Source organism: Heloderma suspectum, chromosome 1 (genome assembly GCF_057233095.1).
Source record: "Heloderma suspectum isolate Gila_16-S chromosome 1, 16-S_ref, whole genome shotgun sequence".
Lineage (NCBI taxonomy): Eukaryota > Metazoa > Chordata > Lepidosauria > Squamata > Helodermatidae > Heloderma > Heloderma suspectum.
The window spans coordinates 243,229,837-243,301,925 of record NC_139458.1 but is presented as its reverse complement, the minus strand read 5'-3'; the positions used below and the strand labels follow the sequence as shown (position 1 = coordinate 243,301,925).

Below are 72,089 nucleotides of genomic sequence, written 5' to 3'. Positions count from 1 at the left end.
GCGGGAATTAGAGATGTTGCTGGCAGTTTGAAACAAGAACTTGCCAGCCAGAATAACTGGGGGGGGGATGCCCCTCCCTTCCAGTTGTGCCCTCCTACGTAGGCTAACTGGGTGGAATGTCTGAGCTCTGCCTCTAACTTTTCCTGCTTCGCTCTGTCCGGTCTCTAGCATCCTTCAAGTCACACCCTGCACACTCCTTCTCCCTCGAGACCTGAGTTCTCATGGAGGAGGAAAGGGGGGGGGGGGTTCAGGCCAAGCCACCTGTGTGCCAAGGTCATGAGAAGAACGCCCACCCATATCTGAACTCACTAGGGCGGGAGCCTCCCCCAGTTCTGGCTGTTCCCATTCTGAGTCTGAGCTGCTAACTATCTCCACATGCTCAGAATCATTCCTGACAGGAACAGCCTCTAAGCCCAGACTGGGGTTGCAGCACTGAAGGAACAGCAAAAGATGCCAGGGCAGCAGGTGGCAGCAGCAGAGCAAGGGTGGTGTTTAGTCACAGGGGTTCAGGGTGGGGAAGCCAAAGAGTGGAACGTCTGTGAACACCAGCTCTTCCATCAGTTCTTTCACCATCCAAGCAACTGCAATGAGATGTAATGATGTCACCTGTAATCAAATACACCCTTTCACTGGGGGGCACCAGCCTAACACCCTCCAGACATTTTGGACAACCACTCTCATCCTCTCTCACCATGAGCCATTGTGGCTGGGGCTAATTGTCAGGGTTGGATCGGAGCCCAGAGAGCCCTAAAGCAGTTCTGATTCTTAGGAAGAGAAAGCGTGGGGGAGGAGCCCGCGCACTGTTCAGAGGTGCAGCCAGGGGAAGGGTCCCTCCCAGTGCACATTCCTGAGAGTGACAGTGACCCTGGCAGGGAGAGGGAGGTGCAACAGCAGTTTCTGGATGCTAGGCTTCGGTGCAGCGTCAAGCGGGAGATGGCGGGCGCTGAAAGGAGGTGCTCAGCCCGCTTGGCGCAATGGCAACAGCGGCACCCTGATGCCCCACGGGAAAGGGGTGGACTCTCTCCTCCTAGCCCATAAGTACAAAGGTTTCCCACTTTCACCTCCAAATGGAGATCAACTGATTCCTAAGGTTAGAACCCAAGCTCCCAAGTAGGCAGCCCTCTTAAGTCTCACTCGTAGGATCAAGCATTAAGCATCTGTAAGTGTCATTAGGTTGAATGGGAATAAAGCCTTGGAAAAGAGACCTATTGTCTGAGTGTTGATTCTGGCTACCTGAGGATTTCAGAAGGCGGCAGGGGCGACCTCCCGACACTAATGGGGGCTGATATCCAAACCCTCTGGAAGGCACCACGTTGGGGAAAGGATGGTGTGGACACTATCGCAAAACATTTTTTATTAGCTGAAGGTTGCTGTGTACAGAAACCTGAACATGTCTCTTCAGTTTCAGTCTGTTTCCTGTCTCCGAGATGAGCAGAGCAGAGGAAGCTGGTCCAGCTCGTCTAGGGGCTATAAAAGCAAGCAAGCTCCCAGAGAATGAGAGAGCAATCGGAGCAAGTGCACAGGGAGAGCACAGGAGTTTGGCAGGGGAGATCAGCAGGAGTGGTCAAGGGGGAGGCCCCTAACATTTTTTAAAAATGTCTTTTTCTTGTAACACCCACTTCCATACCAGTAGACTCTGTTCTTAACCTCCAGTGAATAGAGGACAAAGCACAGGCTATCCCAGTACAAGCAGAAAGCTAGAAACATAAAGCGAATAGAGACTATGGAAGGAAAAGACTCTCCAGTGGTGGTGACCTGCAAGGTCTGTGCAGTGTTTATTTTCTTGCCTGAGATCAACACGGCCTACACGTGCAACAAGTGCAAGTTGATCATGCTGTTGGAAGAAAAAGTAAGAGGACTGGAGCAGTGAGTGTTGACCTTCCAAGGAATAAGAGAACACGAAGAGTTCTTGGACAGAATGATGGCACTACAGCAGCAAAGTGAAGAACAGAAGCTAGAAGAGCAACAGCAAGCTGAGGCAGAAGAGGAAAAGGCTGAGGTGAGGAAAAATGAAATAGAGGATACTCCTTGGAAAAGGGTGACAGTTAGGAGCAGAAGACCTAGAAGCCACTCTACACCAGTGGAAGCAGTGGAACTATGGAACCATTCCCAGGTACATGAGGATAAGACTGGAGGACAGCCTGCAGAGGAAGAATTACAGGGGACCCTGCATGAGATCGAGCAAGAGGTTGAAGGTCAGTCAAGCAGAGGCAATGAAACCAAGGCCTACAACAACAAGAAGAGAAGACTCCTTGCTGCGTGGGATTGAATCCCAAGTATGTTGCGAAGATCCATGGACTTGCCAGGTATGTTGTCTCCCAGGAGGATGGATTAGAGACGTGACTGAATGGTTGCCTGCATTCATAAAGCCCACTGACAGGTATCCCTTTCTTCTCATCCATGTGGGAACAAATGATACCGCCAAGCGAAGCTACGAAGAAATCACATCAGAATTTGAAGCTTTGGAAAGGAAACTCAAGAACTTTAGGGCCTGATAGTTTTCTCATCCATCCTTCCAATAGTTAGAAGAGGGATAGAAAGGGAAAGAAAAATACTCCGGATGAATGACTGGCTACGAAGGTGGTGCCGACACAAGAGATTTGGATTCTGGGACCATGGGCTATACTTCCTGGAAGATGGACTACTGGCAAGAGGTTGCACCTCACAAGGGCTGGGAAGAATGTATTTGGCCACAGCTTGAAGAAATTCATCAGGAGGGCTTTAAACTGAATCTCATGGGGGAGGGAGATGTAAAGTTGGGGGTAACAATGGATGAAGACTCATGCACCACAGCAGAGAGAACAGCTCTAATAGTGCCCAATAACATGTAGGAAGGAAGACAGACTATATAGCACGTGGTCTTCAATGTCTATATACTAATGCCCAGAGTATGGGAAACAAACAGAATGAACTTGAACTCTTAATACAGGAGGGAAATTATGACTTGATAGGTGTAACTGAAACTTGGTGGGATGACTCCCATGACTGGAATACAGCAATTGAATATATAACTTGTTCAAAATGAACAGGAGGAACAGAAAGGGAGGTGGAGTTGACTATATGTTCAAAATACATATCTCTGCACAGAAATACAGGAGGATGAGCTTGGTAGCCCCACTGAGCAAAGAATCGAGCAAAGAATAAAAGGAACATGGTGGTCAGAGTCTATTACCAGCCACCCAATCAAAGAGAAGGCAAGGATGAAACTTTTGAAAAGCAAACTGCCAAGGTTTTGAGGAAGTATGATGTAATAGTAACGGGGGACTTTAATTTCCCTGATATTTGTTGGGAGACAAATTCTGCAAAACATGGCCCCTCCAAGAGATTCCTGACTTATGTTGCTGATAATTTCCTCCTACAGAAAGTAGAGCAAGGAACTAGAGGATCAGCTATCCTTGACTTGATCCTAACCAACAGAGATGACTTAGTGGATCAAGTAGCACTTATGGGAATTCTGGGGGAAAGTGACCATGTTATCCTTGAGTTCTTGGTTCTAAAGGAAGCAAAAGCCAAGTGTAGCCAAACCTGTACACTGGATTTTAGGAAAGCTGATTTTAATAAATGCAGAACAATGATAAGTAAGGTCCCATGGCAAGCGACTCTAATGTGAAAAGGAGTCCAAGACGGGTGGGAATTTTTGAAAAAGGAAATTCTAAAGGCACAATTGCAAACAATTCCAATGAGAAAAAAAGGCAGAAGACAACAGAAGAAGCCAATGTGGCTTCACAAAAAGCTTAGACATGACTTGCAAACAAAACCGACACATATAGGAAGTGGAAGGAAGGCCAAGCTACAAATGAATAGTACAGGCAGATAGCACAGAATTACAGGGATGGCGTCAGGAAGGCTAAAGCTGAGAACAAGCTGAGGTTAGCGAGGGATGCTGAAAGCAACAAAAAGGCTTTGTTCAGATACATGCATAGTAAAAGACAGAGGAAAGAAATGGTGGTTCCGCTTTTAAATAAGGATGGCAAAATGATAACAGATGATAAGGAAAAGGCAGAAGTGCTCAATTCCTACTTCGGCTCAGTCTTCTCCCAAAAGAGGGTCTATGAGCCCCTTGGCAAAGGCGAAGTACAGGCTGAAGGGGCAGGATTGCAGCTTGAGATCGATAGGCATATGGTCAAAGAACACCTAATTACTTTGAATGAGTTCAAATCTCCAGGGCCAGATGAATTGGAGGAGGGCTAATGTTGTCCCTATCTTCAAAAAGGGTAAAAAGGAGGAACCTGGGAACTACAGACCAGTCAGTCTGACATCAATCCCTGGAAAAATTCTGGAGCAGATTATAAAGCAATCCATCTGTAAGCACCTTGAAAACAATGCAGTGATTACTTGAAGCCAACATGGAATTGCCAAGAACAAATCCTGCCAGACAAATCTGATCTCATGTTTTGATCAAGTAACCTGCCTTGTGGACTGTGGGAATGCTGTGGACATCATATACCTCGACTTCAGCAAAGCTTTCAACAAAGTGCCCCATGATATCCTGATGAGCAAACTAGCTCAAGGTGGGCTAGATGAAACAATGATCAGGTGTATCCACAGTTGGCTACAGAATTGGACTCAAAGAGTACTTATCAATGGGATCTTTTCAAACTGGGGAGAGGTAACGAGCGGGGTACCGCAAGTCTCAGTCCTGGGCCCAGTGCTCTTCAACATTTTTATTAATGATTTGGATCTGGAGGTGCAGGGAATGCTTATCAAATTTGTAGATGACACAAAATTGGGTGGGATAGCTAATACCCTGGGAGACAGAAACAGAATTCGGCACTGTTAAGCCTCATCTTGAGTACTGTGTTCAGTTCTGGTCACCACACTTTAAGAAGGATGCAGACAAACTGGAGAGGGTTCAGAGGAGGGCAACGAAGATGATTAGGGGACTGGAAACAAAGCCCTGTGAGGAGAGACTGGAAGAACTGGGCACGTTTAGCCTTGAGAAGAGAAGACAGAGGGGAGTTAGGATAGCGCTCTTCAAGTACTTGAAAGGTTGTCACAGACAGGAAGGTCAGGATCTCTTCTCGATCATCCCAGAGTGCAGGACACGGAATAATGGGCTCAAGTGACAGGAAGCCAGATTCCAGGTGAACATCAGGAAAAACCTCCTGACTGTTAGAGCAATACGACAATGGAACCAATTACCTAGGGAGGTGGTGGGCTCTCCCCCACTGGAGGCATTCAAATTGAGGCTGGACAGCCATCTGTCAGGGATGCTCTGACTTGGATTCCTGTATTGAGCAGGGGGTTGGACTTGGTCTTGTAGACCTCTTCTAACCCTATTATTCTATGAGTCTATGAAATTCTTCTCCCCAATAAACACACCTTTGTGGGGGATGAAGATCCCATGTAGGTGGGGAGAAGATATTGGGTAGAATCCCATGGGGCGCAACCGCTAATGTAAATTATGTTGCAATAGTGTAAACTACTCTAGCACAGCACCAATATCATTAGCTGGTGCACTGAATTCCCCAGGAAATATAGATTAGTAGCTCAGGCATAGGAACCTTTTTTGGGCCATGGGCACATTTAGTAATTTGAGAAACTGTCCTAGGTGCCACCACAAAATGGCTGCCATGGGAGGTGTGGCAAAAGACAATTAACCTGCCCAAAGACAAGTAACCTGAGTACAAAGCAAGGGTGGGGTCTCAGCCCCAACACACTGAACAACTTCTTTGAAACTACAGTTTTCAGTACCAACAGGAACCTATTTCAGAGCAATCCCAGCTGCCAGTGAAAAACTGGAGGCATTCAAGACGAGGTTGGACAGCCATCTGTCAGGAATGCTTTTTGACTTGGATTCCTTCATTGAGCAGGAGGTTGGACTCAATGGTCTTGTAGGCCCCTTCCAACCCTATGATTCTATGATTCTATGATTCTTGCCTGTTACCAGCCTCCAGCTCCATCACAACACATTTCCAAACATCCACCTCACAGATGGATTTATTCATTAATAAATATGTGGTACTAAGGATATCAAAATGATAGTATACTAATGGTTGTGCAACTATTAACAGAAAACATAATAATTGAGATTCATCAATAGAACGTTTTGTTTTTATCAGGAAGTGCCCATCTATTTTATCTCCTGGCCCACAAATCACTGATCCTGTGCTGTTTTTGTCTCTTGTACTTTCCTTCCCTTGCTTACCCTCTGGTGTCTGGAGTACTGCATGGAAACATACCAGGGCTGGAGCTACATGGGAAATTTACTGTGGTGCTACTGTGCCTCACACACAATCATGGTACGTGACATTCCCCCCCGCCTGTGCAGCAACTGCAGGTTTGCATGCCATAAAACCCGCATTTTTGCAACGTCATTTTGTGATGGATTTTCCTGTTGCACTGGCTTCAGTGTGATTTGGGAATCTGTGTGACCTCAACTAGCGATACTGACTTCAGTGGCAGATGGGAGGAGCAGCGCTGCAAAGAGGAAGGAAAAGCTGTGTCAGCAAAGTGTGGACCGGAAGAGAGGAGCTGGCTTCACTGTCCAGTGATCGTGTTCAGTTTTTTCCCAAATAAGCCTTACTCCTGAGAAAGTCTACATGTTGCTTTTGGGATTTCTTTTTTTAAAGTCCCCTCCTGCACAGGTATGCATATTCACATAAGATTAATGATGTCAAGGAACAACTAGCTGAAAACAGCCCGGATAAACATGTTTACTCAGAAGTAAATCACATTGCCTTCACTAGTACTTACACAGCACGGGAGGGGAGAGAGGTGTGGGGAATTGGGGAATGCTTTGCCTTTCGTTTTCAGTCTCCCCTTATCCTCTGCAGCAGACATGCGCATAGATTTAATGACTTTAAAGAAGGAAGTGTGTTGATGCCTTTTGTTTTCAATCTCCCCTTATCCGCTGTGGTGGACCTGCACATACGTTTAATGACTTGTTGATGCCATGAGACTCCACTAGGGATGGGCGAACTTACCTGGGTCTATCTCTCTCACTGCTCGATGGACCCCCATTGGGTACCCGACCCTGTCGGGTGCAGGGTGCAAGATGCTGGCTGGTCCCCGGGCACCCAGCAAGCAGCTGCCCATTCCCTCACTGAGCTGCCGTTTTGCAGAAAATGGTGGCTTGTTCTTTTACGTAAAGGGGCTTTTTACACAAATGGTGGCCATAAATAAGCCCATTTATGCAACAATACAGGCGTAAATGGTCTAAATAACATAAATGGGCTTATTTACAACCACCATTGTATAAAAAGCCCCTTTGCATAACAGAACGAGCTGCCATTTCCTGCAGAATGGTGGCTCGGCAAGGGAGCAGATGGCTGTGCACTACTTGCTAGGTGCCTGCAGACCGGCTGGCAGCTTGAGCACCACACCAAAAAGGGTCAGGTGCCTGGCAGGGTCCGTGGACTCCAGTCCAGGAGGCCAAGCGAGTGGATGTCCGTCAGACTCCACACACCCTTGGATATCCACGACATCCTTAGGCTCCACCCACATATGCTTGAACTAATGCCATTTCCCGTGCAGTCTGCCATGTGAAAGCAGATTTTTTTCTCATGCAAGAGTCGCTTGAATTGGCTGAATGTGCCACGGGAGGGGCAAATCCAAGTGGATGAAAATGTGGTTTTAAACTGAATCATGTTGTAAAGCATCTCCATGTAGATGGGGCCCAGGAGATGCAAAGCCTTGATAGCCCCTGGGAAATATAGTTTTCCCGATGGCTACTGAGAACATAGCCAGGTAAATGGGGTTTAAGGGGAAGGGAATGCATTTTGAGATGGAGTAGAGAGGAAATGAAATTTAAGGGCTTGGCAGGTATGAGGGGACTTGAACAGGAATTCTTCTCTGACTCAGATTTTACTACAAGACACAAAATAAATTAGGACTGCTAATATTACCCCTTCTTTGAGGGGAGCATTTTGAGTACCTGAAAGTCATACCTGAGCACCAGAAATATGAGTTTAGCCAGCATCTCTAATATTTCTAATATTTGTTAACAGTCCTTGTTTTTCAGTGAATCAAATGTGAAATGAAGCTACTAAGTTTTTAAGGGCACAATGCTATTGGGGTGTCCGTCAGCCTCTGAACTTGGAGGCTGATAGGCATCTTGTGCAGAGCGGGCGGAGCACGGAAGCAATCTTCACCTCTGCGCTCCTCCCACTCTGCATTTTTGCTTGATGGGCATTTTCCTCAGACCCAAAAAACCAAACTATCCTATGGCCCCCCAGATGCTCACTAGGGGCCATAGGATTGCTCTCTAAGGGACACAGGTAGAAAGGGGGATTTGATCCTACAAGTGTCTTCTCCCCAAGGCCTTTAATCCTTAAAATAAGATGATAAATATTCCATGATATAAATATTCCATGGGAGGATGCCATGCGGGGAGGGTTAACACTTTGTGCACTCTTCCCCATCACAGTGGTTGTCTCCCTAGCCCTCCAAACAGCTATTTGGTTGACTGTGTGGAGTGCAATTTACATGAGGGAGAAGGCACACTGGGATGACTCTCCCTTCGAGCCTGCTCCCTACTTGTGAAAATCATGCCCCCAGCCCACCAAACAGCTGGGAAAAGAAGCCCACTGACTGGCGGTGTGTATGAGTGTGTGAGTGTGTGTGTGTGTGGTGGGGAGACTATTTGTGTATGTGTTTGAGAATGGAGGGGGAAGGGTGAGGGGGAAGGTGGTGTGTGTGTGTGTGTGTGTGTATGAGAGTGGTGTAAAGACTAAATTAGGATTCAACCCACAGTGGTGTAGTTCTCCAAGTATGTAGGCATGACCATCTTATCTGTGGGTGACCTTGTTCCATTGCCCTATTGTTTTGCACACAGGGCCCCTCAAGTTACTATGAGAAGGAATGGTATGGAACTAAAGTATGGTGTATAGGGTCAGGATAAGGATTTATTTCTAGAGAAAGAAGGAAGGCCATTACCTAAAACTAGTCACAAGTTTCTAAGATTGCATTTGTAACCTACTATTATAACCATTCGCTGGAACAAATGATGAAGATTACGGTGAACAAAACTACTTAAAATAATGTACTTACAACATGCTTCACTGTGCCTAACTACCATGTACCAAGTGTATAACTTTCTTTCATCTACGCATAATAAATACGCTTGCTCTAAATGACAAAACAACAACAACCCTGGAACAATAAAGAGCATACAACATTATCAGGAAATGTTAGCAAGCATTGTATTACTCATGAAGTAACCTTTTATGTACTCAGCATGCCCGATAAATCCTACAATATTAGGAACTGAATGTCCGATCTGGCATCCATCTCTTGCTAATACTTATAGAAAATGGGCTTCACCAAATCTTTCAAGCTCCAAAAATACAAAACATAGAACAAATTAGGCAAACCTAAGGCTGTTTTCATACAGTAATTAGGCATCTGGAATCTAATTGGCACACGCTGGGATATAATATTCATCTGCAGGTGAACTAATAAGTAGATGGTCATTTGGGCTTGATAGTGGCCTTTTGGTCTTTTCCATATATATGCTTGTATTTTCACTTCTCGGAAGTGTGCTACCTAGGCCCTGCTAGGATATCTTCTCATTCCATTATGTGGCTACAGTTTTGTATATTTTGCTGTTGTAAGCTGTTTTGAGTTAAATAAATAAGAACAGCTGACCGTAATCCCTTCCAGGACAACCAACAGGCAACACAAAACAGAATTGTGATGCCTTTTGGCTAGCTTGGTTGGCAGCACCTAGTTCTTTCTGTGACTTAGAGCACTGTAAAACTGTATCCTTGAAATTGTCTTCAGCATTCTGATTAAAAATAATTAAGGCAGTCATGTGACATATTAGTTGATTAATCTTTTTAACTGATTAATCAAGCAACTGTTCAATCAAATACAAATAAGAACATTTTATCACATTCAAAGCCCAACAGAACAAGTATTTACTACCCATCTAAAGATGAACAAGGAAGGAGCCAATCTTCATGGTTCAGGACCGCAATACCTGATGGATTGCCTCTCCCGACCTGAACCTGCCTGGACACAATGATCAACATCTGGGGCCTTCCTCTGAGTGCCTCCTCCGAGGGAGGCCCAGAGGGTAGAGACAAGGGAGAGGGCCTTCTCAGTGGTGCCCCCCCAACTATGGAATGAGCTCCCCACTGAGGGCCGCCTGGCATCCGGTTAAGACTATCCTCTACTCCCAGGCATCTAATGGCATCTAATGGGGCATTAATGCGAGTCAACTAAACAGGTCTAGTATTGCATTGAAACTGTTTTTAGCTGTCTAGATTGTTTTAAATTTTGTATATTTAAATTTTATGCAATATTTTATGCTGTACTTTTATGCTGTATTTTATTGTCTTATGAATTGTTGTAAACCGCCCAGAGAGCTTTGGCTATTGGGTGGTATAGAAATGAAATTAATCATCATCACCATCTCACTTGTCACTTCCCACAGGAGGGAGTTCCACAATTGGGATGCTGCTACCGAAAAGGCCCCATCTTGCAAATATACTAATATAGCCTCTCTAGGTGGTGAGACATATAACGGGGCCTCCAATGATAATAATAAATTAGTGGCTAAAAAAAATCCTATAGCTCCCATGGCTGGCTGGGGAATGCTGGGAGTTGTAGGACTTTTTTTTTGTCTAAACATGCATAGGATTGCACCCAAAATCTACCAGGGAAACTGATGAAAGATAGGAGACTAAAAATAACAGTGCATTTGGTATTCTTTTCCTCCAGAGCTTTTAGCCCTAGAAGTATGGTGCCCTAATGAATCTTTCCCTGCCCCCTGGTTCTGAGAAACTGACACATGTACTTCAGAAATTCTAAAACATGAAATCTTAAAATTCCATATAGTCACACTAGCTGCTTCATATTTCTGAAAATACTTCATGGAAACTAAGGATAGGATGAATTATTGTTTTAGTGTTTTTCATCAGGTCTCTCTGTGTGTGGAATCAAGCCTATAAACAGAGCAAATGAGCTGTATTTGGCATTTGTTGCAGCTATTGTTTTTTGCCCACATTGTCCTGGGTTAACATTGTGTTTAGAACATTTGGGGACAAAAGGAATATTGGTCAGGCCACCGAGAGAGAAGCTATGCTGTTGCTGCCATTGGTGGCAAAATGCTACTAATAATAACAATAAAAATACTAGAAGATGCCACCACTGCCTCCCCCGCCTCCCCGCAAATTAGAGAAACATCCCGCAAAATTCATTGCTTGCAAACAGGACCAAAGCATTCAAGGACTATTTGGGCTCAGACCAAATTACCTTCTTCAAGAGCTCCTTCCTTATGAAAAGGGAAATTAGTTGAAAAAACTTTATAAGTAGTTTCCCCTTCTCCCAAAGATCACACTTTCATGAAGTTTCATATTTCAGAGCAACATGAGTAGTCATTGCTCTGGACATCCTGCTACTTGGTTGCTCAGTCGAGCAAGTCGGAAGTCTACAACTAAACTGTGCCAGAGCCAGATAAATATTTGTATCTCTATTGCCCTAGGTAATAACCTGGGCTTTCCCCCAGATTTTCCTTTGATAGGCACGGATACATGACAAATCTAGGGAACAGGGAAGGAGCTGTGAATACTTGCCTGTTTCCACTATAGCTCCCTTGAAAACAGTTTCTTCATATACGCTGCCCCACTTAATTTCATTCACACACCCCCTCGCATTTGCAGGGAGCTTCTCCTCCCATGGAAAGGGCCAACAAGGAGAATAGCTGGTTGGACACCGCTGCTGGGAGGCACGCCAAGCACCTTCCAGCAATGACGTCCAATCCTCCCCTTTACTGTTCTGGTGGTAGTAATAGATTAAAGGGGCACAGGGGTGCCCTTTTCTTTAAGGAGAGTTGCAAAAAAAGGTCCTACCATTATAAGCCTCAAAATGCTATTGCTTATAAAAATACCTGTTGAGCTAACATTTTGAAACTTGGCATCCACGATCTAGCTGATGAGGTCCAGAATGGTACAAAAATTCAAACCAATCTGAAAAAAATTGCCACAAGTATGGAAAGTTAAAAAGTGCTGAAAACTGACCCCTTTTTCTCCAATCTGCAGGATGACTTATCGTATATTCCTTTAAAATTATGGTCAAAACTACTGGTGCACTTTGTTCAGGCTTGTTGAGGAGGTGTGCCTTTCATTAGTTTGGCGAAGTTATGAGCTGCCGTTCAAAAATTATTAAGGATATTTCTGCCCTGTTATAACCTATGGCAGCAACTGCTGTCAAAGTTACGTCATGAATGTTCATTTTCATTCTGAAGCTAGAATGCCGCCAGTACTCCAGTGTTTTTAGAGGGATTCTGTGTTGAAACCTATTGCATTCCTTGGTAGTTTGATCCCACCACATTCTTTGGAGCTTGATCCTCAGGAAACAGGGGCAGAGGGAATTCAATGGATCAGCTGCGGGAAGCAAAAGGATCAGGGCCTCACCACCATTCTTAAAAGCAGAAATGCAACACAGGGGCCCCAGTCCTTGATCTTCTTTTCCATGTGATAGGTAAAAGAAATGTGGGGATTGAGGCCCATGTGCTGATGTTTTGAATATAGAAATACAGGCCCTCTTCACACGAGGCTTTTATTGTGCACGCATGGTCGGTCATTCACGGAAGTTTAGGGGCCCTTTTTTTGATGTCATCAATCTCCTGTGCTTCTCCCTTCATTTTTAAGCTTTATTCTGCCTTTTTAAAATTGCTGAAAGTGCAGTAATAAATATAAACCACTATCAAAGAGGTGGTGTACTTCTGGAATCGCACAATATGGCAGCACTATCTACTGGGTTTATAAATGAAACATATGGAACTTGCCCACAAAAGAAACACACACACACACACACACACACCCCAATGGGGGGGAAAGCACATGTATTGTGCCAATCATAATCTCTCTTCTTCTTTTTTGGAATATATTTTTATTTATTTTATCTTTATAAATACTACCAAAATTACCAACAACCTACTCAATACTTCAATTCTCATCCATACAATATTTTAGTTAGGACACCATAATAACAGAAAGAGAAGAAAGAAAGGAAAAAAGAAAGGAGAGGAAGAAAGGAAGGAAGGAAGGAAGGAAGTCAAGAAAAAATAAACACGTTCTTTCCCCTTCCCCCCCTGTCCCCCTCACCACCCCTTAAGAATTATAAACTCCAACATCTCCCAACCTCCAATGGTATTCTATTTTAAAAAACTATATCTATTATACAGTCTTATAATTTAGTAAAACAATCTTTTATATCAACGCAACAGTTCTACACTTCATTCCCAAAAGCCTGAATATTAGTAGTAATAATAATAATAATAGTAATCAAAAAGAGAGAATATAATAAAACTTAAGATGAATCTTCAACAGTCAATAATATTTTTATACTAGATATTTTGTCTATTTTAAAATATAAAATAGAAGAAGAAACATAAAGAGAAAGAGAGGGAAAAATAATAAAAAGAAAATGCATAAAGGTAAAGAGATATGTCATTTCTCAGAATAATTTCTTCTGAGTTAGCCTAGATCATGAAAGCTACACACAAGCAGTTAACAGTACTTGTTTAGAAATTCAATTTCATGGAATTGTGACAGAGTTCTCACGCATTTTTACATTCAACCAAGTCTCCGCCATTTCATGATGTGTAAACTTCTTCATCTGGTCTTCAGACACAATACAAAGTGTAGCAGGATATTTTAAGTAATATTGTAACTTCATTTCTTTTGCCAGATTCTTTGCTTTGATAAATTGCCTTCTTTTATTCACCACTTCTTTGATGTAATCTGGGAACAGCATAATTTTATTCTGTTTCCAGGAAAGATGTCCAGCTTGTTTTGCCAAATTCAGGATATAACACTTTGTGGAGAATTTTGCAAATTGAACTATAATTGTATAATCATTCCCTTTAGGATTTGGCACATGAAATGCCTGCTCAATATCAAGAGAATAATCAGAGGATATAGAAAGTATCTCATGCAAAAGTTTATCCACAAAAGTAGACAATTTCACATCATTAGACAAACTTTTAATCCCCACTATACGTATGTTGGCTCTCTTCGTATAGGCTTCCAATTGAGAGATTCTGTCAGATATATTCTTACAAATAACTTGTGTTGTAGTTTCATTTCTTGCCACTTGGTCTTCAAGCTTATTAATTTTGGACTCCATTTTTTTCTGTGGCGCATTAATTAAATCCACAGCTCTCTGCATATCAGTGATGGAATTTTGAATTAAGTCCAGGCTTTGAACTAGTCCCGAAAATTGCAAAGATAGGGTTTTCATCATCGTAAATATTTCTGCTAAATCTTCTGTTTGTGGCACCTTTGACACAGGAGTTGTGGGAGGTGTTGAAGCAAGCCCTTTTCGTCTCCTCGGTTCAGCCATTATTTTCTCCAATAAATCTTACAGGTCCTAAGATGTTCTCAAATATTGTTCAAAGTTCTTAAATTGTCTCTCATAGGTTGCTGATTTTTCTTGCAGGATATATTGTTATGGAACATGCCAGCCCTGTTTTTTCCTATAAAATAGGAGTCTTATTACAGCTTTTCATGTTGGTACAGCCCTGGGGGAAACCCTGGGGGAAACCCTGGCATCCAGCTCCTCCACTATCACGTGGGGGTTACCTTACTCAAGGCAAAAATCCAAAGCTATTTGCCTTGCCCCCACTTTCAATTCTAGGAGGGAGATGAGAAGATTTTTCAACCTTTTAAAAAGCTGTTTGAGAAAGCTCCCACAGAGAGTCCATGGAAACTGCCAGGGCTACATCGGTCCCAAACCCCCAATCAAAATCTCTCAAAGACTCTGGGAGAAGAAGCCCCAGTCAGGGTGTGGGATTTTTGCTTCATGTAGATAGGGATGGGGGAGAATTTCTCCCCGAAACTTCGGGGGGCCAAGTGCCAACGTGTTAGGCCCCACGAAGTAGTTTCGGGGAGAAATTCTCCGCCCCCCCGCACCCCGCACCCCCCCCAGGACGGGACTTACCTTTCCCGAATGTCCCTCCTGGCGGCGGGTCCTGGCGGCGGTTCGTCAGGTCTTCGACAGGGGCAGAGGCGGCAGCCGGTCTTTCGACCGGCTGCCGCCGCCGCCATTCCAATAAAAGTAAAAAAAAAAAACAAACGCCCCCGTGATAGGCTACGTGACGATTAACGTAGCCAATCACGGCTAGATTTGCAAAGTCAGCCGTGATAGGCTACGTAAATCGTCATGTAGCCTATCACGGGTGACTTAAAAAAAAAAAAAAAGCGCGTACGGATAATGGCGGCCCCCATAGGGAGCCTCCATTCACGTTCCTTATTTGGTCGCTGTAGTCTACGTAAAGATTATGTAGACTACAGTGAAAATAAGGGCAACGCTATTTGCATTGCCCTTATTTTCTCCGTAGTCTACGTAAAGATTTACATAGACTACAGCGACCAAATAAGGAACGCGAATGGCGGCTCCCTATGGGGGCCGCCATTTGAATACGCGCTTTTTTTTTTTTTAAAGTCACCCGTGATAGGCTATGTGACGATTAACGTAGCCTATCACGGCTGACTTTGCAGATCTAGCCGTGATAGGCTACGTTAATCGTCACGTAGCCTATCACGGGGGTGTGTTTTTTTTTTTTACTTTTTATTTCGCGGCCGGGCGAGGCGAGGCGCCTCCTCCCCGGCCTGAATTTTGGCCAGGCGAGGCGGGAAGCCTCCCCCCCGGCCTGAATTTCGGCCGGACGAGGCAGGAAGCCTCCCCCCCCGGCCTGAACTTCGGGGGGAGCAGCAAAGCACCTCCCCCCCACCGCGAACAAGCTGCGAGACCAGGTAAGTGGCTTTCGTGCACCCCTACATGTAGAGATGCTCACAGTATCGGTGGCTCAGTCCCTGGCATTCCTTTTCTTTGTGGTGGGGAAAGAACATACAAGGATCCTGTTTCACACTGAAGGTATTCACACAGTAAACATGCATTCAAACTCTGTGTACATCATGAAGAGGGTTGTGAGAATCTAGCCCTATTCAGTCATTCTCACATGTAAGTTCTACATATGAGGTGAGGGAGTAGGTATGAATGAGGACTGTAGTGAGGGTGTGGGAAGCGGGACTCCCCCCCCCCCGCTGTGGTCCCAGTCTGGATCAGGCCTTCACGCTACTAATCTACATTGCCAAAAACGGATCCAGTTGTAATGTAAATTGCAGGCAAAAGATTAAAGCTCCCATACCGCTCCCGACTTTAGGGTCCTAATCCATATCAGTTCCCCTGCACTTTTCATTAAAAAAGAAAAATGCTGGAATGCTGTGCAGTTTTGTGCAGACATAAATCTTTCTGAACACAGAGGGAATAATCTATGCATTTATATAGATGTACTCATCTAATGGTGTGTATGTGTGTATGTTTCAGAATCATTCCATAGGTGGAAAATACTACAGGGTTATTGTATCAGTACTGTGCCAGTGCTAGTAGGATCTGTGGTAAAGTGCATGAAATGGACTCAGGTGAATGAAAAGTAAATATTTGTAATCGAGGCCATCTAATTCCTAGTGGGTGTCTCCATGGTCAATTTGCTGCGAGCTGGCTCTATTTCGAGGTCATACAGGGCACATGATGTCGTGGCCATCCTGCAGCCACCCTGGAGCTTTTCACAGAAAAAACGGATTTCCTGAGACTGCCTCAAGTCGGATTCTTTTCCTCAAGTTGGGTTCTCAGCAGTATAGTTCCTGGGTGCCCCAACCCCTGCATTGACCTCCGGTATGCTAGCCCTGCCCAGGGGTGTGCCTTTCACCGTGACCACAATCAAGGGGTGTTTCCTGTCTATCTTGAAGCTGTGATTCTCCATTGTTTGATTGATTGCCATTCAGAAGTAACTAATTTGCACCTTCTACCCTGCGCAGCATCGGGTTAGAAAGGGTGCTGGTTTCCTATCCCTGCGTTTCCCATCCCTGTCTTCCCAGCACAAACATATGTGTGTCTGTTCAGAAGTAACTCCCATTGTGGTCAATGAGGCTTGTTCCCGAAATGCACACTCCAGAAGTTACTGAGATTCCCAAGTATCAAAATAACTCATTTAGGAGCCTTACTGTCGAAGCTGTGTGTCTTTGATATTTGCTTCCTTGGCTTTCCAAAGTAATGAATTCACAGCTTTGATCCTTTGCAGCATCGGGAGCTTCAGAGGAAAGGAAGGAGGGGATTAGAAAGGAGGCTGGTTGGAGACACAGTGCTTCAAGTATTCAGAGGGTGAACTCTCCTAAAAGCTGTGAAGTGTTTAGGGATGTCAGAGAATTCGCCACGGACTCCATGGTGGAATGGGCTCCCCCCACCGCCACCCTGCGGAATCCCCCTGGGACAGAGCTTACCTGGCGGCGGATGCGGCTCCGGTGGCAGCTCCAGTGGCAGCGGCAGCAGCGGCTCCTCCGGCTGGTCTCCCGGCCACTGCCGGGCTGCTGTGGCCGCAAATGGCGGCTGTCATAGCGGCCGCCATTTGTGTGGCTGCTTTAGCGTGATAGGCCTCGTAAATACTTACTTAGCCTATCACGGCAAAGAGCAGGGGCGCAAAGGTCGGCTGCTATGCCATTTGCGCCCCTACTCTTTGCCATGATAGGCTACGCAAGTAATTACGTATCCTATCACAAAAAAGGCAGCCACGCAAATGGCGTAGTGGCCGCCATTTGCAGCCACACCACAGCAGCCCAGCAGCGGCTGGAATTCCGGCTGTGGCTGGCCCCGGCTGGTGGCTCTGCGGAGTCACTGTGGAGTGGAGCCGGCTGGGGAGGATTTGGGGGTGGGGATGGAATGCCCCCCCCCCCACGGATGGCCCCAGTGGAACCAGGGAAGTGTTTCGTTCACCCGTAGAAGTGCTATGTCAGAGCTGCTTTCTCAGCTGTAAGGGAGTAATAATGCAAAGCTTCAAGTGTTCACAGTTTTGTCAGCTTTAAGGAAGGATGGGGAAGCCTCACACATTGTGGGGGGGAGCCTCTTGCATTGGTTGATCAGCCCCTGCTTGTCAGATTATTTTCACTCCAATCCCCCCCCCCCAAGTATGTTCCTGTTAAGGGACTAAGAATGGTATGGTGCACTCATTCGTGGAGCTCTGCACGGACCAAAGCTGGCTCCTTGAAAAATCTGGGTAAGCCATTGGCTTCTCCTTCTGTAGTCGTGGAGACACCCCCCCTAGAGGTAATGTAGGAAGAAGAACCTAGGCCCAGCATCAGGGGGTGGACTGGGTGAGCAGCTGCTGAGGGCCCAGAGGGGCCCATTCCTATTCCTCTCCCTGAGCCTGCTACTGCTGCAGCTGCCACCATCCTTCTCCTACTCACCCACTCGGCTGGCCAGCCCTGCTGGTGAAAGGAAGTGCCATGGCCAAGCCTGCAGGCCCCAGAGCACCCCATTTCAAAAGAGGGGGGGGAACCCATTTTGAGTAGAAGTGATCTGAACCAATCAGAAACTGTCTTTGGGGAGACATGACCAGTGAGGGCACAGGGTGGTTTTTATGTCACTTCATTGGCTGAGTCTCCCCCAAAGGCAGCATCTGATTGGTTCAGGTCACTGCTACTTAAAACAAAATGCAGGGGGCCTTTGGTGGTGGGGCCAAGGGCCCACTGCAGCCTGGTGTTGGCCTTGGAAGAATCCCTTCTTGTTGGTTGTTATTGTTAAGATGGCTGATCGTAGTTAAGAGGTTCTAGGCCTCCATCGTGTTTTATACTCTAATACATTGTTGGAGTTAATCCCAATGATTCTGTGTCTATTTTGAGTGGAAGCTAGAGAACACTACTGAATGAATCCCTATTAAAATGGGATCGTGAGCATCAGGTAGTGAAATGGCAGATGTGTAGACATAGAGTGGGCATCTTGCTGGCAGGGGCGGGGGTGAGGTCTCCCATTCCACCTTAGCTATGTTTGTCAGAGAACAGGTGGGAGGGATGGAACTCAGCCTGCTGAGCTTCTGCCTGGTCTTGCACTGGTACACCCCACACCACTTTGTGCAACAAGGTTTATTTTACACTGACTTAATAAAAAATATTTTGTGAGACAGAAGATTAGAAGTTGTTCACATAGCCAAAGAAGTGGTAAATGGCACCTGTTGACTTTGTGCCTGACAGACAGAACACTAGAGGAAGGTTTGGGGAAAGAAAAGGAAAGTCTCAATGTAAACCTTACTCAAAAGTCAGCCCTATGCCATATCTGAGTCTTCCATATCTTTCATTGATCTCGCTCCCCTTCTTGCTGCTTTTCCTCTTTTCACGGAGGGAACTCAAGCGGAACACAGCGGGGTAATTTGATAGCTCTTTATCTGCAATCTATTAAAAAATGGAACAAAGGGCATTTAGTGCAGGAGATGCCCTGGAGGGTCACAGCTGGGTCATGGTGTCATGTAAAGATTCCGCAAACTTCCGTGAAGGAGCAGTCTCAATCGCAGGATAAATGTTCCGTGTGAAGGGCCCCTAAGGCTATCTTGTGTTGGCCCAAGCTCCACAAATCCAGGAAACTGGAAGCTAAGGCTGATGCCTTAACAGACATGCTCCGTGATCAGTGATGACGTTGTGCAATGTCACAGATTGTTCTTACTTACAAATGACCCTCCACGAACCCACAGTTTTCCTTGGTCTTTCAGGCAAAAATCCAGATGGATGCCTGGAACCAGCAAAGATGTCCCACGTTGTGGGGCCATGTTGGGGTTGGGGTTAAGAGCATAGAAACTGCCTTATCCCAAGTCATACCATTTGGTCCATCTAGCTCAACATTTTCTACACTGACTGCCAGCAACTCTCCAGGGTTTCAGACAGGATTCTTTCCCAGCCCTATCTGGAGATACCAGGGATTGAACCTGGAACCTTCTGCGTGCAAAATATGTACTCTACTACTGAGCCATGATTGGGTTGCATATTGGGTTGGTTGTGTGGCAAAGGCATTGCTGAAAGGAGTGTGTGTGTGTGTGTGTGTGTGTAAGTCTGTGTCTGTGTCTGTGTGAGGGGGTCTGGTTCTGGTTGAGGTCCAGCTCCTTACCATTCCTTTGGCTGAGCTGCAAGGATGTACAAAAAGGCATGTCTTACTTTCTCCCTGGCTGTCTCACTGATGGGTCTTGAGCATGTGTCCCCCGCACTCCCTGACTGTCCAGTCCATGCCTGTGGACTGCTGAGGCTTGTTCCTTTGTCTATACTTCTGCAGCCTCTTCTGTCCCTCCCCTCTCCTCTCATCTCCTCTCCCTGGTGAAAGAACGCCTCCGTTGGCATGTGTACTGTTTCCCAGACTGGACGTGACCTCTTGTCTCAGAGGATCTGCGTCTTGGACAGCTGGGCCTCTGGTGGGCTGAGCTGTGCCACTGTTGTTTTTCTGCTGCTCTGCTTAACTAACCTTTTCTGTGTCCTTGGGCCAAATATTTTTTCTCTCCTGTGGCACACAAACTTTGTCCTTTTCCTGGCTCTGCCACAGGGCTGCCACAATTCGGGGGGGGGGGGGGCGCTGTGTAGTCTGGTTTGTTTCATTGGGGGCATCGCTCCTTTGTGGGGCCATTTCCATGCCAACATACATGTATTGTCTCTCTCCTCATTGCCGTGCCGGTGTGGTATATTGTTACCATGCCAGCCCATGATAGGTGAGTGTCAGCAGTCCTTCTATGGGCGATGGGAGTGTGGCTATTATTGTTGTTCCATTCTGTGCTTTTTCTAGTGGTGCTTTTGAGTATATGATTCTGACTAAAGTACTCTGATATTTATTTATTTGTGATATTTATATACTGCTAAATATAATAAAATTCCTCAGCGGTTCACATATTGTGGACGTGTATGTGCCTATCTGCTTATCAGGACTATAAATCCATTGCAAGTCAATACAATGGATACTATATTTTAAAATAGCACACGATCAATAATTGTTTAAAAAGTCTATTACAGTGTTTTTGAACTGACAGTGTTACAACCACCTATTAGCTGAGAAACTACTGCACGTTTAGCAAATACATTTTGATGCTGGTATAGGGTTATTGTTTTTGCTGGGGCGGGGGAGCATTCACTTACAAAGCAGGAAGTGTGCTGCTATATATATATACCTCACCAGTGCAGTTTAGATCTAACTCCTGCTGCTGGTCAGAAGACAGAACACCCTGAAAAAGGTAGTGTAAAAGCCTTTATTTGGCCAAAATTCTGCTTCCCAAAGTAATGGTCCATATTCATATTTCAATATAAAAATAAATATTTCACATATATGGAATCTCTTGATGTTATTAAAAGGGAAAATTATGCAGGCAATGAAAGATGATTACCTAATTTAACAAGAGTAGTTATGGATTATTTTGTTCTGGGACAGGAGAACGTCATAGCAATTCTCACTAAAGTTATCAATTAACTTATTAATTGTGATTACGTTCTGTTGAAATCAGTGGGGCTTATTTGCAAATAATTTGTTTAGTATTAACACGTAAAATTGTTTATTGTGAAAATAGCCCTCTTGAAGGCAAACCCCACTAGAGTATTAGAGCAGGTATTATGTGGAATAGGGGTTAAATGGCTTGAGAATGCTCTTAAGATGGAGAAAGTTAACAGTTCTCAGAACAAAGTAATTAGGAATACTCTGCAGAAAACGATTTCTCCAGTGTGTGGAGATCTCCCCAAGGCATGAGAGGGGGAGACATTCATAGCGTGTCCCATTTGTTTTCTCTTCTACTCTTGTTGGCTGCCCCCTCTCCCACCTGCTACAACTACAAGTGTAGTGGAGCAGGAATGTGTGGAGCACTTTTTTCAGCTGATCCTAATAGATTGGTGGGTATGCCGAATACTGCAAGGACTATCTTTGCAGGCACAGCTGTGGGGCTGTCACGGTGAGCTCCTTCACTTCAGCATTTACCAGTGGCTGCAACAATTTAAACTTGAGATGTGTCTCACACCAGAGCAGGCAGAAAAAGCGATGCCTGCCTCATTCCCTAATGTATAAGGCAATATTGAGGGTATGGGCATGTTCTTGCATCTAGACAGGTCAAAGGGGATTTAGTGCTTAAGCAATCATGTTTAGAAGGGACCGCGGTGGCTTAGTGGTTAAGACGCTGAACTGCAGACTGGAAGGTCAGCAGGACAGCAGTTCGAGACCCGAGTGCTGCATGACGGAGTGAGCTCCCATCTTCAGTCCCAGCTTCTGCCAACCTAGCAGTTCGAAAGCAAGAAATTGCAAGTAGATAAATAGGTACCGCTTTGGCGGGAAAGGTAACAGCGTTCCGTGCACCTCGGTGTTCAGTCATGCCGGCCACATGACCATGGAAGCGTCTTCGGACAACGCTGGCTCTTCGGCTTAGAAATGGAGATGAGCACCACACCCTAGAGTCGGACATGACTGGTTGGGGACACCTTTACCTTTAATCATGTTTAGAACTGGACTGTCAACATACAGCAGCAGAGATGAATTTGGATATTCTGAATGGATAAAAAGGGATATGAAATGGATGTTAGGACCTGGAAGATATGTCAAAATACAGTTAGACAATAATTGCTGCAAAAGTACATGCAAAAGCCTACAAGAAAATCTGATGTGTTATTACATCCAATATTATCATTAATGGGAACTGTGTCATAGGGTTAAATGCACTTTCTCCAATTGGAGTTCCTGTCCGAATGTAAAGCAACATTGTTCAAATAATCTCCTATTCTTTAGCTACTTGAAAAACCTGTGTTTAGGCCCTCTGGGCCTGGAGTTTCCATTGCAACTGATAACTAGGGGTCAAAACAACATATTATGTTAAGTACATGGTTGAATGTCACATTTTTATTTTACAAATAGTCGCGGGGGGGGGGCTGATTCAGATCAGGGGGGTTAACCCTTTGTCCCCTGCAGCAGTCTCAATCCAGATGTGGGGGGGCACTCCTGCCAATTGCTCCAATATTTCTGATGCTAATAGCAGGCCTGGGCCCCCAAACCAGTCTACTGCTGCCCTCCTAAGCAGACTAATTAGGGGAGTAAGTCCCATTGAACTGGCTGGGACTTGATTCTGCATAAACATGCTTAGAGATTACACTGCAACGTCAAACACTAATAAGGGTGCAATTCCAATCATGTTTAGACAAAAAAAGTTCTATAATTCTCAGCATTCCTCAGCCAGGGAGTTGAAGGGCTTTTCTTTGTCTAAACATGCATAGGATTGCACCCTAAGCAAGTGAAGATTCTAATCATATTTGCTTACTGTTTTTGTTTCCACAGAAATGCTTCTTCCTATTGTCTTCCTGCTGTTGGCTGCAGTACTGCAGCAATATTTAGGACAGGTATGAAACACAAGACTTGCATAAAACATCAGTCAGACATGGCTTGAGCAGGGCTTTACTAAACTGATAAGGACCATTTCCCAGCAGTTTCACCTCAAAATTGGCTATTTTGTTTCAGCTGTATTTCAAAATTCTTTTTAGAATTGGAGCAGCTGCCATTCTGATTTCTCACGAAGCCCTGTTCTGAGGTGCTTTTTGAATTTTGGGAAATTCACATGGCCCCTGTGTCCTTTGCCACTCACTGGGGGCCATAATTATAGTGGACAGGAGCTGAATATATACAAAGCACACACACACACACGCACACACACACAGGCCAGGTTCGCACGACAGCAGGGGAAGCGATGCAGTATGGGTAGTTGCCACTGCCCCTGGGCATGGTGCTCGCACAGCCCACATGTACTTAATTACCTGCATCACGGGTTGGCATGTTTTACGAACCCATCACACAGCAGGGGTGGCTTCTAACCCACCCCTCAACCCATGGCTTGTAGTAGAAGCCACCCCCACCCTGTGCAACAGATTTGGATGGTATGGCAATCATGATGCGGGTCATTAAGCAAATGTCAGTCACACGAGTGGCACGCCCAGGGTTGGGGGAAACTTCCCATAGTGTGTGGCTTCCCCTGAAATCGTGCGAACCTGGCCACACGCCCTACAGACTTGCTAACCCTTCCTTCAGCTGCTTGTGTCATTCTAGTGCAGAGGGAGGGTAACCTCCAGCACATGGGCCTAATCCAGCCTGCGCAGAGTTAAGCATCCTCCGTGTTCTCTCTTATCTGTAATCTCCTTGAGCCTCAACCTAAGGCATTATCCCATGTTCACAGAATCATGCTCCATGCTCCATTATTTGCAAAGACAGACTGCAGTTGCAAACCTAAATGGCTGGAATGTTATGTGCATACCTTAGAATACACTCTGTTGAATACTGACAGACCCTTAGGTCCAGAGTCTAAAATTACCTAGCTGCACCACTGTGGGCTGCTCCCAAAAATTCTGGGGGGACTGGGGGGTTCCCCCACTGGGGACACACAGACGTCTTAGATGCAGTCAGTTAAAAATTGATACATCCTCTCCTCCCCAACTCTCAATAAAAAGAAAACTTCACGGAAGCGGGGTTGGGGGAGAGTAGGGAGTATGTTTTTGTGGTTGACAGGTTTAGTTTCCAACCAGGTTTGTGGAGTTCCACTGAGTCTGCACAACCTCAGTCAAGTCTCCCAGCACTTTCTGCCTGCTACAGTGGAAGGCTTCCTGCTAAAGGTAGTGCCTGCCGGCAACTTATAATAGGAGGCCAACAGCTCCAGGCATCCAGGCAGGTAGTGTAGCTGGGGAAGAGGGCATAATGAATTGATACTGCTAACTCTGCGGCCCCTTCATCAGCTGCAGCAATGAGCCAGACTTCTTGTTCTGAAACAATGAGTGAAAATGACGCCCCCCTCTCTGCCTGATAAAAAAAAATAGGAGCAGGGGGGCTCTGAGGCTTTACAAGTAGACCGGGTTTTAGAGTTGCACCAAGCACTACTCTGAGACCGCGGTGGCTTAGTGGTTAGGGCGCTGAACTGCAGACCGGAAGGTCGGCAGGACAGCAGTTCGAGACCCGAGTGCTGCGTGACGGAGTGCGCTCCCGTCTTCAGTCCCAGCTCCTGCCAACCTAGCAGTTCGAAAGCAAGAAATTGCAAGTAGATAAATAGGTAACATTTCGGCGGGAAAGGTAACAGCGTTCCGTGCACCTCGGTGTTCAGTCATGCCGGCCACATGACCACGGAAGCGTCTTCGGACAGCGCTGGCTCTTCGGCTTAGAAACGGGGATGAGCACCACACCCTAGAGTCGGACACGACTGGTTGGGGACACCTTTACCTTTACCTTTAATCACTACTCTAACACTATGCCACCAAAAAAGAGGAGGGAGATCCCAAACTTTAAAGTCTCCCCTTGTGTGCACAAACTCTATAATGTACATTTTCATCGTATATTTTCTCAGTACAGTGTCATTCATATACTTCAGCAAGGTGAAATAATTTGTGCTAATTGAGTAGAAAACAAAACCAAAGCCTCAATCTGGTTTTCATTCTTTGTAACTCCAAAACCCCTGCACCTTCCTTTCTGATATTTTGCAGGTTACTTACAAAGAGGCATCTCTACAATGTATGCCATTTTCATAGAAAGTGCCCACAAAACCACGGGGGGGGGGGGTAGAAAGCAAATCCCCTTTACCTTCCAAAACTTTAAACACGCATTTAACACAAAACTCCCTGCACCTAACTGTGTGAAATCTGGCAGATGTCAGCCTCTCATAAAGGGCAACTATGCCCAAATGTCTTAATCAATTTTGTGAAAAAGTTAAAAAGGCATAGCTGTCTGTTCATTTCCCACCTCAATCTGGTACTCCAGACTATTCCTGTTCTTCCTTTTGATTCAGAATCCCAAGCTGTCCAGTCACCTTAAATTCTCTCCTAAATAGAGACTCATGAGGAAAGCCTTCCTTAGCTGCTTTTGCAGTGGTTGCCACATCTTCCTATGGAGTTACTAGTTGTGCTATGCTGTCCCAGTTTTTAACAAAGGCAGTCCCCGATCTTCTCCACCAACAACTTTTTCACAATCAAGGTGCTAAGTAATGTGTCTCAGCAATGTCAGCTGACTTTTCCCTGTCACCTGGCTGTCTCCTGCTCTTGACATTCCTAAGTATTCACACAAACTTAGAAGAGCCATGCTTTGGAGTTGACACAGTTCTTCACAGCCCACATTGTCAGAAGGGCTAATTGGTTGTATGAACTGGCCCTGAGAGGTAGAGCTAATGCACATGTTGTCCTCATAATAAGGGCATAATAAGGGGATGTGTGGAATCAAGCTCTCTGCTTCCTATTTCTGTGGGCAAAAAAAGATGATGATGGTTGTTTTGAAGGTCCAAAGAGGCATTACTGGCTAGAGATCCTTCAAAGCTCTTGCCTTGTTTAAGCTGGATAAATGAGTTTTGGGGTTGGGTTAGATACCTGTTGATTGCAAACAGTAAAGATAAGGATTTCAGCATCTTGTGGTATTCAAATTCAAATAAAGATTATTACTGTACATTAGAGTCATTTAAACATCTTCTCAAGACCCATCTCTTCACACAGATTTTCCCTGAAGTGTTACCCAGCCAGCTGTGATCTGTAGTGCACAGTAAGAGTGTGCAGTTTTACTGCTGATTGGCATTTTTTTAATTATAATGTAGTTTTATTGTTATATTTTATTATTGTTTTGATGGTACAACATTGTTTGTTCACCACTTTGAAACTTTGTGGAAAGCTGTATATAAATTAGAGAGAGAGAGAGAGAAACAAACAAACAAACAGAAAACAAACAAATGGCATTTTTAAAAACAAAGAAATATCTGGTGTAATCTTTTTTGAACTTTAGAATTTCTCAGAATCAGTGGGTACCATCTCTAAAGAGGAACGGAAAGAAATTATTGACAAGCACAATGCCATCAGGAGAGGGGTATTCCCAACTGCCAGCAATATGCTGAAAATGGTAAGATATAATTCATTGATATTGCTAGATACTGTTGAAAGGTTTCACTGTGGTGTTGCAGGCAAACATCCCCCTGCCAATGTCAAAGATGATATAGAACTGGGCGATAGTCACATAGAAAATTTAGAGCCCAAAAGCAAGGTTGTTGACACCAGCGTTTCTGAAAAGTTTCATTGAAGGGATCCAAATCAAATCAATATGTTAATTTCAGCTGCAGAAGATGTGACCTGCAGCTCCTTCAGATTGTTCACTGCACTTACCTGCACCTTCTCTCTCCCAGGTTTCCTTCCCCCACTCCTCCCTGTGATGTTCTCCTCTTTCCCTGATAATTCTGGACCACTGACTGTTTCAGTCCTCATTTCCTAGCAGTGGTCCAATCAGAACAGGATTTGGGGGCAGAGATCCAGGGCCCACTCAGCAGAATAAGCAGGAGGACCCAAATGTAGCAGGGCTGGCTTACCACATCTTAAAGTAATTGAAACAATATACATTGTACCCTGAAGACGCCCTCTCTCTCTCTCCCTCTCCCTCTCCCTCTCTCTCATGCACGCACACACGCATGACCATTAAGTCCAGGACTGAAAATGCCCTATCTGCCCTACTTTTTCCTAGCCCACCCCTAACTTTCTTTGGCTTTCTTTCTCACACATCTGCCCAGGGCTGGCTCCAGGTTTCCAGGGGACCCCGAGACAACATCTTAGGGTGGGCCTTATGTACACTGAACTGGCACGTCATGCAACTGCTCTTCCACCTCCATCGGCTGCCCCCTCCTCTCCCCTCCCCTTCCCAGGAGCGGCTGCTGCGGAGTGTGTGGGTCAATGCTGCCTGCTGCTGGTGCACCGTTGCCCCTTCCAATGTCTGGGGGATGGGAGCATCCCAGGCAGGTGGTGGCAGCTCCTGTGCTCACCCTCAGCTGCTGCTGGGAGGTGTTGGGGAGAGAGGAGGGGGGGTGTCACAGGGGGTGGCTTGCACGCTACGCACCGGCTGCTGCTGGGGAGGGGAGGGGGGAGGGCTGCGATGGCCAAGCAGGGAGAGGGAGCAGCAGCAGCCTGCGCGGAGCCCTAGGGATGGGCGGATTCCCTACCTGCTGGTCCGGGCAGGAATTCGCCCGCAGGGGGAGGTGATCCATCCCTCCCTCCCTCCGGAATCCGTCTGAGCTGGCTCCGCTCTGCGGCGATCCAGCGGAGCCGGCTGCTGTCTCTGCATCGCTGTCGATACGGCCAGCCGCGATTGCCGTGCTGTATCACTCCCCCTTTTAACTTCCTTTTCACCAGTTCCCTCATTTTAGTAGGGGTGTACAGATTCCCCACTGTCTGTTCCAGTGGGGAATCCGTGGGGGGGCATTTACGGCTGCATTTACCTTAAACTAAGACCTTCACGGCTGCAAATGGCGTCCCGGATGCCATTTGCAGCCACAGTCAGTAGTCCCCTTCAGCCAGCGATACGGCATGGCGGCCATATTGCTGGAAGAGCTGGCCGAAGAGGATTCCGTATCGCATGGCAGTATCGCATGGCAGCCATATTGATGGAGGATCCAGCCGAAGGGGATTCCATGTGGAGGTGGGGGTAAGTCTTCCGTTCCGCCATGGACTCCGGGGGGCCGGATTCTTTAGAATCCGGCCTCATTGGAGTCTGTGGCAGAATTCTTCGCCATCCCTAAGTTTATGTTTCCATCATTGCAATGCTGCTTTTTAGCAGAGGCTTGTGTGGTCCAGATGCAAGCTATAAAGCAGACTATGCAGATCAAGACCATTTCTATATGAGGCTTTTATTGCACGCTTATGATTGGTCACTTACGGAAGTTTATGAGTCCTTTACATGACATCCTCAACCTCCAGGACATCTCCTGCGCTTTCTGACCTTTATCCTGGCTTTTAAAAGATCAGGGATAATGCAGTAATAAATGTAAATCCGCTTAATTGGTCATGTGAAATTACGCAGTTCCACTATAACACAGTGCCATCTAGTGGCTGTATAATGAAACATGTCGAACTTGCAGACAAAGGAAGTCTCTGAAAAAAAGCCCATGTCAACCCATGTAAGGAGTCAATCTTAATCCCGCAAATAATCCAGAAGCAGAAGCTCAGGTAAGTTGTGGGATAAAAAGCTTGGCGTGGAGAACACCCAACTGTGTTGTTACAAATTGCAATGGCCATTGGCTTGGTGCAAATAAGATTTGATTTGATTTGACCCAACTGTGCGAGACTTCTGCTTTGTTGTGAGAGGCAATTAATCTTGTGTTACTGTGCTGCCACTTGACAACAGTTTCTAGGATGAATTTTGGAGTACCTGACTTTCTATTGGAGTGTGAGCATGATCTAGGCAAAATGATACACTTTAAGAAATGTTTATTTTAAGGGGAGAGGGTTAAACATGTGCTTCACCATCTCCCACTAAGTGAGTGTGAATGTAAACTGCTTAGGCTTGGCTGCTGGACCATGCCCAATCAATTGACAAAATAACTGCTATTAATTTAAAGAAAGGTTGCGCCTTTAAATAATTTTCAGACTGTCTGACATGACCTAATCAAGCTATGGGGAATGCAAATGGAGCTTCCACAAACATGCACCCCTACCTGGATGTGTAAATAAGTGCTGCAAGTGTGGTTCCACTCTCCAATCCAGCAGCTGGACATGTGCCTGTGAAACCCTTTTTTAAACAAGCAAAATTTCTGATAGTTGGTGGTTTCAGATGTGAAGTTCTGGATTCAGTCTCCTTTCCTTCCAAATGGCAGACCGTTGGATTTTTCGCTGCTCTGCGTGGACTCCATTGTATTGTGTGCATCATGACCTAGTTAAAATGTAATTTCCTCTCTCTCTCTTTTTGCTTTGCTAAGACATGGAGTCAGGGAGCTAGTGAGAATGCTCTGAAATGGGCTGCAAAATGTCAAGCAGAAATAAGTCCCAGAGACAGGAGAATTGTGGATGGTAAGTGAAGAGACTAAGAAAGAGGGTGCTTTCATATATTGTGGAGGGGGGAAGTGGGTTTGCCCCCAGCAGTGCTGCTTCCAGGTTTGGGGGTCTTTGGGCAAGAGGCTTTCACTGGGATTCCCCTCATGAAGTGTACCAATCAACACTAGCATGCCACTGTGGTTGCTGCTGCCCATTTGCTTGTGTCTGCCATGGGCACCATCTGCACCATCGCCCAGAGGTAGAAGACAAGGCATCTGGAACTTACTCTCCTCCTCCTCATTGCTCGCAGGGCCAAACTATGTACAGTCCCAGGTCTGCCCTTAACTGCAGGGGTTTTACTCCCTCGCCCCACCCCAGTTGCCAGTGCAAATATGTGTGTGTGTGATCCAAACTGAGAACTTAGTCTGAGGGATAGGGTGGCTTGAACCCTGGAAAGGATTCCAGGGATTGGGCATGGGCCCCAATAGGGTGTGGGCCTTAGCAGGTGCCCAGTAATAATGACCCCTGAAGCTGGTCCTGGCCACTAAGTGGAAAAGGAACTTGGTTGGGGGCATTTTGAGCAGAAAGATGGCCTCAGACAAAACAAACGTCCCCTCCCCCTGGTCATATACCTGCTCAAAATGGAAACTGCCGTTGGCTTCTTTACACTATAAAAAAACCAACACTTGGGGAGAGAGTCATATGCATCTCCTGTGTAACATCTAGTTTGGTCCTTTCTTGGTAAGACAATAGTTTCCAGTGTTCTGACCAATGAATACAAAGCCACTGGGATGATACAGAAGACTGGGGTGCCTAAAACGTATTTTCTTTTTCATTTTATTAAAATTAGATTTTATTTTTAACAGTATTTTATTAAACAGCTAACCTTAATTTAAATATATTAGATTACTATTTATTTAGGACTTTGGCTGAGATCTAAAAGTCTGTTCTGGTGCAAATTCTTGGGTCAATTTAGCAGCTAATCTTCACAAAGCTGTACTAAGCAATTTGAAGTATACACCCTTTCACAAATATATTTCTTGTCATTGCAGGAATCTACTGTGGTGAGAATTTTTTTACATCAACTTATCCCTTATCCTGGTCAAAAGTAATCCAAATCTGGTATAAAAGAGTGGCTTATTTCAAGTATGGCGTTGGGTCAATCAAGCGTATGTATTACAGCGATCCATATACTCAGGTATGAACAGGAACCTCAGAATCATTTGGCATGTAAATACTTGAGGAATAGAATGAATTAAACTGTGGAAATAATGTACAGAATGTGCACTGTTATAATACCGTTATTAAGCAAATCTTGTGTTATCCTGCATGACGTGTTGAGATGTACATAGATCAGGCTTTAAGGAGTTACGTAGCTGTGAACCACCACTTCTGAGCACACACATCCCTCCCCTCCTGCACCCGCTTCTCCCTTCTGCCCTCAGCTATTTATTTATTTATTTATTTATTTATTTATTTATTTATTTATTGACAACGTTTATATACTGCTCCACATCTAAAAAGATTCCAGAGCAGTAAGCAATAAAAGGTAAAAGGAATAAAACACCATACTAATTAAAACACACACACACACAGAATACCAATAAAAATGGATTTTAAAAGGTGGCTGATTAATCAAGAAAGGCTTGTTGAGATAAACATGTCTTCAGCAGGCGCTAAAAACAACACAGTGTTGGCACCTGTCTGATCTCAGAGGCAGGGAGTTCCACAGAAAGGGAGGCACCACACGGTGACGGAAGGCTCTACTCCAGGTGGACTTCAATCAGGCCATAAGGCCATGCGGAACCACCAGGAGCATCCCATCTGATGACCTCAGGGACCTGGCAAGTTGATAACGGAGAAGGTGTTCTCCCTCAAGTATCCTGGTCTCAAGTTGTTTAGGTCTTCATACACTAGTAGCAAAACCTTAAACCTGTCCCAGTAGTGAATAGGCAGCCAGCACAGCAAAGAAGTAACATGCTGAAAGGGGGCATCTGACAACAGCCGAGCTGCTGCATTCTGCACTAGCTCCAGCTTCCGGACCAGCCTTAAGGGCAGCCCCACATAGAGCGCATGGCGGTAATCACTCTTATGCTCAAGAGAAGCTCCTTCCAAAGTCTGGCAGCACTTTATCAGACAGCAATGTCTGTCCAGAAACGGGAGGGCTGGAGGAAGATTCAGAAAATCGACTGCACACCTGTAAGGTCACCTATTGTTGGGGTACTAATCTTAACACTATGTTCATGGCCAGGCCTTAACGCCCTTCTGCTTTTATTGGAAGTGATGTAGAAAGAGGAGTATGCGTATGATTCTTGGCTTTAGAATCTTGTAAGAATAAAACTCTCTCTACCTTTTCCTGTACACTTCTGCTCATCTTAGAGGGGATGGCTACCTCCTCTCTAGCAAGCAGCTCTGGAGAGCAGCTGTTTTCCCCATGTATGGACTGAGTGCAAATCTGGAAGACTTGCAAGGGGCTAGGTCACAAAGAGAAACAAATAGAGGAGAACTCTGGGATCGTTATGTAGCTTCAGTACTATGACCCACTTTGTGGAGACCAAACTACTAGAAAACAAGGAATTATTCCAAGGAGTGAAGAGTACTGACAAACCAAAAAGTAAGATATTGCTATGCATGAAATTACTAAACTAGTGTTTAGTAGAAATGTCTGAATGATAATTTGAAAACACCACCATAATACACAAATAAAATAAGTGTCTGTATTGTACAGAAGCAATCCAATTTATTTATTTTTATTTATTAATTAAATTTATTAATCGCCCATCTACCTGGTCACCCAGCCACTCTGGGTGATCTACAGAGTGTATAATAAAACAATTTAAAACAAAATTCTACAATAAAAACATTTTCTAAAATACCCTAACCCACCCCAAATGCCTGCCTGAACAACCATGTCTTTAATGCACGACGGAAGCTCATTAAAGAGGGGGCATGGCGGAGTTCCCTAGGGAGGGAGTTCCACAGAGTGGGGGCCACCACAGAAAAGGCCCTCTCCCTCATCCCCACCAGTCTAGCTGTCCTGGCTGATGGGGCAGAGAGAAGGCCATCCAAGGCTGATCTTGTTAAGCGGCCTGTCTGGTGTTGCTGGAGGTGCTCCTTAAGATAGGCTGGGCTGGAACCATATAGGGTTTTAATGGTCAAAACCAACACCTTGATTTTGGCCCAGAAAACAACTGGTAACCAGTGCAACTCCTTCAGCACTGGAGTGATGTGATCTCGCCGGCGGCTGCCTTTAATCAGGCGAGCCACCGTGTTCTGTACCAGCTGCAGCTTCTGAACCGTCTTCAAGGGTAACCCCACGTAGAGCACATTACAGTAGTCTAAACAAGAGGAGACCAGGGCATGTACTACCGATGGGAGCAGATGGTCAGGAAGGTAGGGGTGCAGCCGCCGTATCCGATAGAGTTGGTACAGCGCACCTGAGCCTCCATGGACAGCTGGGAGTCGAAAATGACCCCCAAGCTGCAGACCTGGTCTTTCAAGGGGAGCCGTACCCCATTCAACACCAGGTCAAGATCCCCCAACCTCCTCTTGTCTCCCACCAAAAGTACCTCAGTCTTGTCAGGGTTCAGCTTCAGCTTATTCCTCCCCATCCAGACACTCACCGTCTCCAGACATTTGGACAGGGATTGTACGGCCAACCTTGGTGAAGATTTGAATGAGAGGTAGAGCTGCATGTCATCCGCATATTGATGATACCGCACCCCAAACCTCCTGATGATAGCCCCCAGCAGCTTCACATAGATGTTAAATAGCAATGGGGAGAGGATAGAACCCTGTGGCACCTCACAAGTGAGCAGCCACAGGTTCGAAACCTCCTCTCCCAGTGCTACCCTCTGGTACCTGCCGGAGAGGAAGGACCAGAACCACTGCAATACGGTGTTTCCAGTGTCCAACCCCTCCAGGTGGTCCAGGAAGATACCGTGGTCAACGGTATCAAAAGCAGGAGCATTCGCCCCGATCCAGAGCCCTCCTCATATCATCCACCAAGGCAACCAAGGCCGTTTCTGTCCCATGCCCAGGCCTGAAGCCCGACTGAAATGGATCTAGATAATCGGCTTCTTCCAAGTGTGCCTTCAACTGCATCGCCACCACCCGCTCAATCTCCTTGCCCAAAAATGGCAGATTCGAGACTGGGTGAAAGTTGTTCAGAACTTGGGGTCCGAGGAGGGCTTCTTTAAGAGTGGTCTTATCACTGTCTCCTTGAAGGCTGATGGCATCACACCCTCCTCAAGGGAGGCATTCACCACTGCCCTGATCCCCTCATCCAGTCTCTCTCTGCAGCCCATAATAAGCCAAGATGGGCAAGGATCAAGTAAGCAGGTGGTCAGCCTCACAGATGAAAGCACCTTGTCCACTTCATCAGAAGGAAGAAGCTGGAACTGATCCCACAAAACCGGTTTCCCACAGGCCGCCTCTTGGTCACTAATTGTATCCATAGCGCATGGAATAACACTCCGAATCTGATCAATTTTATCTGCAAAGCGCCTTGCCAAGGCCTCACAGGAGGCCTTAGAATGCTCCAGTGGTTCCAGAGCCACTGGACGGACCAGGCTCCAGGCCACTTGGAACAGCCTCCTTGGACAGCACCCTGCGGACGCGATAGAGGCAGCATAATACTCCTTTTTTGCTGCCTTCACTAGGGATGCACGAAAGTCACTTACCTGGTCTCGCAGCTTGCTTCGCGGTGGGGGGGGAGGCGCTTCGCTGCTCCCCCCGAAGTTCAGGCTGGGCGGGGGAGGCTTCCTGCCTCGCCCGGCCGAAATTCAGGCAGGGGAGAAGTGCCCCGTCTCCCCGGCCGCGAACTTCAAAAAAAAAAACAAAAAACGCCCCTGTGATAGGCTACGTAATGATTAACGTAGCCTATCATGGCTAGATTTGCAAAGTCAGCCGTGATAGGCTACGTAAATCGTCACGTAGCCTATCACGGGTGACTTAAAAAAAAAAAAAAAAAGCGCGTACGCAAATGGCGTCCCCCATAGGGAGCCGCCATTCGCGTTCCTTATTTGGTCCCTGTAGTCTACGTAAAGATTTACGTAGACTACGGCGAAAATAAGGGCAACGCTATTTGCGATGTCAAAAGACCGGCTGCCGCCCCCGCCCCTGACGAAGACCTGCCAAACCGCCGCCGGGACCCGCCGCCAGGAGGGACATTCGTGAAAGGTAAGTCCCATCCCGGGGGGGGGGGCGGGAGGCAGGGGCGCGGAGAATTTCTCCCCGAACAACCTTCGGAGGACCGAATGCGTTGGCACTCGGCCCCCCGAAGTTTCGGGGAGAAATTCTCCCCCATCCCTAGCCTTCACTGCCATGTGATAGGCCAAAGATACAGCTCTAGCCCGTGTCTGGTCGTAGGGATTTTGGAGAAATCCGCCACGGACTCCAGTGAGGCTGGATTCTTTGGAATGAATCAAAAAGGCTGGATTCTTTGGTGAATCAAAAAGGGACGCAAATAGCGCCCGCTACGCTATTTGCGTTTCCCTTTATTTTCGCCGTCATAGTCTACATAAATATTTATGTAGATTAAGACAGCCAAAAATAAGGAACGCAAATGGCGGCAGCCGTAGCCACCGCCATTTGCGTACGTGGTTTTGGGTTTTTTTTTTTCCCAGAGCCCTCCACGGCCGGAAATCCAGCTGTGGACGGCTCTGGCCTGGCTGGGCCTGGCCGGCTGCTCCGCGGAGCTGCCGCAGAGCACAGCCAGCTGTTCAAGGATTCCGGGGGGGAGGAATGGATCACCTCCCCCCCGTCGAGGATTCCGGGGGAGGGACAGAACGCCTCCCCCCCTACCATCAACATAATCCGCGAAAGGTAAGTCACTTTCGTACATCCCTAAAGAATACTTTATATTATATAGAAACTGAGAAAATTTTTAAAATTACTCAGAGGTATAAAGAATAATTGAAAATACCCCTCGCCCAAAAAATCACATAATCCAATTTGTGTCCAAATCTTTTATCTAATTCCAAAAAGAAAAAGAGCCAAAAAAAACCCCCAACCAAAACAAAACAAAGAAATCTTAACACATGATCCTTCACATGTACGTATGTCTAAAAACGCAAAGTTCTGAATGTGACAAAAGTATGGGCCGTACATTTGCTGTGAATCCAGCATTGTCACTGTGTAGTGTATGAAACAGGTGAGAGTGTGGCCCCAACTTTGCCTTATATAGGTAATCCTGCACTCCTGAAGCTGGTTGAACTAAATCTACTTCATTATGCTTGAAAAATCCTGCCATCATATGATAGTATGATTACAAGAATTACATGGATTTGAATTCTGGATTTAAATTTAACTTTTAATGTTTCCCTTTGCCCTCCTTACATTCATAGCTCGTTTGGTATAATTCGCATCAGACTGGATGTGCACTTGCCCACTGCCCAAAGCATCGTACTCCTTTCCTATATTTCTGCCATTATTGCCCTAAGTAAGTATCAATTTTGAGTACAATGTTCTTGTTTCAGCTGTTCAAGAGCTCCATGTGCTTTTGGATGCATGCACAAAGTGCTCAATCCTTAGATGAAAAAGGACACTGGGACATCAGTGTGATGCCTCTTCTAAACCATTCTCTCTGAGAGTCTTGCACAGAGAGTCTTTTATGTGTGGGGAAATTCAACTCCCCCGCCGGCACATAAAAGACTTTATGCATATAGAAAATTCCCCCACAACAACTCCCTGTCTGCAATCCAAAGTGGTATCATTCAGCTAAATTATTAGGTGTGGAAATTTTTTATTTTATTATTATTTATTATTAAATTTATTAATCGCCCATCTGGCTGGTCACCCAGCCACTCTGGGCAATGTACAACATACAATAAAACAGTTTAAAACAATAAAATTCTACAATAAAAACATTTTCTAAAATACCCTAACCCACCCCAAATGAAATTCTTTACTGCAACGTGCATGCTACCATCTTGAATCAGTAATTGCCAGCTCAGGGCCATCTGCTGGGAGTTTTGGTGTGGGGGTGGTAGAAAAATATCTGCACTAGAATCCAGTCAAAGGGTGGATATACCTATATTATCTAAAGTAAAGAAGCAAACCTCCTACTTAGGAAGGGCAACATCTGTGCCTAGCAGCAAAAGCAGGGGTATCAGAGAAGTAGATACACTACCCCGGGACACTGTTCACATGAACAGTAATGATAGCAAGGTGAGCAATTGGATCTTATAATTTTAGTCAAAAAGTTTGGAAATCAGAGGAAAGTATGCTCTACTTTTGTTTCCGTTTCTGGTATTAGGAACTTAAATTATAGTGGTATGAATGTGTGCCCCTCAGGGAAAGGTTTACTCAATAAAGGAAATACCCCTTGGAACCCCAGATCTTCTTGCCTTTATCAGCATTTGTGTTCTTTGTCATTTCAGCAAGCTGCTGCACTCTGCTCAGAGCAGAAGGCAAAGTGGGTGAGGGAAAAGGTCATGGAGACTCCTCCGTTGTTCAGAGAGAAATACAGATCCTTAGGAAAGGCCAAGCTTTTGTCTTGGGGTAGCCATTTAGATCAAAGTAAGCAAAAGAATCTCACATGTAAGAATTAGAAGGTTAAGATCACAGTTCAAAAGGTTTTCCCCACTCCTCTGGTAGGTAGTGAAATCAGGGGTAGAAGATAAAAATCTGAGAATCTGGATTTGGAAGGAACAGAATGTTCTTGTCCTTTGGCATCATCCTCCCTGAATTAGGGCCTATCCCAGTGCGCCCTCCCTTTCTTCATTTACAGAACTTTCCCCTTGCAACCTAGGAGTTTAGCGCTGGTAGTGAGCAGAAGGGGTGTTTCACCCAGACAACTGAGATCCCCAAGCTATATCCCAGTTGCTAGTTCTTATAGTCACCATTACAGTGCAGACCAGAGGGATACCATTAGTAGGAGTCAATATTTGACTTCTCCAAACAACATCACTGTGTCTAATGACAATCACTGTTACGTCCCTTTCACTGAAGATGTCTGTCCTTACAGAGTTTGACTTACTTGAAAAACATTCCAACTGCTGTTATTGACACTGTACTGGAGTTTGTTTGTTTGTTTGTTTGTTTATTTATTTATTTTATTGAATACCTATAAGCAGTTTTTCTAGACATTGTACAATTCAAAAATAATAATATAATACAACATTATATCAGTTAAAATCTTGCACAGTATAAACCCAAATGCCACATACTTGCCTCAGCATAAACAGATTAATAAATGCAATGTGGATTGCATGTGATAAAACAACCTTCCTCAACCTGGCCCCCTTCAGATGTTTTGGACTATGCTGGCTGGGGATTCTGGAAGTTGTGGTTCAACACAGCTGGAAGGTGCCAGTTTGAGAAAGGCTGTGTTAAAACCTCCCCTGCCCACCCTGACATTGACTGTGGCTTTTGCGACCGAAAAGGTTGTGCACTTCTGCCATAAACTATGCCAAAACTAAGGTTATGTTTTTTGTCAAGTGTACTCAGTGACATACATGGTTCTTGGATGGGCGCACCATTGAGCAGCTATTTGGTTTCAGATGTTTGGGATACATTGCCATGAATTTGGTATTTGGAAATCCTGTATCACTGCCAGCAGTGTAGTGGCAAATTCAGAAGTGCAGGGTCCCTTCATGACAGTCATAGCCACGCCCCCCACAGCCACGCCCCTTTTAACATTATACAACCTTGTAAGATATACAGCCTTCAACTGGGATCCCAGAACAGTGCAGGTGAGAGTAAGGTAGTGGTATTTCAATTGGACGTCTGAGAAAAAATGCAGAGGTGTTAAAATCTTTTTCACTCACTCACTCACTCACTCATTCACTCAAACACAAACATTTTAGGTTTTCAAAATATGATACCTACGGAAGCTTCACCCTCTCAACTCAGCCCTCATGGACAGATCCCTTCTCATTTAAACAGCCCCCTTGCACACTCCCTTGGTGCCCCAACATTACCCATTAGCCTTCCCTAAGCTCCTTCGTTATATCTCCCCCCTCCCCCTCCAACAGAAATGTCCACACACCCAGATGGATTGAACTACACACACACACACACACACACAATTTGGAAATGCAGAAGCTCATTGTGACAGTCTCCAAGGGCAGTCCAAAAATTTCAGGCAGCTGTGTTGCTCCATATCAACAAACCAGTTCTAGGAGTTTTCATCTCTACCAGGAGCCCGTCTTTGGTAAAGCGAATAGGTCTTAATTGCCCATTCCAGGCCAAGTCATCCCAAATACTTTGCATTCCAACATGGAACAATATATCGTTGCTTGGAAAATTCATTCCCCTCACAGCTACAGTGAGGATCGGAGCTAAGCTCAGAGGGAAAAGGGAATTCTGAGCGGGGTGGGGGGTGGCAGGTGACATCACAGTCCCTGCTAATGAAAAAGTGCTGGGGCTGCATCCTTGCAAACCCTGCCTCCACTACACCACTGATCACTGCCATTAATTGTTCTAAGAACCTGGAGAGTGATTTACAATTTTTATAGATCAAAGGGTTAGGGAGCTTAAAAATGCTGGTGAAATGTGCAGGTCTCAGTCCCAGAAAATAGTTTTGAGCACTCAGTAATGCTTGCCTGAAAGGCACAGGGATGGACGAATCTGTCAATTTCAGTTTCTCCCACATTCAGATTTTTTAAAATCTAAAGTTCTTTCCAGGCTATTATGAAGAAATATGCAAATTTTGGTAGGTTCTTATCGAAAAGCAAACCAAATGAAGTTCTCATCCAGGTATATCAGCCAGCTGGGAACAGGTGTTCAAGAGGAACAGGTGTTCCTAGCATTTTGCTATTAAAGATGAGGAGGAGCCTGTGAGAAAAAAGATGTGGCAACCCTAATTCAACACGACAAACATGGTTGAATACACAGGGATTCAAAGCCAGATTTTTATGAGCTAAACACACAAAGCCCTCTGCCTGGATGGGTGGTTTTTTTCCCCCAGTTTTACATGGAAAATTTTTAAAATATCAAGTTTTTTCCAGCCAGTTTTTTTATTTTGTTTTTTTTACAAAATCTGCAAAATTTGGTAAGTTCTTGTCAAAAATTCTCATTTATCCAAACAAAGGAAAGTTGAACATTAGAAGCCCCCAAACTCTTCTTCGGCTGAGATTAAAGTCTGAGCTGGAGAAAATTTTTAGCCTTACTCTTCGAGGCATCCACCTTGGCAAAGCCATTGAGACATTCTGCTGTTCGTGTGTGTGTGTGTTTTAAAAAGATGCCCCTGATAAAAGTAGGGAGGGCCCTTTGAAGCCCTTTGGAAAGCAGGCCTCAGCAAAGAAACAGAGAAACATCTGGACTGCTTTGCTACTGCTTTTTAGAGCCTTGTATTCGCTTGGAAAATGAAGTGAGCTGTTTCTTTCTTTTCCTTTTGGTTCACTTCTGACTCTCTCCAAGTTGAGCAAAGATAAGCTTGCCCATGCTTACTTGTGGGATTAGCCTTAAAAATGTATGTGACTAAAGCTGTCTTCCAAATGTTTTATGATGCTGATAGGCAGAGTTCTCAATGCTATGGGAATTCTCAAGAATAAATATTGGATACTGGCTTTCTTCACACAGCTTTTATCCTGAGATTGAACTTGCTCCTTCATGGAAGTTTGTGGGCTCTTTCCATGACACCGTGATCATTCAAGGCTCTCCTGCACTAAATGCCCTTTGTTCCGTTTTTGAATAGATTGCAGTTAATGAGCTAACAAATTACCCTGTTGTGTTCTACTTGAGTTCCCTCCTTGAAAAGAGTGAAAATGGCAAGAGCAAGATCAATGAAAGATAATGGAAGACTCAGATACGGGGACAGGGGGGCCGGGAAGAAGCAGGTGAAAAAGGGAGTCGTCGTGATCCTGCATTTAAATTGAAGCAGAAAGCCCCATTTTAAGTGCAGGATTTTAGGCTGGTGTAGAGATGCCAGCCTTAGGGGAGAGGTCAGCCTCTCTTTAGTTAAAGCTTTGAATCCACAAGACCCAGTGGTTGTATTGGAAAGCAGTAGTGGGTGCAGAAGACTACTGTCTCCCTAGATTGTGTTGTCAGGAACAGCTGGCAAAGGGTGACTGGACAAGAAGTGCTTAGATCTGCTGCTGCATTTGACTCGACTGGGGTGGGGGGATCTTCACGATAACAGAATGAGAAGCATGTTAGAGTATTACCAGGATTTTCATGGAATCAGCTTTGGTCCATCAGGGACACACAAAGCAAGATAAGCCAAGTGTACTGTACCTTTAAAATCTGGTTTTCAGGGATCACACAGGGCTTGAAAGGAACATACTTCTGGGTGGGGTAGGGGGAGTAGAACTGAACATCATCAAACTTGCAGGGACTGTTCAACCAATGAGAGAGGCTTGTTTCCCACCCCTGTCCAGGCTCCCCACCCTGCTACATCTAATTTTCCCCGTGTGTGCAGATTTCCCTGAAGAAGCCAACATCCCCTGTTCTAGAGTGCAGTATCTAAAGACTCCCTCTGAGAGCTTCCTCCCACCCCAATTTTGCCACATCCCAGCAATCTGCTGCAGAGTTATTGCTCCCACCCCATTTTCCCCCATGTGTGCACTTTTGCCTATTGCTTCCAACCCTCCTTTCTCCCTTTCTCCTTCTCCCTGCTCGCAATGAGAAGCTCCCATAAACTGAAAGATCATTACTGTGATAAAGTGGAGAAGGGACTTTACATAACAGAGAAATGACTTTACATCAGAGAAACTACAGAAGTCAAAGAAGCACAACATGCAATACCAATTTAAGAGAGCATCAGGGAAGCAAAAGAGTGCTTTAGGGCAAGTTACTAATGTTAGCCTTTAACCCTTTCACTGCAGGGGAGCGAGATTTATTTCTTACTTCTGAGTAAGCATGCACAGAAGGGGGGATATGTTAAAGATTAAAAGCAGGCTACTTAAGGTGAACCAGTGTCCCCACTACTGCAGTAATATGAGGGGTTGCAGCTGCGCTCCCGCGGATTTTCTCAATGGGAAAAACTACTTCCACAGGGGAAATGAGGCAATGGGGTGTCCCACCCCCTTGACTATGTCACCGCCAGGTCACACAGGCATGCCCAGGATTTAGTGTGTGTGTGTGGGGGGCATGGAACACTGTGGCAAAACTGCCAGGGAGCCCCTTTCAGTACAAAAGTCAGAGTAAAAGGAGTTTCAGAAAATGTGGGTTTTCAAGAGGGAAGCAGCCGGTTGGCAGCGGATTCGTGACAACGTCCTCTGTCATGAAGGAACTCAGACTGCTCTAAGTTTGCAGTAAATCACTCGTGATGGCAGCCCCCAGGAGATCTAAATATCACAATCAGAATGTCATTTAAGAGCAGGATGCTAGTTCTGACTCAGACTTTATTAATTAATTGTACAACAGATGTTCTTGTGATCAAAACATAATCTAACATTTCTGGGTCCCAGGATGGCCTCTATATGCTTAGGATTTTAAATTAGCAGCTCTCTGAGGTGACAGGCACAGGCCTTCCACATCACCTGCTATTGGATCCTTTTAAATGGAGTTGCCAGGGTCCCTCTGCATATGAAGCGTGTGTTTTACCATGAGTTTCAGTTGCTCTCACTGAAGGTACAGCCCTCTTGCTCTCTTCACACAACAAGGCTAGAACCAGCAACCTTCTGCTTTTTTGAGCCACTGCTGTGACCAGCAAGTCATGCGGCACAGGCATATTGGAGGACATGATATTGTAAATCTTACAGTGTCCTCTTTATGACAATTCTAGACATTTTTAGAGTTTCTCCTTTACGTAGGAGGTGGATGGCCAGTGGAAGAAATAATTTGCAGCCTGCTTGGTGATAACACATGGTTGTAATCTGCCCAGAAAGCTTCAGCTGTGGGGCAGTATAGAAATGATGATGATGCATATGGTGGGGACAGGATGGGAAGCATTTTTTGCTGTAGCTGCTAGAAAGCTGTGCCAAAAATACTTGACTCAGACAGCAGCTAATTTCACAGGGGGCTATTTGTTTTTAATATATGCTTGCCTGGAACATTATGGGCACAACTTTGGTTTTTTAGTCATAGTTCTGTGATTCTGTAATGGCATGTGGTGATGCCATTGACCAAATCAATATTGTGAAAGTAATGCGAGCTCCATCAAAGCTGTCATACTATGTAAGCTATAAAAGTCCTCCTACATGATATCCTTATTCCAGTAATGTCTGGTATAAAACATGTTTCATTGTTCTGTGATTCCAGTGGGAATGTGGTAGAAAAACTGCCAAGACCTTACAAACAAGGTATACCGTGTGGTGACTGCCCTGACAACTGTGAGGATAAGCTCTGCAGTAAGTTGCTGATGATATATGTTACTAATTACCAGGATTACAGGATGAGATACAGACTGAGACTCAAAAATTTAAATGCAATTCCTAGAACACCTTTAGATAAAATACTGTTCAGTTCAGTTCATTCACACGACTTTCCACATTCACTCAAATAGTTACCAGTGTTGGAGTGACAGAACCTTGTGACCAACCAGGTCATATTCTCAGAAGCTGGAGGTGGGCTATGTGCAGCTGCTTCTCTGGTGTCACTGTCCATGTCTTCCTCAGACTTCTGCTGATTTGGATGTATCTTAAATACTTTTCCTTCCCAAGGCTTTCCATGTTGTGGAAAAACATGTCTTCTGACTATGTGTCCTGGTTGCACATTAATTGGGCTCATTTTATCTTTTTTGGACATTTATCTTTTCGATGCTAAAGGACATCACCTTTCCCTCAGCAGCCTCAACCACCACTTCATCTGCGACCAAAATATGATATTTGCCTTAGACGTTAGGCTTATTTTGGAAGTCTCTTTTCTCTTCCAACTCCACTGATTAACTGCATCTTGTTTACATTCCACATTCAGTTTTGCAGTTCCACATTCAGCTTTGCATATACGCACACATGTTTGTCCAATTCTTCAGCCGTTTTCTTCTTCTAACTCTACATGTTTCTTTTGGTAACTTTTTCCATTCAAACCTCAAGGAACCCCTTCACCCCAAAAAGGAACCATTATACGTTTTTACATGACATATAAAACAACTCCTCTGAATAATATGAATTGAGCACTCCCAGAATCTGCGCAAAGCTAGTTTTCCTTAGGGCAGTTGTTCCCAACCTTGGTTCTCCAGATGGTGTTGGACTATAGTTCCTATCAGCCATGCTCAGCATGACCAGTAATTGGGGATGATGGATGTTGTAGTCCAACAACATCTGGGGACCCAAGGTTGGGAAACACTGCCGTAGTGAGTCATCTATGTTATTTCTTATAAAGCTATATTAAGATTTGGCCCTGTAAGTTTCCCTGAGAAGTCCACCATTTAAGTACTGCCACAAAGAAGGCTTTATTAAGAATGAACCTCCCATTGGAGCAGATCCCTAAGCAAGTACTCTTCTGGAATCATTCCCTACAATAGGCTGGGACCAGGTGATTAGACTTCTATGAGTAATAACTGCTTAACACTATCAGTCAAGTCGAGAAACAGATAGGAAGCCACTAGAGTTAAGCTAGAAGTGGAGTAAGATGGGTATATGATATGCTATCTACAGTATAAAAGAGGATATGTGTGTGTCTGTCTATGCATCCGTCAGTGCCATAGCTCCAAGCCCGTGAAATCTTGACGATCTAAGGGCTATTTTTAGAATGTATTAATTAATTTTCATTATCTATTTTATTTATTAAATTTCTTAATCGCCCATCTGGCCGGTCACCCAGCCACTCTGGGCGATGTACAGCAATACAATGGTTTTAAAACAATTCTACATTGAAGCATCATATTTCTAAAAATACCCTAGCCCACCCCAAATGCCTGCCTGACAACCACGTTTTTAATGCGTGGCAGAAGCTCATTAAAGAGGGGGCATGGCGGAGTTCCCTAGGGAGGGAGTTCCACAGAGTGGGGGCCACCACAGAGAAGGCCCTCTCCCTCATCATTAATTTAAATGTGGCCATGTGGTTGAAGCCTGCAGTAGCATTTTCACTCGCTAGGGGCAGACATCCCTAACCAGTGCATAAGTTTGCAGTCGACAGTTTGAAACCAGGGGAGATTAGTAGATGAAGGGACAGAGTTATGCTCATGCTCCCTCCCCCCACCCCCTGCTGTGAGGCAGCCTCCCTGCAGGGGAATGGTGTGAACAGACTCCTCTGTTAGGGGGCTATAGGCAGGGGCCATGCTTAAGGGTGCCAGCGGGTCCATGTTCTCAATGGGCAGAATGCTCAGAATGAGGCCAACAAATAGCTTTGATTAATAAGGATAAATCAGTTTGACTTTAGGAAGATTAAAATAATGCAGTGTAGAAACTGGAGGGAAGAGCAAGAAAAATTTAAATAATGGGTGGCTCTCTCTTTCTTTTGCATCTAACTTTGTTTTGGTTTGATTGCTTACAGCCAACCCATGCAAGTATGTGGATCAGCTATCGAACTGTGATATACTGCAAAACATGTCCAGCTGTGATGAAGAATTGTTGATAGAAAACTGCAATGCCACTTGTAAATGCACAACAGAAATTAAGTAATATACGAGAACATCACAAATATTGATCTTGAGAAAACTGTTCTTCATTGAAGAAGATGGAAATTCAGCATTACAAGGAAACTTCTATTTTCCCTCTGGCTGATCAGAAATTGGCATTTAAAATTATTGATGTAAAAGCATTTCCAGTGGTCATTTGCAAAGAGAGTGAGATAAATGTTTCAAACAGTGTGCCACTTCCTTGTTTGTTTCTTTTCTTTATTGTTTTGCTTCGGAAAAGGTTGTACACATTTCAAAGTTAAACATTTAAATACTGCATTCCCCCCTCCCCCTTCTAACTTCACTTGAGATTGTATTCTGTGCAAAACAGTAGCACTGTTTGGATGTTTCCATCCACATGGTAGCCAGACCAAGGGAGGATATAGATGTGTGGATTTAGTTTGGATCAAGACCATGTTGGAGCACGTTGCCAGCTTGGAGCTGTCTAAGTCTTGTTGCTCCAGGCAGAACACAACAAGCTACTGACTGATTGATGGCTGCCATTCTTCTGACTGTCCATTCCTGGGTCTTGCCCCATGGGCACCTAGTCAGGACAAGTTCAAACCATGTCTGCCAAGATGAAAAATTGGAGCTGTGGAGGGTTAGAAAATAAAAACAACATTGTGACTTTTTTGAGAGAAGTATCTTCTGAGAAATTTTGTCTTGGGTCTAGTTGTCATTCTTCAGGGTGCTGCACATTCCTGAAGGTCTTTGAAATGTTGAGGGTGATTGTGGATACATCTTGTCTCCAATGCAGACGGTTAGGATGCTGCTGCTTCCCTGACAGCCCTGTCGCAGGTGTGAGGGGCGCAATGATGTGTCCAGCTCCAGGGAAGAGGTGGAGCTAGTGCTGTGTCAATTTCCTTAAAGTTTTCTTCCCCCATGAAAGAGGCCTCCATTTTTCTGCCCCATTCTCAGGGCACTTTAATAAGTTATTTTGACTTTCTTTTGGTTGTCTTTTTGAGCTTACCTAAAATACTGCGAAGCGGCAGAGGGTGCTGTCCTTTGCCGTGCTTTCTGACCTGAAAAAGCCCTGATGCCTCTCTGTGGGCTTTAACTGAAGTGCAGGAAGCCAAGGAGGCTACAGGCTGCTGGAGAGATGCTTGTATAATGAAGGACAGGACACTCGCACACACTCCTTGGCCACTTCATAAGTCAGGTAAGCACAAGAACCCTGAACCCAACCATGAGATTTTTTTCCAATTTTTTTTTCTCCTTTGATATTTCTTTTTGAAAGTAATTCTGAAGTTCATTTCTTGGATTTGAAATAACTACTTAGCCAGGTTGCTAGTCCATTTTGTTAGATTTAACTCAAGGCCCCCAGGTTATTAGCATGGTGTTTGGAGCCTGTTTTTGCCCCTTTCATTCAGCACAGTTGCTGTCTGATGGGAGGGAATAAGCTAGTGTCAGTCCCTCTACTCTGCACACAGAAAGCTTGGACAATGGCTAGTGAAAGTAGTGATGTCATCTTGACCTCTCTGAATGAATCCTGTTTTTAATTAGCAGCTCATTCTGTTCTAAGCTATCAACCTCTTCCAGAAACCTGCAGGCTCTTTATTTCTTTTGCCAGAGAATAAGAACATATTTATTTATTTGTGACATTTGTATACCGCTGAATATAATAAAATCCCTCAGCAGTTCACAATAAATATTAAAATACATTTAAATACAATATTAAAAACACAGCATTAAAAATATAACATTAAAACACCTACAGTAAAAACAATTCAAGGAGCAGTAAAATGGAGCAGCACAATTAATTTACTTACAGCAGGGAAAGCCTGAGTGAAAAAGTGTGTTTTCAAGAGGTTAAAAGATGTCACATTTTCTGCCTCCTGAACAGCATGAGGGAGAGTTTTCCAGAGTGTGGGTGCTGATTCTTCATGGCGACATTCCATTCATTTTGGAATGACCAGCAAGGCCTCCTCTGATGTCCTTAAATGTCACCTGGGTATATATAAGGGAAGGCGGTCTGCTAGGTAACCTGGTCCCAAGTTGTTTAGGGCTTTATATGATAGTAACATAACCTTGGGGGTGTCTCCACCAGCAATTTACTCTGAGCCACCTGTGTGTTGAGGTCATTAGGGATAGATGACGTCGTGGCCATCCAGCAGCCACCCTGGAGCTTATCAGGGAAAACCCAGGGCCATGTTTTCATGACAATGGAAGGGTGATGCAAATGGAAGAATACCAGATTTTTCGTGGGATTGGCATGGCTCCGTGCAGGGCTCCATGAAGGAGTGTATCGCACCATTATAAGTCGCTGAAAGAAACATACTTCTGGGTGGGGTGGGGGGATTGGAAGTGAATGTCATGAGACTGGCAGGGGCTGCTCAACCAATAAGAGAGGCTCCCTCCTCCAAGCTCTACTCCCCTTTCTCCTGCCCCCTGAAGCTCCAGTTAGGCAATGATGCAAAGGATTGAAGCTGACATTAATTACTCCTGAAAAGCCTTGAACCAAACAGCAAAGATACACAGCTTTGGAAATAGTGCTTCACAGCCATTAGGGGGGTTACTATGCCTTTCACCTGATGAATACATGATGTACTCTGGGTCTACTTAGTGTTTTTGGCGTAATGGCAATCTCAGTAAATTCACAAATAAGCCTCATTGACCGCAACGGGAGTTACTTCTGAGTAGACTTCCCCAACCTATGCCCAATTCTGCCCATTTTTTCCCCTTTCCCTGTAAAAACCAGGCTTCCACATTAGCAGGCACCCCTGAATAAATGTGCTATCGTGTGATAGCACAAATGCGTGATGGTGCAATTTCAGGAACAAGCCTCATTGACCACAATGGGAGTTAGCAGGAACCCCTGAATGAATGCACTATCACACGATGGCACTAACACACGATAGTGTAAATGCGCGATAGTTTTATTTCGAGATAGAATTATACAGTGAAAGCGAGATACTCACATAGAGGGTATGCGTATTCCTGGAGAAATGCGCAGTAGTGTCATAATGAGATAGCGAGGGGGGTAGAAGTGTGCTGCAGACTGGGGCTTTTTTTGCTATCGCGTGATAGTGATACTTTCTAAATGTGCAACTGAGGATTCTGCAGTAACTACCTCTGGAACTGTGATCTGGCCGGGAACTTATACATGTACATGCCACCCCACTGCTCTAGTGTAAGTCTTAGCCCCTGACAAAGTACTTACTTTAGATGTACAGCTCACAGTCCACAGGCGGCTGCTGCTGGTGAATGTGGAGTGCTTACTTCAGTTCGCGACATCACGCTAAAGCATTGTTTTGCTTTAATCCTTTACTTTTTTTAAAAAAAGAACCCTAGTCACCAGCAGGGAAATGCCAGAAACATCAGGGAAACACAGGTGGGCAAAACACTGGGGAAACACCCCTTGACTGGGGTCACAGTGAAAGGCACACCTCTGGGCAGGGCTAACATACTGGAGTAAATGCGGAGGGTTGGTGTACATCTTAACAGAAGTGCAGACAAGCTGAATTAAGGAAAGGAACGGACTATAAGCAGTCTCAGGAAATGCAGTTTTTCCACAATAAGTTGCGGTATGGCTGCTGGATGGCCATGCCGTCATGTACCCCTAATGACCTCCACAGGCAGCCAGTTCAGAGTAAATCACTTGTGGAAACAGGCCATGGATTTCCTGAGACTGCCTCAAGTTGGATTCTTTTCCTTAAGTTCGGTTCTCCCCGGTATAGCTGCTGTGTGCCCCAACCCCAGCCTTGACCTCGGGTATGCGAGCCCTGCCCAGGGGTGTGCCTTTCACTGTGACCCTGGTCAAACGGTGTTTCCCATCCCTGCACAAACCAATTAGTCTCTCTTCAGAAGTAACTCCCATTGTGCTCATTGAGGCTTGGACCCTGAATCCCCCCACATCACAATGTACAGAGATCCCCCTCAATTGAAATGGCACAGTTTAAAGCAGAAATTCCCTAAATGCTTTAAAGCACAATCTTGAGGCTCCAATTGTCTGTTGTTTGGTTTATTGCCTGAGGAAGTAACCACACCTTTGTTATAGAGATCCTGTGCAGCATTAATGGGGGCTGGTTTCCCATCCCTGTGTGTGTGTGTCCTGCTTTTTCCGAGCACAAGCATATGTGTGTCTCCTCAGAAGTAACTCCCATTGTGGTCAATGAGGCTTGCTCCTGAAATCTAGGTGTATCTGGACCTTCAGGGGAAAGGGGAAAGGGCGGGGGGAAGCCTCTCTTATGGGTTGAGCAGCCCTTGCCAGTCAGATGATGTTCACTCCAACCCCCACCCCCACCAGGAAGTATGTTCTGTGAAGTGATTTTTACTGGTGTGGAGCACTTGCTCATGGAGCCCTGAATGGATCAAAGCGCAGCAAAGCTGATTCCTTTTTAAAAGTCTGGTACTCCTCCATTTGCTTCTCCTTCCATTGTAGTGGAGAAAGGGCCCTTGTAATAGGCAGCCAGTGCAGTTCTTTTAACACAGGTATTATGAGAGCATAGCTAAGTGTCCCAGTGAGCACCCTAGCTGCTGCATTCTGCACTAGCTACAGCTTCTGAGCCACACACAAGGGTAGCCCCACGCAGAGTGTATTGCAGTAGTCTAATCATCAGGCTACCAGTGCATGGATCTCCATGGCTAGGCTATCCCTATCCAAGAACAGGCATAGTTGGCATGCCAACCAAAGTTGGTAATGGGTGCTCTGGGCCGCCGAGGCCACCTGGGCTCCAGTGACAAGGATGGATCCGGAGCACCCCCAAACCATGGACCCGCCCATTCAGAGGGAATGCAATCCCATCCAGAACAGGCAAACACTGCAATTCCCAGACCTGCAAACTGCCAACCCATAGGGTTTCTCTCTTATGGGGATTCAGCTTCAGTTTCTTGGCCCTCATCCAAGCTATAACTGCATCCAGGCACCAGTTCAGAATGTGCACAGCCTGTCCTGATTCAGATGTCACAGAAATAGAGCTGGATGTCTTCAGCATACTGGTGACATGTTGTCCTAAATCTCCTGATGACTGCTCCCAATGACTTCATATAGATATTTAATAACACTGGGGACAGGATGGTGCCAGGATGGTAGTACCCCATAGTTCAGCTGCCATGGGGTACAGACACCCAGTGCTATTCTCTGGAACTGATCCCCCAAATAGGGGTCAAACCACTGTAGAACAGTGCCTCCAACTCCCAACTCATGGAGGTGGTCCAGGAGGATACCGTGGTCAATGGTATCAGAAGCTGCTGAGAGATCAAGAAAAAATAACAGATCACACTCCCCCTGTCCCTCCTCTGAAGAAGGTCATCCATCAGGGCGACTAAGTCTGATTCCATTCCAAACCTGGGCCTGAATCCGGACTGGAATGGATTCGATCAGTTTCATTCAAGAGCACCTGCAGAGAACATAAGAAGAACCATGCTGGATCAGGTCAAGTGTTCATCTAGTCCAGCATTCTGTTCACACAGTGGCCAACCAGCTAGCTGCCTGTAGGAAAACCAGAAGCGGGACATGAGTGCAATAGCACCCACCCACTCGTGATCCCCAGCAACTGGTGTACATAGGCATACTGCCCCTGATACTGGTGGTAGCATATAGCCATCAGGACTAGTAGCCACTGATGGCCTTATCCTCCCCAAATTTGTCTAATCCTGTTATAAAGCCATCCAAATTGGTGGCCATAACTACATCTTGTGGAAGTGAATTCCATACTATCCTTCCTTTTATCTCTCCTGAATCTCCCACCAATCAGCTTCATGGGATGAGCCTGGGTTCTAGTCTTATGACAGAGGGAGAAAACTGGAATCCTAATCAATCACTCTACGAAAATTAAAATACTGAGTTGCTAAGCAAAGTAAAACTGTGCAATGAATATACTTTTCGTTTTACTTTAAGACAGTTTTTGAACAGGTGGTTAGCTGGAACTATCTTTTAGTTCCTGTATTGTATTCGGGCACAGAAATTGACTGTACTGTTAAGTACAGCCTCCAGGCTTCCACAGACCTCAAATAATATGAAAAGTTTGTAGGGATGTACGAAACCCACTTACCTTTTCACGGAATCTTTCGCGGTGGGAGGGGATGGGGGGGAGGCAATCCGGTCCTCCCCCCTGGAATCCTCGACGGCCGGCTCCACTCCATGGCCGCCATTTGCGTCCAGCCAGGCAGCCGTGATAGGCTACGTAAGAATTTACATAGCCTATCATGGCTACCCCCCCCCCAAACCCAGCGTATGCAAATGGTGGCGGCTACATCGGCTGCCATTTGCGTTCCCTATTTTTTGCCAATTTATCTTACGTAAATATTTACGTAAGATAAAAGGGCGAAAAAAAGGGGGACGCAAATAGCGTAGTGGGCGCTATTTGCGTTGTTTCATTTTTCGCCGTTCTAGCCTACGTAAATATTTATTTATTTATCACGGCTGCAAGGATGGCAATGGCGGCGGCAGCAGCCCGGTTGCGGCCGGCCAGGAGACCAGCTGCCGCCAGAGCTGCTGCTGCCGAATCCACCACATCCGCCCCAGGTAAGTGCCGTCCTGGGGGGATTCTGTGGGGGGGGGCAGGAGGCCGTTCCGCCATGGATTTCTGGGGGCCAAATGCACTGGCATTCGGCCTCACTGAAATCCGTGGCGGAATTCTCCGCCATCCCTAAAAGTTTGCCTGGGACTGGGTCTTTCCTGTCTTCTTCTATACTATTCTGCCTGGAGACCTGTGCTCCCTGGCTATTTCTACTCTTTGGACCAATGCATATTGGAAGACGATCCACTTTTCAGGCTGCAGACCACTTATTCAACTCTGGTCCTGCAAAAATCAACTTCATCAGTTCCTTCTGTCTGGTTCAGTTTTCTCCAGTGTTTCCATGTTCAAAACCCATAAGAGTCACACTTCTTGTACTGATATGCATGGAAGCCATCCCGCTCTGATGCCATGTGTTGGCTATGACTCTTTGAATATTGAATCTAGACCCCACTGAGCTGGTAACTAAGAAATTGGTGACACTCGAACGGTGGTATATAAATAAAGATATTTACAAGTTTGTATACACCCCCTTGGGAGGGCTCCTACCCAACCCTGCAACAGGGTTTCTCCTAATGTAGAGGAAATGAGAGCACCAATGCCACTTGCTCACTCACCATCTATCTACGGTCATCAGCATGGCAGGAAGGGCTGTGCAAGTGATACTTCTCAGGAGCAGCTGCCACTGTTTCCAGTCACTTACCTGCCCTTTCCTTCTGAGAGACTCTAACGGCTCCCGCTTCCTTTGGGCAACACAGTGGAGGGTTTGGGGCCCAGCAAGGCCATCCTGAGTGAGTGAATGAGTGAGCCCAACACATGTCTATTGCAGGAGCACCAGTCTGCTTGCTCTCCCCCTCACTGTGCCACAGAACGCAGCCTCATCAACGTACCACCCAGAGAGTATTTTAGGAGGATTGTTTTAGAAAAGGGACATTCGGGACTTTTGATTATGAAAGACTGTGGAGCAGAGCTCTGGGAGCGCAATGGCAAATGTGACACCCAGTGGAATAAGAGAGATTTGCTCACCTCCTGGTGCCAGTAGCCTGGGAACAGAATTTAAAATACTATGATGACGACAACAAAATTCAGATTGCAAGCTGATGCTTCCCAAGCAGCAGTGGGAGCAGCGCTACTGCAAGAAGAAGCTCCAGTAGAACTTGTCTCAAGAGTAACAATGTCAATTAATCAAAACTGACAGTGGGATTCTATACACTTGGCAGAATTCCAAAACCTTATACAGAACTGTGGGGCTTGTTCACACGACCACCATCCCATGCTACCTGTAGGCCAATGGTCTAGCCGCAACATAAGTTATAACCAGGCCAATTCTAGCAATGGGAACGTCCCAAATTCTGGTGATGGTGTTAACCCTTTGGCCCCCTTGCTCTGCAGCCCCAATCCTGATTGGGCTTTCACACCTGACATCTGAGTGGGAAAAAGCATCCATTGAAGTGAATGGGACTTTCCCTGTGCAAATCAGAGGTGCAGGGGTTAAAGGTCCCCTGGCTCCCCTATGCCAGGATCCATTGTTCTTTTAATCCCTAGCTGAAGCATCCCCCTGACCATAGTTCCCACCTATAGAATAGATAGCTTGGCTCAAGCAGGACAAAGCTTTCCTCTCCCATTTTCTCTTACACCCAGACTTACACCTTCAATATTCCATGGGTCTTAGCAACTGAATTTATTCAGATCATGCTGCTGGATTTTTTTTTAACTAATCTTTTAATTTACATAGTGATTTTTGTTTTTTTTGCAGACCTGGGAAATATCCACATATACAAACCCACCCACCCCCTTGTCTGTAGATGGCCCTGTTTTGTTGCCCTACTGTTTTGTTGTCCATATAGGGCTACCATCTTTACTAAAGTTGTTGCAGCCTGATGATGTGGACAAGACACTTGAATCAGTCCATCCCACCACATGTAAGCTTGACCTTTGCCCATCTTGGCTAATATGATCTAGCAGGGGTGGATTGGCTGGGTGGGTCCAGGGGGTTATAAATGCTTCCCTCTGTCAGGGGGTGGGGCCTGCCACCTTGAAAGAGGCAGTAGTGCACCCTGTCCTGAAAAGGGCCTCCCTGGACCCAGAGGTGTGTGAGAACTATCGCCCCATTGGGGCAAGGTGCTTGAGCGTGTGGTGGTTGGGCAGCTTCAGACGTTCTTGGGGGAAACTGATTATCTGGACCCATTTCAGTCTGGTTTCAGGCCAGGGCACGACACTGAAATGGCCTTGGTTGCTCTGACTGACGACCTACTCTGGGTGAAAGACGGGGAGTGCTACCCTGTTGATCTTCCTGGATCTCTCAGCGGCTTTTGACAGCATTGATCATGGTGTCTTACTGGATCGGCTCTTTAGGATGGGAGTTGGGGGCACTGTGCTACAGTGGCTCCACTCCTGCAGGGCTGATTCCAGACAGCGGTGTTGGAGGATTCCTGTTCCACCCCATGACTATTAAGTTCTATTCTATCCCCCATGCTGTTCAACATCTATATGAAGCCGTAGGGTGTGGACATTAAGAGCTTGGGGGTGGGGTGTCACCGGTACAGTGATGATACTCTGCTCTATTTCTCCTTGTCATCGGAGTCAGCTGAGGTGGTGAAGATGCTGAACTAGTGCCTGGAGGCTATAATGGGCTGGATGGGGGCCAATAAGCTGAAGCTAAAACCTGACAAGACAGAAGCTCTGTGGATTGGTGGTTCCCAAGTCTGGGAATTGGGTAAGCAACCTGTCCTGGTAGGGGTTGCATTCCATCTGAAGGAGCAGGTGCATAGTTTGGGAGTACTTCCAGATCCATCTCTGTCACTGGAGCCCCAGGTGGGCTCTGTGGCCTGGAGTACTTGGGGCCAGCTTCGGCTGATCTGCCAACTATGGCCTTTCCTGGACAAGGATAACCTAGCCACAGTAGTACATGCACTGGTAACTTCCCAATTAGACTACTGCAATGCACTTTATGTGGGGCTGCCCTTGAAGACGACTCAGAAGTTGCAGCTAGTGCAAAATGCGGCAGCTAGACTGCTGACTGAAACGTCTCATAAAAATCATATAGCACCAGTTTTAAAGGAATTGCAATGGCTGCCATATGCTTCTGGTCAGAATTCAAGGCTTAGATGATGACATTTAAAGCCCTAAGCAGATTAGGACCTTGATATTTGAGGGAGCACCTCTCTCTATATATGCCTGTCCGAGGACTGAGATCTGTTGGAGGGGCCCTCCTCTGCTTCCCACCAGTGCAAGACATACACTATGGTGGGACATGGGAGAGGACCTTCTCTGCTGTGGCGCCCTGGTTGTGGAATGCCCTCCCCTTGGAAGCCCAATTGGCGCAGACATTGGTTTCATTTTGGCACCAAGTAAAAACATAGCTTTTTACCAAAGCCTTTGAGGGCTAAATGCATTCCCTAAAGTAGCATGCTGTTGTAACTGTTTTATTGTTTTAGATTTTAATTGGTATTGTCTTGTTTAATGGTTTAATACATTTTTAGGCATTTAAATTATTTATTGTTTTATACTGCTTAAATTCATTTTATCTGTATACCACACTGAGATCTTAATGATATAGGGTGGGATATAAATGTTTGAAAGGAAGGAAGGAAGGAAGGAAGGAAGGAAGGAAGGAAGGAAGGTGTATGAGGGCAGAATAAGGATTTATTTATACATAAAGGAGGGACATTGATTAAATCTAGTCATGAATTTCTAAGATTGCACTTATAACCTATTAGTGTAATCATTAGCTGGAACAAAGGAGGGAGGTGAGGGTGAACAAAGCACTTTTATCTTTCTAGTTAAAGTTATGTATTTATTTAAAGTTATCAACATGTTTCCCTGTACCTTACTGCCATGTACCCAGTTTATAGCTGTCTTTTCATCTTTGAATAATAAATGTGGGTGGCCTAAATGACAGAAAGCGTTGGCATCATAAATGAGTATATGATGTTGTCAGGAAGTGTTAGTAAGCATTTTATGACTCATCAAGACATCCTTTATGTACCCAATGTGTCCAGTAAGCCTTCTGACATTGGGAACCGAAAGTCCAACGTGGCATCTGTCTCTTGTAGGACTGTAGAGAAACAATGATTTAATAAACAAGTGAAACTAATAAGAGGAGAAAGTTTCCTGAAATAGTTCCTCTGCCCCCACCCCACACTTTGTTTCACAGAATTGTCTTGATTTAATCAGCACAGAAGTCCAATTGAATTTAATGGGGCTTACTTCCAATTAGACATGTATAGGACTGTACTGTTAATCTCTGATTCTTCCCTCCTTGCCCCCATCCCAAAGTCAGCATTTTGTGACTTTTAAACATTTGAATCTGCTTTCAAATAAAGCATCTTGGATTTTTTCAAGACATTCTTCTTTTTTAAGTGATCAGAGGGGGAAAAATTCTTAGTAGTTTCTGTTTAAAATAGTTTTGTACTGAACAGCACGAATGGGGTGTCTCGACATTAAGCAAAACCCCCACCAAAAAACCACATCCTTTCTGGAGCTTTCTGCTTTTGGCTTCTTTGCGGGATTTGGAAGGGCTTCTTTACATGGCAGACACGTGGTTTGAACTGTGGGAGTGCCTCCCTCCCTCCCTGGCATGTGTGCAAATGAGCTGGGGTGCATAGGTCTGGTTTTCATAGCTTAACTTCTGCTGTACTGTTTTCTCGCATCCCCCAGGAAAGCTACAACTTACTTCTGAGTGGACATAAAATGTAAGATTGTCCTGTAAGTCTGCAGCCCCCAGCACACTTACTTGGAAGGAAGCCCCATTGAACTTAATGGGGTGCTCTGAATCAACAGAGGATGCTCCTTCTGAGCTTGGTGGGGTGGGGGATCAGATGTGTCTCCCTTCATTGCAGGGAGGCATTTTACCCTCTGCTCCCTCCAACTGAGAAATGCAGAGGCAGGAGTTGCAATCAGCAGGCGATTCTTGCCCTCGCGCCTGCCAAATCTGCTCTGGTCTCCTTCCGTGCAACCCCGCTCCCATCCTCAACGCCTTCGACATCCTGACCGCACACCCCCAACAACCGAAAAGAAATGCCCACAGCAGTAGCGATGTCAGGAACGTTTGTTTCGTGCTTCATGTTTGTTGATTGTCTCTCCATTCGGCTCCCCAAAATGAAGTTTGCGAACCCTCCTTTGCCTGACTCTGCTCCGTTGACCCGTTCCAGTTGAGAGATTTCCTCGAAGTCTCGGGTGCTATGGCTATCCTGTTTGCCAGTTTCCCCCAGCTCTCGGCGATCGTACACTCTGCGAATGGCTTCAGCGGCGATCCCTTCGGTTTTGCTCATTTGCCCTTCATTTTTTCGCATTCCCCACCCCCTATGTACACATCTGCATATATGTGCATTTTTAGGGGGGGAATTCTGCAGCTGCCAGGGCCCTTTTGATTTTGCGCATTCAATGAATTGAGAAATGCCCAGCCACAGAGAGATCCAGAAGTTGGGGGGGTGGGGAGACATTGAGGAGGGGAACAGAAAACGATGAGAGCAAGCTGATGGTTGCTTCATTCAGACTGAAATGGGCCTTTGCCCTCAATTTCTGCATAACAATTAGAAACGATTCCTTCACAGTGGCAAGTTCAGATAGCCACTGCTACACGAACACGTGCTATTATGTTGCAAATCTCTCCGAAAACTTAGAATTTAACTCCAACATTTGAGAGAATATCTTCACAAGCAGAAAAAAGGGAAATACAAAGATAGTTCCTTCATTCATAAATCAGATGAGAGCAAGCTTAGCCCCTTGCTACCTGAATGGTGGTCATTTCATTCATTGTTTTACTGTGTGCTCTTTGATTGTAATTTTTGTGAATGGCGGCCCAGAGAGCTTCAGCTGTAGGGAGGAATAGAAATGAAATACCTAAATAAAGTAAATAAAAACATACATAAATAATAAAAGGGGCAGGGGCAGTGTGGTCTTGGTCTCTTGGCTGTGGTGGCATTTTGTGTGTTTGTGCTTCGGCTTGGCCGGGGTGACCACTGAGCCATGAGAGAACCAAAAGGACGGCCCAAGAAATATGCCAGGAGCAGACCGACATACCTACGCAATTCTTTCCTCCAGTGCCTCCTTCCCAGTCGTGCAGACTAGAAATGCGCACAAACCGCATTTTCTGTATTTCTGCTTCTTGCATTTCTGTGTGTCTGTCGCAGTGTGAAAGCCATCAGAACACCCCCTGCCCCCACCCCCCAGCCAGGCATGAATGAATATCTGGGTGTGACTGACCGTAGTCATAGAGATTCAGCTATCCCCAGGCAATCAGCTAAAGAGAATGAATGAGGTACTCAGTCACCTGCCCCGGCCCATTCTTTATCATGGAAATGCATTCTTAAAACAAGGGAGAGAGGTCATTTTGCTAGAAAGTGTGCCCCTCCACCTGCTTCCACAGAAGCCTCTGTCTTGCAAGGGGGCTTTTGCTCTTTCAATTTATTCTTCTTTTATTTATTTATTACAGTTATATGCTGCCTTTTCCCCTCCTTAAAGAGCCCATGGCGGCCTACATAATCCTCCTCCTCTCCATTTCATCCTCACAACAACATCCCTGTGAGGTGGGTTGGGCTGAGAGTCTGTGACTGGCCCAAAGTCACCCAGCGAGCTTCCATGGCCAAGTGGAGACTAGAACCCAGATCTCCCAGCTCCCAGTCTGACACTGTCACCACTACACCACACTGGCTCTCATCATCAGCTTCTTCTTTTTGTTTGGGGGATGGGGTGTCTCTGTCAGCAGCAAGGCAGCAGGATCTCAATACTCTATACAAATGTTCTTACTCCTCCCCCTTATTCTGGCTTCCCAACGACTCTGTAAGGTGGGCTAGGAGAAGAGATGGTGGCTGGCTTTCTCCCCCCCCCCCCGTTCTTGCTCTTCCCCCTTGTTTTGGCTTCCCAATGACCGGGTAAGGTGGGCTAGGAGAAGAGAGAGTGATGGTTAAACTGTAGCAAATTTGTTCCAACATCTGTAGCTTTTCTCTCCCCAACAGCACTAACCCATACCATGCTGCACCTTCTGAAATCACTCCTTCAACACAGCTCTGAAGGGCACAGGAGTCCTGTTGCATCCAGCCTTCCTCTCTCCAAATGCAACCCCAGCCCTTGGTAAATATGTTTGCAGGGTTTGACTTTTGGAGGCAAAATCATGATGCAAACACACTGGTCAAAACCTTGTTTTTTCTTGTCAACCACCCCCCTACCAAATTCTTAGCCATCTCCATTGGCCAGTCCCTCCCCACTACGTTCTTTAGATAAAATAAGTAGCAAGGGGGAAAGGAAATTAGGAACAGCATATTCTCAGACAACAAAAGACTCAAGTGCCCAGTGCCCAGACCATTGACAAATATCAATGCATTAGCAAAACAAAGGAGAGTTCAGGCAGGGGGCAGAATCAGTGAGCAGCGACATGCTAATGGCTTACAGAATGAAAAATGGTCGGATTCATTCACTACATGGAAAGATCATTGTTGAATGGGAAACACGGGACTCTGCCAGCCTCTTCTTTTTGCTGGGACGATGTGGGGTGTGTGTGTCTGTGTCAAGAAGGGCAGGCTAAATTAGCACATTGCAGGAACAACTCAACACTCCTCATGTTCCCTCCTCCCGAAAATCATTGCAATGGCGAACGGATGATTGAGCAATACTGAATTGAAATTTTGCACAGATGCAACTGAATGTGCACATTTCTGAGATTTAAAAGTGCTCGAATTCAAGGCTTTGTGTGCGAATGTGCCCCTTTTTGTGCATATGGGTTCCTGAGTAAAACAAACCCAGTGAAGCCGCAAACGGTTTGAAGGACAATTGGCAGCGATCGCCAATCACTTGCATGCTTCAACGAAGGGGAGGAGAGGCGAGCAGCGGGGAGTTCTCACATCCCTTACACAGCAGGCAGACACAGTGGTTTCTTTCGCTATTAAATTTCATGTGGAGGTCATGGTGTTCCTGTTCTGTGGGCTGGGGAAAATACCACTTTTTTTGTGTTTGGGGAAAACACGGGATAGGCTGGGGGAAATTGCGGGAAGTGCCTTGGATGTGAACTGCATCATGTAAAGAGCCCACAAACTTCCATGAGAGAGCCATCTCAATAGCAGGATAAAAGCTCTGTGTGATGAACCCCTGGGTCTTAAAAAGCCTGCTTCAGTTGCTGTCCTTTCTTTGGAGCTGTATTTAACACTGTATTTCTGGAATAAAATGAGCTGGTGGAAGAAGGTCTACCCACTCTGAAAAATTGTGCATTTTTCTGTAGATACGTAGCTGCTATCAACTATAATAGTGGCCCTGAAAGTAGCCATTTGAATTTCCCAGAATTCAAAAAGTACCTCAAGCAGGGCTTTGAGAGAGAAATAAATGGCAGCTGCTCTGCAGCAGGGACTAAACTACATGGTATGGAGGGGATCCCTGGCAGAATCTCCTGGGGTTTTAAAAGGGTTATTTGTGGAGTTTGGGGCTTAAATGTATCTGTGGTAGGCTGTCCATCTGCTTGACCAGGAATGGGGGGCAGGGTATTTACTTCCCATGCATTCTTCTTGATTTAAAATTTATTATTTATTTATTATAGGACATTTCATCCCAACCTTCAAACAGATTCAAAATGCTGCTACAACAGTTTGAAAACCACCAGTTTAAGACGATAATAATACCCAGTATCAGTTAGCAATCTTGCAGTTGTATTTTGAAGTAATAGCTGTTTCTGAATGACTTCAAAGGCAGCCCTACCCATAATGTATTGCAGTAGTCTAATCTGAAGGCTACCATAGCATGGATAACTGAGCCTAGGCTATATTTGTCTAGGTAGGTTCATAGATGTTTGACCAAACAATGCTGGTAAAAAGTGCTCCATGCCACAGAGGAAACGTGCACCTCCAGGGACAAAACTGGATCAAGGAGCACTTCCAGACTGAAAACCTCTTCCTTCAGAGGGGCACGGGTGGGGGGACACAATCCAGAACAGGAATACTGCCAAACCAGGCAGATGAACTACCCACCAAGAGTATCTCCATCTTCTCTGGAGTCTGGACTGATTCTCAGTTTATTAGCGCACCTCCAGTCCATTATCATGCCCAAGCAACAATTTAGTGCTGCCACTACCTCACCTGAATTAGATGGAAAAGGGAAATTTGGCTGTCATCCACATATCGATACCCCATCTCAAACCTCCAGAAGTCCTCACCCAGCATTTTATGTAGCTGTTAAAAATGATATTGATTTTCTACATCCAATTCTATTGGGCTTCAAGCCTGGTTTTGCATTGAAATTGCCTTGGTTGACCTGATGCATGACCTATGCCACAGAAAGACAGTGGGAATATCTGACACTATGAATTATTCTGGGTCTCTCAGAAAATCAGTACCATTGAAGAGCACTTGGAATTGCATGACAACCACACACTCAAGTACCTTGCCCACAAAGAATATGTTAAATACTTATGTAGCCTATCATGGAAAGAGCAGCGGTGCAAATGGCGTAGCGGCCGCCGTTTGCATCTCTGCTCTTTGCCGTGATAGGCTATGTCAGTACTTACGTAGCCTATCACGGCAGCTTGGCAGGACACAAATGGTGGCTGCAGAAGCCGGCCGAAAGACCAGCTGCCGCTGCTGCCGGAGCCCCAGGTAAGTTTCGTTCTGGGGGGATTCCGTGGGGTGGCGGGGGGTGGGAGGCCGTTCCGCCATGGATTTTGGGGGGCTGAATGCCAGTGATTTCGGCCCCACTGAAATCCGTGGCGGAATTCTCCGCCATCCCTATTTGCACCTCCTTAACCAAAGCTGCTCTCTTATTACAGTATCAAATGTGAAGCTAAGATCAATAAAGCCTACATACAATGTTTTGAGAGCAATTTACTGTATAATTGTGTATAAGAGGGTATAAAAGGAAGCACAGATCAATTGTAGATCTAGCAGCTTGAAAGCCTGCTTGCTCATATGCCAATATATTCTTAATTATTTATTTTATTTTTATTTAGTTACTTGAAGTACTTTTATGCCACTCCTCAGCCAAAAAGGCTCCCAGAGCAGCTTACATATAATCAATTAAACAAGACAGTCCCTGTCTCTAGGCTTAAAAAGAATTTCTAAAAAGAAGATCCAAGGTCGATTCCCAGAGAACTGACCCCCACCCCGTCCTGCACCGCCTTGTAGGTAGCACGGATCGGCTCCACACTCTGCGCTCCTAAGAGCAGCATGGAATGGCGAAAATGGGGTGTTCCCGGGGGGTGGGCCGGGATGGGGAAGTTGGAAATCTTGTATGACACATCCTATGTGTCATCCAGTCACCGCTTCCCACACTGAGGTCCCATGGCTAGACAGCCGAAATCGGCTGTCTAGCTGCAAAAGCAGGGTGGGGGCGCAAAGGAGGAGATCTGCTCCTCACCACTCCTCCCACCCTCCCCCATGCCTCTGGGGTCAGAGGCGACTGTTGATCTTGATAGGATTGCTCCCTCCATGTATTTTCCAATCTAATAGCTTGAGCAAGAGGCTCTATAGTAGGGATGTACAAATCTCTTACCTGGCTCCGCTCAGGGGCATCTGCGGTGGGCAGCCCTGCAGGGATGCAAATGGTGGCTGTCATAGCGGCCGCCATTTGCGTCCCTGTAGTGAGCCGTGATAGGCTATGTAAATATTTACGTAGCCTATCATGGCAGGGGGAAAAACCCCAGCGTATGCAAATGGCGGTCTGTTTATATTCTTGCTCTAATTTCTGGATTTTGTTTTTTAAGTCCAGTATGTTTTTTTTTCCTTTTGCTTCCTTAAGAAGCTTGTTTTTTGCATTATCAATCCTCTCATATAAGCTTTTGAAGCTTCCCAAATAGTTGGTTTTGTTAGTTCAGGAGTGTTATTAAACTGAAAGTATTCACATAGTTTGGTATTTAAGTCAGATACATTTTCTTGATTTTGCAAAATAGAATTGTCTAATTGCCATTTCCTACTTATTCTGCTCTTCTCCAGACAGCCATTTTACATAGGAGCATGGTATGCATATGTATATGTTTTTATTGATACAGATGATACTTATTTAATTATATAGGGGGAGGCAAAAAACATGTCAATCCTTGAGTAAAAATTGTGAGGAGGAGAGAAAGAAGTATAATCTCTCTTCTGAGGATTCAAATGTCAATAAGATTTTCTTTTCAAAGATTTTTTTATAAAACTATCAGGAAGTTTACTGCTACAGTCTCTTAAAGATGGCCTGTCTAATTGAGGGTTGACCACAACATTCAAATCCCCTCCAATAATAACTTCTTTGTCCAAATTGGCATTTATTATATCATTCAATTTTTTATAATACTCTTTTTGATTATTATTCAAAAATTTTACTTCCCCAGTGTTGTTGTTCAGTCGTTAAGTCTAGGGATGTACGAAAGTCACTTACCGTTTCGTGGATCTGCTTCGTGGGGGGGGAGGCGCTCCGTCCCTCCCCCCGGAATCCTCGACGGGAGGGGAGGTGCTCCGTCCCTCCCCCCGGAGTCCTGCCTGGCCAGCTCTGCGGGGATTCCGTGGAGCCGCCAGCCAGCTCCGCCTGCAGCCGGACATCCAGCCACTGGGCAGCAGGGACGCAAATGGCGGCGGCCATAGCCGCCGCCGTTTGTGTCCCTGTACTTAACCATGATAGGCTATGTAAATATTTCCATAGCCTATCAGGGAAAAGGAAAAAAAAACGCGTACGCAAATGGCGGTTACAGCGGCCGCCTTTTGAATTCTCTATTTTTCACCGTTCTAGCCGACGTAAATATTCACGTAGGTTAGAACGGCGAAAAATAGTGAACGCAAATGGCGGCTGCCGTAGCTGCTGCCATTTGCGTATGCTGCGCCCAGCTGTAGCCGACCAGGAGACCAGTCGCTGCTATGATCAGCGTGTTCTCTTGGCAAAACTCTATCAGCCTTTGTCCTGCTTCATTTGGTACACCAAGGCCATGCTTGGTAACATATCCCCATTATTTCTTGACTTCCAAGTTCCTACTTTAGCATTCCAATCCCCTATGATGAAGAGGACATCTTTTCTTGGTATTAGTTCTAGAAGGTGTTGTAGGTCTTCACAGAACCAATCAACCTCAGCTTCTTCAGCCTCAGTGGTTGGGGCATAGACTTGAATTACTGTGATGTTGAATGGTTTGCCTTGGATTCGTACTGAGATCATTCTATCGTTTTTGAGATTGTACCCAAATACTGCTTTTCCCACCCTTTTGTTGACTATGAGTGCTACTCCATTTCTTCTAAGAGATTCTTGCCCACAGTAGCAGATATAATGGTCACCTGAATTAAATTCACCCATGCTTTTCCATTTTAGTTCGCTGATTCCCAAGATGTCGATGTTCAGTCTTGCCATCTCATGTTTGACCACCTCCAGCTTACCTTGATTCATCGATCTTACATTCCAGGTAGGGGTGTCAGGGAATTTCTCACCGAAACTTCGGGGGGCCGAGTGCCAACGTATTCGGCCCCCCGAAGTAGTTTTGGGGAGAAATTCTCCCCCCCGCCCCCCCCCCAGGATGGGACTTACCTTTCCCGAATGTCGCTCCCAGTGGTGGGTCGCAGTGGTGGTTCGGCAGGGCTTCGACAGGGGCGGGGGCGGCAGCCGGTCTTTAGACCGGCTGCCGCTGCCGCCATTCCAAGAAAAGTAAAAAAAAACAAACACCCTTGTGATAGGCTACGTGACGATTAACATAGCCTATCACGGCTAGATCTGCAAAGTCAGCCGTGATAGGCTACGTTAATCGTCACGTAGCCTATCACGGGTGACTAAAAAAAAAAAAAAAGCGCGTACGCAAATGGCGGCCCCCATAGAGAGCCGCCATTCACGTTCCTTATTTGGTCGCTGTAGTCTACGTAAACGTAGACTACGGCGAAAATAAGGGCAACGCTATTTGCGTTGCCCTTATTTTCGCCGTAGTCTATGTAAATCTTTACGTAGACTACAGCGACCAAATAAGGAATGCGAATGGCGGCTCCCTATGGGGGCCGCCATTTGCGTACGCGCTTTTTTTTTTTTAAGTCACCCGTGATAGGCTACGTGACGATTAACGTAGCCTATCACGGCTGACTTTGCGGATCTAGCCGTGATAGGCTATGTAAATCATTACGTAGCCTATCACGGGGCTTTTTTTTTTTTTTTACTTTTCTGTTGAAGTTCGCGGCCGGGGAGATGGGGCGCTTCTCCCCGGCCTGAATTTCGGCCAGGGGCGAGGCGGGAAGCCTCCTCCCCGGCCTGAATTTCAGCCGGGCGAGGCGGGAAGACCCCCCCCCGCTCGCATGAACTTTGGGGGGAGAAGCGAAGCGCCTCCCCCCCACCGCGAAAAAAGCTGCGGGACAAGGTAAGTCCCTTTCGTACATCCCTAATTCCAGGTTCCTAAACAATATTGTTCTTTACAGCATCGGACTTTCTTTTCACCACCAGACACATCCACAGCTGAGTGTCCTTTCAGCTTTGGCCCAGCCGCTTCACTCTTTCTGGCGCTACTTGGAAATTCCCTCTGCTCTTAGTAGTATATTGGACACCTTCAGACCTGAAGGGCTCATCTCCCGGCGTCATATCTTTTAGCCTTGTGATACGTTCCATGGGGTTTTCTTGGCAAGAATACTGGAGTGGGTTGCCATTTCCTTCTCCAGTGGACCACATTTTGTCAGAACTCTCCACCATGACCTGTCCATCTTGGGTGGGCCTGCATGGCATAGCTTATGGCTTCACTGAGTTACGCAAGCCCCTTCACCACAACAAGGCAGTGATCCATGAAGGGGTATTTTTATACAGATACGTATACTACTTTTATACAGATATGTAATTCACTTTGTTAAACTCTTGCTTTATGATGATCTGATGACTAGATACAAATAAACAAATCTGAATCTGTGTTGTTCATACAAAGGACATTATCTTTTAAAACAAATTAAGAGAGCAATCATATGGTCCTGGGAAAGTGCTCCAAGGACCATAGGATTCTTCGGAGTCCTTCCTCCGAGGCCATAGACACTGCTATGACCTCGGAAGGGGGACCCAGAATCTGTTCCCCCTTCCCCCTCTCCGCCCCTTCACAGCTGCTGTGGAAAGAACCAGCCAGCCGCTGAGATGTACTCATTTACAAAGCAGGAAGTGTTCCTGCTATATAAACACCACTTCAGTGTGGTTCAGCTGCAACACCTGCAGCCCATCAGAAGTCATAGAAAAAGAACACACTGATAAAGGTAATGTAAAAAGGCAACGTATTTTCACAAAAATGCTGCTTTACAAACCAATAATTCACATTCCAAGTCAATGTCTGCTAATGGCTTACAAAATCATTCACTTATCTCTGAATACAATAAATAAAATTTTACACATATGAAACCATTTTTGAATATATTCTCAAAGGGAAAGTTCATTAGCTACTGGCAATGAAGTTTTATCTCATTTATACTACTACATTTCAGAGGTTAGGCAGGTGGTTCCTGAAGAAAAAGCCATTTGTTTGGAAACCTCTAAAAAGCCATTTGTTTGGAAACCTCTCCCTCAGCATGTTCACCTAGCTCCTTCTTTACTAGCTTTTCAGTACCAGTTGAGTCCATTTATTTCAGGTTTTTAGTGGCACCACTTTAGGCTTTAGACTTAATGGTCTTTTCTTTTGATTGCTAAGCTATTTTATGGGTTTTTAGTTGCTGGCTTCCACATTTTTTATATAAACAACGGCTTTTTTGTTACTGTTGTTACTGATTTACAGTTTTTATGTATTATGTGATTTTGGTTAGCTACCTTAAGGCGTATGCAGAAGTAAGAAATATATATTTCTAAAATAAATACTAGCCCACAAAATTTGTTTTCCTGGAAAGGTTATTAATAACCTGACAAAGGCTGCAATGGGAGTGTGTGTATATAATCATCTTTCCTCATTAAATCTCTCCCCTCCCAATTGAATGAAAAGCTGTTGTATTTGGTTCAGTTTTGCATGCATGACAAAATGGAAAGGGAAAATGAAAAGAGAAATTTATTAGACCATTCCTAGTTGCACCCTGATAGGTCTTAAGGGGTTTACTTTTTAAGTACTTGTGTTAAAATTGGACTGCCAAAGTAAAGCAAAGGGGGTGAATTTATTTCAGTTTTATTTATTTATTGCATTTATATCCCACCTTTTTCCTCTTGCAAGGAACCCAAGGTGGCTTACATTATCCTCCTCCTCTCCATTTTATCCTCACAACAACCCTGTGAGGTAGGTTGGGCTGAGAGTCTGTGACTGGCCCAAAGTCACTCAGTGAGCTTCCATGGCTGAGTGGGGACTAGAACCCAGACCTCCCGGCTCCCAGTCCAACACTCTAGCCACTACACCACACTGGCTCACCCTGTATGAATAAAGAGGGATACGAAAGTGATGTCAGTACATGGAAGACCTGTCAAAATAAAATTAGAAAATAACTACTACAAAACGTAGTTTTGCAGACAGCAATAGGAAGACTAGGGGCTTTTCTACATGAGGCTTTTAACCCATAACTTTACTGAGGCTTCTGCTTCTGGATTCTTTGTGGGATTAAGATCGGCTCCTTTACACATGTTTTTTTCTGGGTGTGCGTGCATGTCTTTCTCTGCTTTTCTATATGTTTTATTACACAACCAATAGGTGGCACTGTGGTATAGTGGAATTGCACAAATACATGAGATTCTCATTCTGCCATTTCCAAATAATACTGCACTTTCCTTGATCTGAGAGCCTTTCTACATGAAGCCTTTATTGTGCGCTCATGATTGCTCACTCATGATAGTTTGTGGGTCCTTTATTGTCATTCTCCAGGGCCTCTCCTGCTCTTTGCAATCATTATCACAGGCTTTTTTTTTTCCTAACAAGGAAAGTCTGCTATTATTTAGAAAACATAAAGCCTCATGTGACTGTATAATTCTACTATATCACAGTGCCATCTAGAGGCTGTGTAAAGAAACATAGAGAAAAGCGGAGAATGAAACTCCCTGGAAAAAAGCATGTATAAAGGAACTGATCTTAATCCTGCAAAGAATCTGGAAGCAGAAGCCCCAGTAAATGTACGGGATAAAAACCCCATGTAGAAATGCCCTTTAAAACGCTGGGGAAATGGTTGCAAAGAGCAGGAGAAGCCCTGGAGGATGAGGACAACAAGTAAAGGACCTGCAAACTACCATGAATGAAGAAGCATGAGAGCACAATAAAATCCTCATGTAGAAAGGCTCTAGATATATTATTATTCCAGCTGAAGAGCATGCTGTTACTTGCCCCTCTCCCTGAAGAGGCACAGTTTTGGTGCTGCCTACAAAGTCCAGAGGGAGGCATCATCCCAAGGTTAAGAAATGCCCTCTAGGTGTCTCTGAGAACAGAAATTCAAAGAAAGAAAATTTCCATTTTATTTTTTTTATTTCATTTCTATACCACCCAATAGCCAAATATGCCAGAATACAATGACAATTCACTAATGAGTCTCCCTCCCTTATACAACCTGTTTGTTCACACTTAAAACATCTTGGATACAATACAGACATAGTTCAGTGCTTTTAAATCCCACTGATTTTGGCTAGAGAGATTTATCCATTCAGGTATGAAATAAATCATATCCCTTATGAATATACAGTGGAGGTGAGGAATAGATTTAATTTATTGGGCGAGTTTCTTGGGCAAGTGGAGGCCAGGAGACTGGGCATGAGGGATTTCACCAGCCTCCCCGACTAAGTCGGGCGCTTGCAACATCCCTACCCTTTGCCTCCCTTCCCTTTCAAGAAGCAGATGACCTGAGCAAGAAGCGTGTGCGCATCCTGACTCTCCTGGAGCATTTCAAAAGGCAGCCCTGGTCCCTTAGGATGAGCTCCGTGACCTGTTTCTCCAGACCATGCGATGCTCACTTCCATATATGAGAATAAGTACAGAAACGCACCTCCTTCTTCTCTGTGCCCCCTTCTTTCATCTCTCTCTTTCTCACAGTGACATGTTCTAGAGAGCTCTGCCACAGGACTCTATCTTCCTCCACTGCCCCTGAGCGTATACAGAGTGTTTCTCCCTCTTGCCTGACTTAATGCCCTATGCCCACCATTAGAAGTCAGGGAGCAGTAAGGCTTTCCAAACAGCAGGAGGATGGTGTAAAAGCTGGAATGGAACAGAACTGCCGGAACGGCCCCTTTATATAAAAAAAAGCATGCCAGAAATAGTGGCATGTGTTAGAAACATTTGAGAACAATATTTTAGGACTAAAACTCTTTCAATATTGAATTATTTTTAACCCCATAATGCCCAGAACACATCTGGAACAGAATGGAATGGCCAGGAACAGACACTTCTGAATGAATGAAATCAACCAAACTTACCAGTCACACATAACTCCATGGCAGGGATGCAATAAGCCACAAAATGTCTACAGAAACCATGTTCTTTCACCCATTCTGGGCAATAGTCCATATTCCAGAAAACATGCCAGACCAGCAACTTCCAAGTGAGCAAAATGGGCCACAAACTGTTGTGGGGAAATAGCCCAGAATGGCAACTTCTGAGTAAGTGAAATTGGCAAAATTCACCACTGTCATTTTACTAGATGGAACTGGTGCAGTTAATCATGAAACTTCTACAGAATCCAGAGGGAAGATCTGCAAAGACCATTTCCAACAGAAGCCCATAGGCATGGTGTGGTTCTTAAAATATCAGACTAGGAAGGGGAGTCCCACTCACTCCTGAAGCTTACGATGACCTTTGACCATTCATATCTCTCAGCCTAAGTGACCACACAGGGTTGTGGCAAAGACAAAATTGGGGGAGACCATTATATTTCACCATGAGCTTCTTGAAGGTAGGTGGAATGTAAATGTAGCAATTAAATAAATATTATGTTGCCAGAGGCATGAGGTAAGGACTGGGTTTGGACATCACAGTAATCTACAATGGCTTACTTAACCCATGGTGGGTTATCGTCTCATCTGTTGGGAATGTTTCGACCAACGATGGCTTATTTGGCCAAAATAACTCACTCTGCTACCAACAGTCTGCATTAGGGGTTATTTAACCATTGTGGGTTATCGTGTCATCTGGTGGTCACCCTGGATTATTTTGGTCGCCTACAGAGTTGTGCAGCAAGAGCGTTTGAGATTGCTGCCCCTCTGCTCCTTGCAGGCATCCTCTATTTGTTGCACCTGTGATTTTCCCTCCTCTGGGGTAATTGCATGGGGGTTTGATCATGCATCAGGTGCCTCCAGACTAGGATAGGCTGCATGTGGAGTTTGGTCCCAAGCCTGCAAACTTCCAAGGGTTTATCTGTGCCACCCCCTTTTTGGTGCACACCAGAATTTCACTCCTTGTAGCTGCTGCTGCTGCAATGTAAAGAATGGGTATTGAGTTTCTGGGTATCTCTTACAAGCAAATGAACAAGACCCATAATATTATAAGCCTACATGGCAATAAAGGAACCTAGCCTAGTCCAAAATTATGCAGTCATACTCAAATTAAATATGTCTACTATTAAACCAGCTGTTACAGCTGTCTAATTTACCATCGAAAACAGTTGCAGCATGTCACCTTAATCTTTCCGTGTGTGTAGGTTGGACAGTGGAAAGTTAAATTGTTTGGGAATGTGGACTAAGGCACGGAACGGGCATTGAGAGTGGTTTCCATGGACGTTAGGGAGCTTATTACAACAGTCCCATGTGGTAACGTGTGACTGGTGAGTTTGGTTGGTCTGGCTCACTCAGAAGTTGCCATTCTGGGCGGTTTTTCTTCAATATGGACTATTGCCCAGAACAGGTATTGGAACATGGTTTCTGTGGATGTTTTGTGGCTTATTGCATCCCTGCCATGGAGTTATGTGTGACTGGTGAGTTTTGTTGATTTCTCTCATTCGTAAGTGCCCATTCCTGGCCATTCCATTCTGTTCCAGATGTGTTCTGGGCATTATGGGGTTAACAATAATTCAATATTGCAAGGGTTTTAGTCCTAAAATACTGTTCTGAAGTGTATCTAACACATGTCGCTATTTTTGGCATGCTTTTCTTTAATATAAAGGGGCCGTTCTGTTCTGTTCCGTTCTGGCTTTTACACCATCCCAACAGCAGGTGTCAACCCACTCCAGTATTCTTGCCAAGAAAACCCCATGGAACGTATCAGAAGGCTAAAAGATATGACGCTGGGAGATGAGCCCCTCAGGTCCTAAGGTGTCCAATATACTACTGGGGAAGAGCAGAGGGAATTTCCAAGTAGTGCCAGAAAGAGTGAAGTGGCTGGGCCAAAGCCAAAAGGACACTCAGCTGTGGATGTGTCTGGTGGTGAAAAGAAAGTCCGATGCTGTAAAGAACAATATTGTTTAGGAACCTGGAATGTAAGATCAATGAATCAAGGTAAGCTGGAGGTGGTCAAACATGAGATGGCAAGACTGAACATCGACATCTTGGGAATCAGCGAACTAAAATGGACAAGCATGAGTGAATTTAATTCAGGTGACCATTATATCGGCTACTGTGGGCAAGAATCTCTTAGAAGAAATGGAGTAGCACTCATAGTCAACAAAAGGGTGGGAAAAGCAATACTGGGGTACAATCTCAAAAATGATAGAATGATCTCAGTACGAATCCAAGGCAAACCATTCAACATCACAGTAATTCAAGTCTATGCCTCAACCACTGAGGCCGAAGAAGCAGAGGTTGATCAGTTCTATGAAGACCTATAACACCTTCTAGAACTAACACCAAAAAAAGATGTCCTTTTCATCATAGGGGATTGGAATGCTAAAGTAGGAAGTCAAGAAATCACCGGGATAACAGGCAAGCATGGCCTTGGTGTACCAAATGAAGCAGGACAAAGGCTAATAGAGTTTTGCCAAGAGAACACGCGGATCATAGCAAACACCCTTTTCCAACAGCACAAGAGGCGACTCTACACATGGACATCACCAGATGGTCAATATCAAAATCATATTGATTATGTCCTTTGCAGCCAAAGATGGAGAAGCTCTATACAGACAGTAAAAACAAGACCTGGAGCTGACTGTGGCTCAGATCATGAGCTTCTTGTTGCAAAATTTTGGCTTAAATTGAAGAATGTAGGGAAAACCACTAAACCATTCAGGTATGACCTAAATCATATCCCTTATGAATATACACTGGAGGTGAGGAATAGATTTAAGGGATTAGACCTGATAGACAGAGTGCCTGAGGAACTATGGATGGAGGTCCGTAACATTGTTCAGGAGGGAGCAACTCAATCCATCCCCCAAAAAAAGGAATGCAAGAAAGCAAAGTGGCTGTCTGATGAGGCTTTACAAGTAGCTGAGGAAAGAAGGGAAGCAAAAAGCAAGGGAGAAAGGGGAAGATATACCCAATTGAATGCAGAGTTCCAGAGAATAGCAAGGAGAGACTAGAGGGCCTTCTTAAATGAACAATGCAAAGAAATCGAGGAAAACAACAGAATGGGAAAGACTAGAGATCTCTTCAAGAAAATTGGAGATCTCAAGGGAACGTTTTGTGCAAAGACGGGCATGATAAAGGACAAAGAAGGCAGGGACCTAACAGAAGCAGATGAGATTAAGAAGAGGTGGCAAGAATACACAGAAGAACTATACAGGAAAGATCTGAATGTCCCTGATAGACATGATAGTGCGGTCACTGAACTTGAGCCAGACATCCTTGAGAGTGAAGTCAAGTGGGCCTTAGGAAGCATTACTAAAACAAAGCTAGCGGAGATGACACTATTCCAGCTGAGCTGTTTAAAATCCTAAAAGATGATGCTGTTAAAGTGCTGCACTC

General features: G+C 45.2%; 1 protein-coding gene across 1 annotated transcript; it reads left to right on the top strand.

The window, feature by feature from the left end:
- Positions 1 to 17,943: 17,943 nt before the first annotated feature.
- LOC146358884 (serotriflin-like) lies at positions 17,944 to 45,163 on the top strand. The gene is made up of 8 exons (XM_084830314.1): positions 17,944 to 18,001; positions 23,056 to 23,117; positions 26,515 to 26,628; positions 29,465 to 29,555; positions 30,572 to 30,717; positions 35,867 to 35,961; positions 42,669 to 42,757; positions 44,844 to 45,163. Exons 2-8 carry the CDS (start codon positions 23,058 to 23,060, stop codon positions 44,969 to 44,971), a joined length of 723 nt encoding a protein of 240 aa, XP_084686440.1. The 5' UTR covers positions 17,944 to 18,001; positions 23,056 to 23,057; the 3' UTR covers positions 44,972 to 45,163.
- The last annotated feature ends 26,926 nt before the right edge of the window (positions 45,164 to 72,089 follow it).

Bases quoted from the DNA above. Each gene is read 5' to 3' on its own strand.
- LOC146358884 (XM_084830314.1), top strand. From the start codon at position 23,058: ATGCTTCTTCCTATTGTCTTCCTGCTGTTGGCTGCAGTACTGCAGCAA. The intron at 23,118-26,514 runs GTATGAAACACA...TTTGAACTTTAG, and splicing joins TGCAGCAATATTTAGGACAG to AATTTCTCAGAATCAGTGGG. The intron at 42,758-44,843 runs GTAAGTTGCTGA...GATTGCTTACAG, and splicing joins CTGTGAGGATAAGCTCTGCA to CCAACCCATGCAAGTATGTG.